We start from the raw sequence: 72,089 nt of genomic DNA, 5'->3' as shown, positions 1-72,089 counted from the left end.
TGTTTTTGAGACAAGCTTATAAACCACATTACATAGACTTATTGGCCTAAAATTAGTCATTCTTTGGGGGTTATTAGTTTTTGGCACAAGAGCAATATTGGTTCTATTAATATCAGATAAAGACATGCCAGAATTAAGAACATTTAGAACCATATTTGAAATATTAGTACCTACAACATTCCAATACTTTTGAAAAAAGAGAGCTGACATACCATCAGGACTTGGCAATTTCGAAGGGTGCAACTGCTGGAGGGAGGAAATCACTTCTTCTTTTGTGAAAGCTCTAGAGAGCTCTAAATTCATTTCAGGAGAAACCAAGGTTGGAATGGGAGCAATTACACTTTCTATCTGACTCGGGTGGGAGGAGGAGTATATTTCTTCGAAATAGGAGATGGTAGCTCTGGCGATACTGTCCTGATCCACACACCAGTTACCGTCCTTATCCCAGATTCCCAAGATTGTATTCTACTTACGTCTTTCCGAGGCTCTTGCATGAAAAAACTTGGTGTTTTTATCTCCCTCTCGAAGCTAGTGAGCTTTTGAACGTTGACCCCAATAAGTTTCCTCACTATCTAGGAAATCATTGATTTCCTTTCTTACTTGGTTTATTTCCCCTCCTAACGACCCATCACTATCAAGCTGAATTAAAGAACTAAGCAACTTCCTTTTTTTCCTGTATAACCTTCAGAATTTGCCCAAAAGCAGCTGAACTCCAAGCCTTGAGATCAGCTGCACAAACAGAAAGAGCAGAAGTGATTACTCCTGGCGTACTCAAATCACTCCCCGAGCACCAAGCCGCTTCAATAATCTCCTTGCATTCCTCCCGCTTAGTCCATATAGACTCAAAATGGAATCGACGAGCTCGTGGCAGCTTAGGGGTCTTGGGGTCAGATAAAAACAGAGCACAGTGATCTGAGGTAGAATCAATCAAGTGGTGGACTCTAACCTCACCGAATCTATCAATCCAATCGTTTGTAGCGAACCCCCTGTCAAGCCGTAGATACATCCTTCCATCTCCTTCTTGCATGTTACACCATGTAAAATCCGGCCCAATATAGCCTAAATTCTTAAAACCACAATAGTTCACCACTTCTCTAAACTTTTCCATCTGGCCTTGAGAACGCACCAGCCCACCTGACCGGGGGTTCCCAAGCCCCCGGTAGTTCCATGCTAATGAATTCACGGCTCCCTACGCAGCACCGCCGATACATCTTCATCACCAAGACTTCCAAAGAGACCATTGCATCTTTTTTTCCTAGTTACCTTTTCTTCACCCTTTGGGAAAACTTGAGAACCAGGACGTTTCAACCTTATAGTTGAGCTTTGGGTTTTGGAATCCTTACCTTGGGTTAGACCTTGCTCTCTAGCAAGCTTTTTAATCCGGCCCCTTCCAGTTTGGGCTTTCATAATCCCATGATCCATCAGTTGCTCACTATTGGCTTCGCATGCTTGGGCATATCTCTTGGGCTTTTATGGGCTTGTGACCTCAGAGGGGTCTTTAGTTTCCTATGCACTTAAGCCCATTTTTTAAAGCACCTAACTAGCTAATTCCCGTGTTCCAGATTCTGGTATTTCCATAGAGGATGGTGCAGATCCCTCACCCTGTGGGTCCTCTTTCTGACTCAAGGCTTCCTTACCTACAATCACATCGTCTAATCTGGTTTTACTTTCTGCTGCTTGACACTCTGAGCCTCCTAACACGTCACATCCCTATCCCTAGTCCGATTGGCTTGAGACTTTTGAATTTTTCAGATTTTGAATGCTACCGTTGCTAGTACTTTCCCCACCGTGGGGTGCCGAAGTGGGTTGGTGTATATTCATAGTGGTATTGCCTTTGTCTCCATTTGGGTTATCCCTACTGGCATTGTAACTGCTGTTAGACTTGAATGAATTGGATGGGTAATATAAATTTACTCCATTAGATATATAAGCAAAGAAAGTAACAAAAGTGGATAAAAGGACTAATAGTGTTATTCTACTCAAGTTTAATCTAAATATATATTTATGAAGTTTTCTCTAGAGAATTGAACCATTTCCCTTACCCTCCTCTCACCCAACAAGAATTTTATATTTGTGATTTGTCCATCACACTTAAGGGTGTACAACCAACCCGCCAAAACTGACCCAACCCGACTCGACCCAACCCAACATGCCGGGTTGGGTCGGTTTTTAGGCCTTGGTGGGTTAGGTTGGGTTACAAAAAAAAATTTAATAGCGGGTTGGGTTAGGTTTAGGTCATAAAATTTCAAACCCATCAAACCCAACCCGACCCACCCATGTATTTAATATATATATATTTAAAATATATTATATAATTAATAAATTTTTTAAATAACCAGCTCTTCCTATCCTATATAAAAGTCAACTACTTCATACAAATCCTAGTAAATTACTATTTTTGTTTAGTCATTAGGGTGGTTTGCCTTTAAGGAGTTACATTGATACTAATTTTTGAGTTTTTTTTTTAATATATTTATATTTATATTTTTTTTACTCAATTTAATAATAAAAAGAATAATAATAATAATAATAAAATTTGTCCAACCTATGGGTTCAATTCGACCCAACCCGATCCATGTGGGTCGAGTTGGGTTGGATTTATGTGATGGGTTGGGTTGAATTTTTTTTAACCCACCATGGTAGATTGGATCAAAAAATCTCATCAACCCGACCCATGCACACCCCTACACACTAAAAGTGTGCGTTAGTGCCTTTTATTTTTTATGTTTGTGGTTTCACATTATAGGTATTTTTGGATTCTGGGTTTGTGTGATGCGGCCCAAGGTTTGGGCTATTTCATTATAAGTTTTCGTATTTGGGTTTTCACATTGCGTACAAGTTTTGGGGTGTGAGGTTTGGGGCTTCAAGTTTGAGATTTTACATTATAAGTTTTCGTGTTCCGGGTTTGGAATTTGTGGTTTTTGATTTTGCATTACAAAGTTTTCGTGTTTGGGCTTTGGGTTTGAACATTGAAGGATTGGGTATGGACTCTTTCATCACAAGTTTTTGTATTTATGATTAGGGATTAGGACTTGTGATTTTGAGTTTTTCAATAAAATAGATTGTTTGGTCCTTGTTTATAAAAATATAATTCTAAACTTAGAACTAAAGCAAAAGTGGTGGTCCCATAGATTGTTTTCTTGTTTGGCAAATGGTTTGGCAAACAGTTTTCCTTTCCGACACGGTAGATTCTGTGCGTTACGTAGAGTGGTCCCCAATAACTTAACTTCCACTCGTTGAATATATATACATTCTGCTCCATTTTAGCTTTTACAGATTCTATTCTTTGCTTCCCAACATCAACATGAGCAACCATCTTTCTTATGCTTTAAGTTCAACACTATCATATGTTGTCCACTGTGTTAGCAAGACATGGAATTGGAACACACAGACTCCCTAGTTTATACGCCCACCTGGGTAGTTGCCTCCGTCTGCTTCATTATTGTTCTCATATCTTTATGCGTTGAGCGCAGTCTGCATCGACTTGGAAAGGTATGAAAAAAAATCTCTTGAATCACCCTCTAGAATCTTCATTCTTACAGTGCTCATGGTTGTGGAGTAACTATGTATCTAGTCATTAACTATGTATCTAGCCAAATTTTCTTTCATGGACTTACACTTTGCTTTATTCATGATCACTTTTGATAATCCAATTGAATTTCGAACCAAAATTTTATTCGGTTGTTATGCATTTGTCAAATCTATGAATGGGTTTATTAACGTCTCAATTGAGAGTTTAGTCAAGAACTGGAATATATCATTAAGAGCTGAAGCACCAACTAAACAAAAACTTTTTTTTTTTCCATTATTTTAAAAATAGCTATCTAGTAAAATTTTTCTTTCAGATTTTAAGAAAAAAAAAAATCACTGATTGCCAAATGCATGCATGATTCAAAAAATAAATAAAAACATGCTCTTTTTTTTGGGGGGTTAAAATATATGATGTTTTCATTCTTAAATTAAACTTTGCATAATTACATTTTTCTTTCCTAAACTTTGAAAATTTTTTTCTCGATCTTAAACTATTGAGAAGGTTATACTTATTAATGTTCAATTTAAAATGTTTTTCATCCCTATATTATTGTAAAAAGTCAATTTGTCATCTGTATATTATTGAAAAAATCTCTTTAAATAGTTAAGAAAAAAAAATTATTAAAGTTTAGAAACAAAGTGCGAAACTCAAAAACTTTAAGGATAAAAACAATATTTTGAATCCCCAACCCCGATAAAACCTAACTACACAGTACACACAATCCTTTGTTTTTGAGAACCCTTAACTACTAATATAAAACATAGACCTTTATTCTGATATCCTTTTCAAATTGTATAATACAAAACCCGTAGCTTTTCGTGAATGCCAAAGAAGAGGAACAATTTCAATTCTAAAAGAATAATAATCCTAAATGAATATTGAGGAATAAGCTGAAAGAAAAAAAATTATATATATATATATATATATATATATATATATAACGGAGAGGCACATCATAACCACGCAACACATACTGCAGGTGTAGAAGACCATAGCATAGGCTGGTCAAAATTCTAGGGGAAAAAAAGAAAAATAAATAGTGCGATTTTGTGTGTTTGATTAGCAAACAACGAAAGTTACTACGTATGTTTGATGATCATCTTTCCTCTGATTACGAAAAACAAAATTTCTTCTTAATTTTGTAAAGCAGTTTTCTGTTTGATGTACATTTGTTGCTTTTCATTTCAGTTCTTGAAAGGTAGAAAACAAGAAAAACTATATGCAGCATTACAAAAATTAAAGGAAGGTGCTCTCTCTCTCTCTCTCTCTCTCTCTCTCTCTCTCTCTCTCTCTCTCTCTCTCTCTCTCTCTCTCTCTCTCTCTCTCTCATAGGCTAGACTTAACATTTTACCATGCATATTCAACATAACATGACTAGTTTTTTTTTTTTTAATTTGCTAATCCTGATCAGATACAAATCTTGTTTTAATTTTTGTGTTTTACTTTATGTTTCATCAATGACAACTTGCCATATGTCTTACTATTTTTATTATTATTTTTTTCTATTTTAAACATTGGGTATTTTATATGGAAAAAAGTATGAGAAAAGTTGTGATTAATGGGGCATTAAGTAGAACAAAAAAATAAGACACAAGATTATGTTCATCCCTAATCAATGTACTTCTGACGTTGTTTACAGAACTGATGCTTTTAGGGTTCATTTCCCTTCTACTAACAGTCTTTCAAGGCTTGATAAGTCGCATATGCATACCAACTCATCTTTCAATTTTCATGCTTCCATGTAAGAAGAGGTACATTGTTCACCCCAATGGTACCGAACATTACTCTAACCCAACTACAAACAATCCACAACGACTTTTGTTTGAAGATACTAATTCAGGGCATTGCCTACATAAGGTATATGATAGTCTGATTTCAAGTATTTTTTTTTACACATAATTTTCCATCACTTCTTAACTGCTTGTATTTAAATTCCAGGAGATATAACAATTAGCTGGAGAGAGGGGGTCATGAAGTAGAGGTCCCTAGAAATTATATATATATATATATATATATATATATATATATATAATTCCTTAGTTGGGAAGATAACAGATTTAAAACACAAACATCTTTTTTAAAATACCAAGTTTCAATTGAGCTATAAAGTTTTTGGCATGCTATATACTTGTACATATGTAGTTGAATCATTTCTTAATTAATTAAATCATGTAAATTTAACAGCCCTATCATAGTGTGAATAAATTATTCTATATCAGTAGTAACATAGGAGTTTCCTCTCGATGTAGGTAGCAATAACTAGGGTATTGCCAAAGTACAAGTAAATACTGGTATGTGTAATACAACTACAAATGTGGTTGAAGTAACAATTTGCTATCAATAAAATTGAAGTAATAAAAAAATTAAAGTTTCCTCTTATTTTCAGTGGATTCAAGAGTTTTTCCTTCTAAGTTCAAAAAATGCTTATATGGATTTAAGAGTTTGCATTTAACTTAGAACAAGATCTAACGCTACTACGTTTTTCCATCTATGACAGTGGTGCAACCAGATATTGGTGCAGTAGGCCTGGACTTAATATATTTGTAACACACTTATAATACATGCATATAAGAATGAGAAAGAACATTAAGAATATGCAACCCTTACACTTCGTAGCCATACAATGGAGATATGGAAAATTTTGGACTACTAGTCCATGTAATCATTAGAAAATACAGAAACAAATTATGAATAGGTTGCTTAATAACAATAATTGACAAGGATGTTGAACCTTGACCAGAAAATTCAACTATCGTTTTTATCTAGAAGCAGCCCAGCTGAGAATAGTAAACAAAAATACGGAAACCATTTATTCTTTTAATAAATAAATAAATATTACTTTATGACCCATTAATTAAATTTTAATTGATGCTATGATTTAGAAAAAAAATAAGGGTCTCATCTTTATTATTTTCAAATACTACCTTTCCCTAGCCTAAGCCTTAAGTCAAAATTAGTAAATTAATCAACTGGGTACTTTCTATTTCATATGTGATGATATCACTGCTTAGTTCATTACCTTCTTCTTCCATAAACAAAAAAACGAAAAATAAGAAGAATCAAAACTACTGAGCTATGCAGCAGAGATGCAATGCTGGAATATGGTAACTCCCATTATTTTTCAAGAGCAGATCACTGTTTTTGAGTTGAAAAGTAACTCAAATAGACTTTCACTATTTACTTCAAAATAATTTTTTTTTTTTGAGTAAATAGTAATAGAACAACACACGAATATAGTAATAATAGTATTTAAAACCGGATTTATAATACATTACATAACAAAAGTACCATTACAAAATAGTCTAACCTTTATAGTTGTAGATGGGAGATTTACCTCAAAGTCAATAATTTAGTTCTCAAAAATAGTGATTATTAAGAGAACGAAAGTCCCAACAATTATATATATATATATAGACAACCAGGAAACGGTCACCTCCCTGTTAGTCATAGACCAACTACAAGTTGTGGAATTGTCTACCCCAAAATGTGGTGCAGCCTCATCCATCTTTATATGTTCTAGAAAGCAGGAATAACAAAGTAAGCCCAAAAAAAAAAAAAAATGTTCTAGAAAATTTTAAATAATAAACTAATAAACTTGTATTTCTACCCTTCATAATTTGGTCAATCCCCATTCCTTGTGTTCTAGAAAGTTGGAATAACAAAAGAAAATTAACCAATAAATTTGGCATCTTCTGCTAAGCTTATTGGTTTAAAGATGAGACAAAAAATAACATTAAATAAATAAGTTAATAACAAAAATAAACTAACGAAATGCAAAGGTCATATAAGCTAGTAAATAAGAATATACATTTTTATTTTTTTTAAAATCTCATAGTTTTCAAAAAAAAAAAAAAACAATTATGATTTTATTCAACTAAGTTTTGGAGTAAATAAATTTGTTTATATAAATGAGTAATTATTCAGTTCTCTTGGAACAATATACCCTCTTACATGAAGGGTGGATTCCATTCATGTAAGGTGGAAGAATTAATCTCGAAATATTAAATATTTTGTGATTATAAAATCGTGATTATAAAGAACAATCATCATGGAATAGATTACATTAATTGAAATTCTTTTATCATAATTATTAAAAAATAAAAATTCAAAGTGTAAGGTTGAATTTAATCAACCATGTGTTGGTTTTATTCTGTGTCAAATTTGTTTGTATTTTAACAATTAGATATCATGTATATAGGTGGGAATCATGTAAGAGTTGTGTGTGAGAGAGTGTGAAGAAAACTCAAGATATGTGCAAAAAACTCAAGATATGTGCAAATCAAAAGAGTCTTGCAACTAGCTCGTGAATGACAAGTCGCCAAAGTGGCACACGTGTGAAGCATGCAGGAAACTGAAGGGTCATGAAAGCTGGAGCACTACAGGACAAAAATATACAGTCTAGCCAGGCAGTTAGCTCGCGACTCGTTCCAGTCATGAGGCTGAGTCGCCAAAATGCCCTATTTGGATGAAACCTGACTTTTCACATTCCTCACATACACTACTATAAATACCCTTATACCCACGAAATGTAGAGAGTTTCTAGAGAGAATTTTGAGAGAGAAACCCTAGAGAAAATCAAGATTGACTTATACATAATCTTTATCATTTGATTCTCCAAATTCCTTTAATCTCACCCTCTCTATTGATATATCCTTGAGAGGTACATTTTGCCAAATTCTTATCACAACATACTCATATTTGTGAGGAGGTATTTTGGTGCTTGGGAAGTAGTTCAGAAATGACCAATTTACTTAGTTGATGCAATGGGCTTATGACGGGATCCGGGAAGCTAAAGAAGACAAGGTTAGGCGTAACCCTTTTGGAGCAAGAAGCTTGGAGGGCTTAGGTGTATTGGGTAGATTAGGCCTGGAGGGTCTTCTGCTATTTATGTATTCTAACTTTATTCTTTAGTGGATCATTTGACCGCTTGGAGGCCGGTGGAGAGGTTTTTCGCCGAGTTCTTCGGTTTCGTCTTCGATAACATGTGCCAGTGTTATCTTTGTGTTTGCATCTCTCTTCTCTTACTTTTTACCTTTTAATTGTTGCTATATTTGTGATTAATTACGGTTTAGAGTGTTTTACCTATTTGGTTATAGCTTATATTCATTATTCCGCACATATATTGTTTATGTATAAGCTTCTGTTGAAATTGTTAAATTTTAGGGTCTAAACATTCATTAGTGTTTTATACACTAATTTAACTTTCACAAAGTTTACGTGATCTTGAATAGACATAATATAGCACTTTAGAATACAATAACGATGTCTTTGGATGAACCAAAGTTTGAGCAGCCCCTACCCATCCATAACATCATTTAGAATGCATTAATATTCTCACTTTATTCAACAACTCACCTCATTTCCAAAATAAATTGCCTTTTCTTTTATTAAATATATCTAAACTTTATATAAGTGAATAACAAGAGTAGGGTTTAATGATGAATAAATATACTAATGCAATTCTTGATTGGTGGCTAGTTGTGTCTAAATTCAAAGCGAAAGGAAAATCTCTTCCGAAGTCACAAAAAGGACCACAAACTCAACACTTTTGCCATCATTGTGGAATTCGAGGTCACACTAGACCAAATTGCCACAAGCTCAATGCATTAAAGAATGTTAGCTCTCAAAGGCCAAGAGGACAAAGAAAAGGCAAAGAGAATTGGACTGCCATGCACTCAAAAGAACGAGAAGTTGATCCCGATGTAAGGGATGTGATGAAGATGATTAATACCATCACTTCTTGTTTGGCAAGCTTCACTCAAAGGTTTGAAAGTCACAATTCTAGTACCCAATCCTCTAGGGATATCACCCCAAACACAAGTGTCGTGTGGGTGAAAAAGGGTACACATGCATAAGCATTAGAACATGTCCATGCATCAATACTTCCTATCTATTATGACATTGTTTGGTTGTGTGCTTATGCTTCTACCATTCTAGCATGTTTTCATTGTTTGGTTGCTGTTATTAATTGCTTTGAGTGTTTGTTTCTTTTTTATCAATCTTTTCTTTCTGTTGTGTCAAAAATCTAAAAACACATAAAAAGTAGAAAATCCAAAAAGTTTGATCGGCATTATTGTGTTTTGCCGCACGCAAGTTTTGCCTTGTACCTTCGTACAAATGGCTTTGTGCATTTACAAGCATAGCTTGTTCTCTATGCACTCATATCATTGTGGGAAAAATCTTGACATCTATGTGATTGTTGTAAATAGATCTTCAAACTTGTCATGAATGATTAGTCAATATTTTTGTTGATCTTGAGACTTGCATAGACTTGTGCCTATATATCTTCCAACACTTTTATTTTTAATTTTTGCTTAAAGAGCTCAACCAATGTTAAATCTAAAAAAAAAAGAGATATGAGCTACATAAGCCGTCGCACATACTAGTATTTGACTAGGAAAAAAGAAAAATGACTTATATGAAAATGTATGGTGCCCAAAAGCCAAAAGCTTATTCATCAAATTGAAATATCAAAAATTTCAGGCATCGACCTCAAAATGAGATGTATTGTTCAAAGAATGATCAAATGATATGAAATGTAAGAAGCTAAAATGAAAACCTTCAAAGTTATGTAATCAAGTTTTGTGGGAGGTAATATATGCATATTTCTATAATGGAGATGGATCACTCTTCCAAGTGCTAATTGTGTATGTCTTGGTTGAATTGATCATTGCAGCTTCACATTAGACTAAGGACTATCTCATCTTTGATACCTACACACATCACACATGTCTATATTTAATGAATGCCTTATTTATTTGTGTGATTGTACTTGATTAAATATGTTGCACTTACTCAATCATATGTTGATCAAACCCAAAAAGATTTTTGAGTATTTTAATTGTTTTTGGAAAGTATTTTTGTTTTGAAAAATTTCAAAAATTTCAAAAACTGTACAACTCTATTTTGGCGACTCACTCTCACGAGTCACTCTAATCGCCAGTCCCCAGTCGCAAGCTTACTTAGAAGCTCTCGCGACTCTCTAGCGAGTCAACTCCCCAGTCGCAAAAAAGATTTAGAAAAATTTCAAAATTTCTGGGTCTTTAGCATTTTCGCAACTCAGTTTGGTGACTAGTTCACGAGTGGAAGCTCTAGTCATGAGTTTTACTTTGAATGCTTCGCGACTTCCTTCGTGACTTACTAGCAAGTGGACCTTCCAGTCGCAAAAAACGCTTAGAAAAATTTTTCAAAATTTATCACACGGGATTTTGGAGACTTGACCTGGCGACTTGTTCGTGACTCATTTCAGTCGCGAAAAACACATGTTTTGCACAAATAGGGTTAAATTCAAGACAGTTTTCAAAATTTTTTCAATTTTCCCTTGTATCACGTGTTGTTTCATTGTCTTGTCCGCCTCTCCCTCTTCCAAAACCACCATTTTCACTCACGAAACCTCCATTTTCTTCATCAATCCTTCACCAATCTTCAAGAAAAGGTATGGGTTCTCTCTTTTTCTCAAAGTATTTCATGTTTCTAGCCCTTGATTTCTTGGATTTTGTGTTTTTGTTGAGATTTTAAAATATGATGTTAGAATATGGTTTGTTAATATTTTGTTGAGTTTGATGTATGGGTTTTGGTAGTATAATGCCTATTATACATGTTTTGCATGTTTGTTTCTCACTTCTGTGCATTATACCATGTTTGTGTTGTGTTTTGCATATCATGTTTGTCTTCTAGACATTTTCTTGTGTTTCTGTGGATTCCATGGAATACAATGGCCGTAGGGATAATCATGTTTCTTTGATTGTGAAACATCATATGATTATATGTTTTTACACTTTGTCCTAATTTGCGCACTTTTGCATCTGATGTGCGCGCGTGCACACACACACACACACACTCTCTCTCTCTCTCTCTCTCTCTCTCTCTCTCTTTGACATGTTTGAGTGCTTAATGTCATGATTCTATCATGTATTGAGTAATTATGTTTTTACATGTCATTTTAGGTGGATTACACTTTAAATTTCTATTTTTAGGGTTGTGATTCAATATCCATTGTGTTGGTACTACCTGGTTACTAATCGAGTTTCTTATCATATTTTGTGCTCAATTTTGTGGTACTTGTTGCTTTGTTTTTATAGATGACTCCAAAGAAGAAAACCACCGCACAACACGTTGACAAGATGAAGAAAATGGACAATACTCGATTCCACTCTACCCAACACTTTGAGAGATACAATTAGTTATTTGAGAAGGCTCCAATCATCCAAGAGAGATTTGTGGACCCTGTTAATTTGAAGGACTACTTTATTCCAGGCTATTTTCAAGATAGAGGTTGGGAAAAGATACTTGGTGATCTCCCCAGGGTTTGTGAACCATTGATTCGGGAGTTCTATGCTAATGCTATTCTTTGAGAGGATGAAATAGACTGCTGGATTAGAGGCCATGAGTTCACCATTGAAGTGGAGGACATTGATGAAGTTCTTGGTTTTGAGGATCTCGAACATGATTTCACTCACTACAAGGATAGAATGTTCTCCATAGAGACAGTTCAATCCCATATTGGTGGTGTTAGAGAAGGAAGATGCCTTAACACAACTACTTTTCCACCAAGTTTGAGGTGTCTTACATATATCGTGATGTTCAATTTGTACCCAGTGAAGAAGATGACTACCATCAACAATGCTAAAGCCATATTTCTCATGGAGCTTCGTGAAAATACCTACATTGACTTTAGTGCTCATGCATTCTCCATCATTGCCGATGAAACAAGGACAACTTCAAGGGAAAAAATTATTTTCCCTAGTCTACTAATGCAGCTCTTTCATGCAAAAGGTGTGGAAATTCCCCAAGACATCAGCCTTGTGCCTACTCCTTCGACTATCAATGCTCTAACAATCGCAAGGATCAAGGTTCGTCTTCCGAGTGATGAAGAGGAGGGTGATCAAGCACAAGGAGAGCCTATGAACACAAAGTCTGAAGCGGAAGGACAACCTTCAACTGCACGAAGTCGTGGTAAAAGGAGTAGAGCCTCATCATCTTCAAAAGTGACTCCAGATGCATTTCAAATCATTCTTGAGAGGATTGACGACCTGTGAGACGTTCAGAATAAGCACTTTGACAAGCTGACTACTATTCAAGAACAAATCAACTTGCTTTCAGCCAAGCTTGATATCTTCATTGACTAGCCTTAGTCCTTTGGCCATTCCGGTCAAAAAGGGGGAGATATAGATGGAGTAGCTCTTGAGGGGGAGAAACTCACGACTCGTTCCAGTCGCGAGGCTGAGTCGCCAAAATGCCCTGTTTAGATGAAACCTGACTTTTAACATTCCTCACATATACTACTATAAATACCTTTATACCCACGAAATGTAGAGAGTTTCTAGAGAGAATTTTGAGAAAGAAACCCTAGAGAAAATCAAGATTGACTCATCCACAATCGTTTTCAATTGATTCTCCAAATTCCTCTACTCTCACCCTCTCCATTGACATATCCTTGAGAGGTACACTTTGCCAAATACTTATCTCACTATACCCATATCTGTGAGAATGTATTTTGGTGCTTGGGAAGCAGTTCAGAGATGACCAATTTACTAGGTTGATGCAATGGGCTTATGGCGGGATCTGGGAAGCTAAAGAAGACAATGTTAGGCGTAACCTTGTTGAAGCAAGAAGCTTAGAGGGCTTAGGTGCATTGGGTAGATTAGGCCTAGAGGGTCTTCTACTATTCATGTATCCCAACTTTATTCTTTAGTGGATCATTTGACCGCTTGGAGGGCGGCGGAGAGGTTTTTTGCCAAGTTCTTCAGTTTCCTCTTCGATAACACGTGCCGGTGTTATCTTTGTGTTTGCATCTCTCTTCTCTTACTATTTACCTTTTAATTGTTGCTGTGTTTGTGATTAATTATGGTTTAAAGTGTTTTACCTATTTGGTTATAGCTTATATTCATCATTCCGCACATATATTGTGTATGTATAAGCTTGTGTTTGTATTGTTAAATTTGAGGGTCTAAACATTCATTAGTGTTTTACATACTAATTGAAATTTCACAAAGTTTACGTGATCTTGAATAGACATAATATGGCACTTTAGAATCCAATTATGATGTCTTTTGATGAACCAAAGTTTGAGCGGGCCCTACCCATCCATAACATTATTTAGAATGCATTAATTTCTTTTATGAGAAGAAATTAGATTCCACTTGTTGTAACAATTTAACTATAGAAAAAAATGGCAACTTGTCACCTAATCAACTTTTGATTTGTGAAAAAAAAAATATTATACTTGGTATTAATCTGAACTTGGATTGATTAGCATTTTGACACATCATCAATAATTAAGTATATAAAACAATAGTGTTATTGATCAATATTTATTTAAATATAATGAGGTGACAAATCCAACCAACCCTTTTCACAATAAATGAATAGAATTTTATATATTATATGGTTGAGTTATCCTAAGAATTTTAGAAAAATTTCTTTAAATAAAGAAAGAAAAGAAATTGCTCCATTTCCAACACCCCCAACTTTACCTCTCTCTCTCTCTCTCTCTATATATATATACACACACACACACCTAACTTTATTTCTTTCCAAATGTGTAATATTTTTTTAGATTCATGTTTTGAATAAATTTAAAATCTAATTTATTTTTAAAATAAGCTTATATATCATTTTCTAAAGTCTCATGTTTTTTATGAGAACTTGTACTATTTTTAATTTATTTAATTTTAAGTAAAATAACTCAATGAAAATAAGTTATCCCAAGGTATATGTCAAAGAGAATATTATAGTAAATAAATTTACTATACCAATAACTTTGTAGCTCATTAACTTTGTAGCTTTTGTTTCTTCAATGCATTGGAGTTAGCATAATTTTTTTTTCTTTGCTTAGAAGCATAAAATTTTTATAATAGGGAAATGTTAATGTTAATGTTTTTTTTTTTTTTTTTTTTGAGAATACTAAGTATTTTTAACACACATACGGGGAGAGGGTGAGAAGGATTTTTAAAGAAACTTATGGAAATATCATAGAAAATATATGATGTTACGTTTACGTTATTGAAATATGATATTGGTATGTTATACACTCAATGAAAATAATAATATTCTACTAATAGAATTTTATTATAATCCAAAAAATATATAAAAATGTAAGGTGGAAAGTTAAATGAAAAGTTACTCATAAATGCAGACTTTGATGAGGCAGAAGTCTAAATGAGAGAGACTTAAGGAATGTGTCACATGAGGTCTTTGCTTTTATTAATTAATTAATATATATATATATATATTTATATTTATATATATACACACTGATTTGTATGTTAATTAGTGTAATAATAATTAAATTGCTAACAAAAGATTGGCTTGGTACACATGAATGAATGTATTTTTGAGTCAGGAAAAACGTTGTAAAAAGAAGCGGCGTCTCTTTTTCAAGTCCAAATGACAAAAGTGACATTGAAATTGAATTTCTACCTTTTGAACATATAAGAGCATCCACAGCAGTGGAGCTAAATAGCTATATTGCTATTTTAGCTCCACTCAAACCCCAAAAACCCACCTGCAGCAGTGGAGGCAAAGCTAAAAAATTTTAGCTTTGCGCTACAGTGCTCACGTATTAATACATGAGCACTGTAGCCGAGAGTTATAAAAAAAAAAAGAATTTTTTATTCGGGCATGGATTAAAAAATAATAGATCAGGTCTTTTCCATTTCACGCTCCCCTCTCTTTTCTCTTCAGTCACTCCGGAACTCAAGTCTCTCCATTTCACTCTCTCCTCTCTCTTTCTCTTCACAGTCACTCTCTGAAGCTCACCGCCGCCGACGCAGTCTTCAACGTCAGCTAAGACCCACGCCGATCAACCCTCTCAAAGCTCTCAACTCTCAACTCTCTCAAGCTTACCGCCGATCAACCCTTAGCCCACGCCGATCAACCCTCAGCCCGCACCGATCAACCCTCTCAACTCTCAACTCTCTCAAGCTCACCGCCGATCAGATCCACGCCGATGTCCAGTCCACCATCTCAATGCTCACCCAACGCCGATTCACCGCCGATCAGCCTTCGCCTCAGACCCACTTCTCTTCCGCCGATCAGACCCACGCCGATGTCCAGTCCACCATCTCAATGGTCACCCAACGCAGATCCGCCGATCAGCCTCTGCCTCAGACCCACTTCTCTTCCGCCGATCAGACCCACGCCGACACTGTCCTCCTCACCGAAGCCCAGCTCTATGATTGGTGATTTTTTATTTTGTTTATAATTGGTGATTTTGTTTGGTCTGGGTTGAGGAAAAAGATTGGAGATTTCGGTTGGTTTTTTTTTTTTTTGGTTGCTGTGGACTGGTGGTGGTGGTGGTGGTTGTGACGGTGGCTGATGGTAAAAGTGGTTGTGGTTGGTGTTGTGAATGTTTTTTGAGTGGTGGGATATATTATTTTATTGTTGAAGATATATTATTTTATTGTAATGTTTATATTATTTTATTGTGTTAAAAGTTAATATAGATCCACTGCTGCAGCATGTGTGTAGATATGTATAGGTAAAATAGATAAAGTAACTTTTGGTGAAGCTAAAAAGTTAATTTTTTAGCTCCACTGCTGTGGATACTCTAAGTTGGGTTTTGTAAGGGGAAAAAAACCAATAACCGTTTATCCAAGATTTGTATGTTAATTAGTGAAATACTAGTAATTAAATTGCTAATTATAAGTTGGGTACGCAAGAATGTATATATATTTTTTTTGAAAAGAAGAATGTATGTATTTGGAGTTTACGAAAAACGTATTCAAAATAAGTGGCACTTATTTTTCGAGTCCATCGACCAAAAAAAAGTCCGTGGACCAAAGGTGCCACTTTAATTGAACATTTTACCTTTCAACGCATGATTTTCCGCGCTCCAGTTTTTATAAAATATCCTAAGAAACTTGCACACTTCCATGTCCTCTATATATTTGTCACCAATAATGTTTCTTCATGACCATTGTTGGGACAAGTTCCAAACCAACATACAGGGAAAAAAAAAGCATAAAGAGTTTGATCATCTGTTTATTGTTCCAAACCAACATACAGAGAAAATAAAAACTCTTTCTGGATTTTGGTGGGCTTTTGCAGTTATTGCTATAGAGTTCCAGTCTTTGGTTTTAGCCATAAAGTTTGAACATTTACACACATTGAATTGAATTCTGAAGAAATATATATATATATATATATATATATATATATATATATATTTCTGGGGGGACTTAGTGGGTTTTGGCTGTTGGTTGTAATGGAAGGGGGTGACATTTACAGGGCTAGTAATAGTTTAAGAGTGAATAGTTCTTCCCTATGGAGGAACAACGCTGTGGAAATTTTCAACAGGTCTTCACGTGAAGAAGACGATGAAGAAGCTCTCAAATGGGCTGCCCTTGAAAAGCTTCCTACGTTTGATCGTCTAAGAAAAGGTATATTAACTACCTCAAAAGGTGAGGCTAATGAAATCAATATAGAAAGTCTTGGATTTGAAGAAAGGAAGCAATTGCTTGAGAGGTTAGTGAAAGTAGCTGAAGAGGACAATGAGAAGTTCTTGATGAAGGTCAGGAACCGGATAGATAGGTAAGAGTTCTGCCAATTTATGCTTCAAAATTTTCACATATAGTTTGGTTTGTACTGTAATGGATTTTAATTTCTCTGGTTTCATTGAATTTAATTAGAGTTGGAATTGATCTTCCAACAATTGAAGTACGATTTGAGCACGTAAGTGTTGAGGCAGAGGTACATGTGGGTGGCAGAGCTTTGCCTACATTCCTTAACTTCAGTGTTAATATTGTAGAGGTAACCATCAGCAAAATATGTACTAGTCAGTTACACAATTTTGCTTTCGAAGTGTTTCTGTTAAGTTGTTATTGAATTTACTTTTCACTGTGCGCAGGGTTTTTTAAATTTTCTCCATATTCTTCCAAGTAAAAAGAAACACTTGTCTATCCTACAAGATGTTAGTGGAATCATCAAGCCTAGAAGGTGAGAAATCAACCTCAGCTATAATATGCATTGGACTCTGGATGTTTACAGTTAGTTTCTGGGAATCCATTTTTATTTTCTGCATATGTATTTTGCAGAATGACATTGCTATTGGGTCCTCCAAGTTCTGGCAAGACAACACTCTTGTTGGCTTTGGCCGGAAAGCTTGACCCCGATCTAAAGGTGAAAATAATTTGATTTCAGCTTCAACTCTTCCTTGAATTTGCAATTCTTTACTATATTTAAATCTTTAGTATGATCTCTAATTAAAAGAAAAAAATACAAAATTCTTCTTCAGTTGTCTGGGAGGGTGACTTACAATGGCCATGGCATGAATGAGTTTGTACCCCAGAGAACTGCTGCCTATATCAGTCAATATGATCTCCATATTGGAGAAATGACTGTAAGAGAGACCCTGGGCTTCTCTGCAAGGTGCCAAGGGGTCGGATCACGCTATGGTCAGTTGATTAATTATGGGATCACTTATTTTATAGATTTCCTTCAATATAAATTTCTAGATGAACTGTCATGAGTATTATGTAATATTAGGAAAGATTGACCGTTGCTTTGGAAAACTGCAGATATGCTAGCAGAGTTGTCCAGAAGAGAAAAAGAGGCAAATATCAAGCCAGATCCAGATATTGATATCTACATGAAGGTGAGGCAAAAGCTATTGACCAATAATTTATATCTTTAGCTTATCGAGAAATTGATAGTATTAGTTTTTCCCTTCTGAGGAAACTGTATCTGGACCTCATTTAATAATTGAGATTCCAAAAATAATAATAATGGTTGCAACTGTAATCTTTGGCATAATTCATATTATAGTTGATTATTTATGTTCAGTTTTGGATTGAGTAGCATCTTTAATTTTATTCGTAAGATAACTTATTCAAGTGAGTGATTGTGGCTTTCTTTTGTTTATTGACTTCTAATATATCAGGCTGCCACAACTGAAGGCCAAGAGGCAACAGTGGTGACAGATTATACATTAAAGGTAACATTGCCCGTTTTGGCATAGGCTTATGACTATTAAGACACAGTAAACATAATATGCGTTTGTTTCTTTCATTTGCTTCAAATATACAGGTTTTGGGTTTAGATGTGTGTGCTGATACCATGGTAGGAGATGAAATGATAAGGGGTATTTCTGGTGGACAAAGGAAGCGTGTTACAACAGGTATATCGAATCAATAGCAAATAGAATTCAGTTTAGTTGATATGAAATTGGATGTATGCTAATCTATATTGATTCAAATTATAGGGGAGATGTTGGTTGGACCAGCAAAGGCATTGTTTATGGATGAAATATCAACTGGATTGGACAGTTCGACAACTTTTCAAATTGTGAATTCACTCAAGCAATATGTTCACATTCTTGATGGAACAGCCGTCATCTCTCTACTGCAGCCAGCACCAGAGACATATAATCTTTTTGATGACATTATTCTCCTCTCTGATGGCTGCATTGTGTACCAAGGTCCCCGAGAGCTAGTTCTTGACTTTTTTGAATCCATGGGTTTTAAATGTCCGGACAGAAAAGGAGTGGCTGATTTCTTGCAAGAGGTTAGTGTAAATATATTCTTTTTTTATCTCATCCATACTAATAAAAAACTTAAGGATGAGCCTTACATGTGGAGTTCTCATCTGTATTATCTGTGATTATGATAGGTGACATCAAGGAAAGATCAGGAGCAGTACTGGGCACGCAAAGATGTGCCTTACAGTTATGTTACAGTTGAGGAATTTGCTGTGGCACTCCATTCATTCCATACTGGCAGGAGTATAGGAGATGAACTTTCAGTTCCATATGACAAGAGTAAAAGTCACCCAGCTGCTTTGACAACCAACAAGTATGGTGTTAACAAGAAGGAGTTGTTAAAAGCTAATTTCTCAAGAGAATACTTGCTGATGAAAAGGAATTCATTTGTTTATATCTTCAAGCTTTCACAAGTGAGTTTAAAACTTAATTTTTGACTCTTGATTTATTTCCATTTAGTAGGATTTTGATTTTGATCTTTTGTTTGTTTGTTTGTTTGTTTTTTGTGCTTTCAGCTTTTTCTAATGGGACTGATTGCAATGACAATTTTCCTACGGACAAAGATGCCTCGTGATTCAGTAAACGATGGAGGAATTTATACGAATGCTTTGTTCTTCACTGTGATTACAATTATGTTTAATGGAATGGCTGAGATTTCAATGACGATTGTAAAGCTTCCTGTCTTTTACAAGCAAAGGGATCTCCTCTTCTATCCTTCTTGGGTATATGCTCTTCCAACATGGATACTCAAGATTCCAGTAACATTTTTAGAAGTTGGTGTTTGGGTATTTATGACCTATTATGTCATTGGATTTGATCCGAGTCCTGGAAGGTAATTATAATAATATTGTAGCTCATTTAGATATTGGTTTAGCTTGTGTGTTATATTCTAATCAATATGTTCAAATGTACATATTGCAGGTTTTTTAAACAATACCTTTTGCTCTTACTTGTAAACCAAATGTCTTCTGCCTTATTCCGAGCTATTGCAGCAATGGGTAGAAACATGATTATCGCCAACACTTTTGGGGCCTTTGTACTACTCTTACTTTTTGCCTTAGGTGGCTTTATACTTACCAAAGGTAACAATATACTAAACTGAGAAATTTATTTAAACCTTTTTTCAGTTTGTTACACTATACCTTTAAGAACTGCCTTTTCATCTGTTGACTTACTTCTTCAGATGATATAAAGAAATGGTGGATATGGGGCTACTGGATATCACCTTTGATGTATGGGCAAAATGCAATAGTGGTGAATGAGTTCCTGGGCGGAAACTGGAAAAATGTAACTTCTTGACTATGCATTTGAAAATTTATGCTATCTTCCTGTTAATAACAAGCTAATGCTTGATTAAATTGCAATAATATAGGGTAGCACAACAGAAGAACTGGGAATTTCAGTTTTGAAGTCTCGTGCATTCCCCACTCAAGCATATTGGTATTGGATTGGCATAGGAGCACTAGTTGGATTCTTACTAGTTTTCAACATCATTTTCACTCTGGCTCTTACTTATCTTAACCGTGGGTATCTCCACCTTTTCCGTTATACTTTGTATAAATTTAGGAGCACTTTTGTTAATGATGTACCATTTGTTGTGCAGCAATTGGAAAGACACAAACTGTAAAATCAGATGAACCAGAAAGTAATGAACAAGGGCAGAGGACAGGAGAAGGCATACAGTTAACACTCAGAGGAAACAGCTCAAGTCACCATTCCCACATAGGTAAAATGTTGCAAATATAGTGTATTGTATCTTGTGAGTATCAAAGTTTTATTGCCTTTTAGTTTCCATCTAAAGTTAATGGACGTGCAGAGAGTAGGAGGATAAGTAGCTCATCTGCAAGGTCAGGAGCTGAAATTAACGCCAATACTAATGGGAAAAGAGGAATGGTTCTTCCATTTGATCAACATTCTATCACATTTGATGATATTATATACTCTGTTGACATGCCACAGGTAACTCAAGTCATAAATATCTTAAATTGAAAAAATTTCTTGTAGTCTTTCAATAATATTTTCCCAAAAGCAGAAACTTGAGACTTGACTATTTTGATTAATCTTACAGGAAATGATGAGCCAGGGTGTTACTGAGGATAAATTGATGCTTTTGAAGGGTGTGAGTGGTGCTTTTAGGCCAGGTGTTCTCACAGCTCTGATGGGTGTTAGTGGTGCTGGTAAAACAACTTTGATGGATGTGTTGGCTGGTAGGAAAACTGGTGGATATATTGAAGGGAACATCACAATATCAGGATTCCCAAAGAACCAGGAAACATTTGCTCGAATTTCTGGGTACTGTGAGCAAAATGACATTCATTCTCCTCAAGTTACTGTGTATGAGTCCTTGCTTTACTCAGCATGGCTCCGCTTATCCTCCGAAGTTGATTTAGAAACCAGAAAGGTTGGTATCTAAAAGGTCACTTAGCTTCATGGTTTTTCTATTTGCATTTTTTCCTACTTTCTTTAGTGCAATTGATTGAGCTCAATAAATCAGATTCTATTGTCAATTGTTAAGCATGATTCCATAAAGAAGATGTTTGGGTTTGCAATAAAGATCTTGACTATTATATCACTACCAAAAATCCTGATTCATGGTTCTAACAAACGGTTACAGATGTTCATTGAGGAAGTCATGGAGCTTGTGGAGCTAAAGCCATTGAGGAATGCACTAGTTGGGTTGCCTGGCGTGAATGGTCTCTCTACTGAGCAACGCAAGAGGCTCACTATCGCAGTTGAGCTTGTGGCAAACCCCTCCATAATATTCATGGATGAGCCAACTTCAGGTCTAGATGCAAGAGCTGCTGCAATTGTTATGAGAGCAGTTAGGAACACAGTGGACACTGGAAGAACAGTTGTGTGCACCATCCATCAACCAAGCATTGACATATTCGAAGCTTTTGATGAGGTAAGGACTATTAACTATCAATAGGCTAGGTGCAAATGTGTTGGTTAACTTGGTTTTCTTCTAGATTTGAGTATGACACATATGTAACATGTATATGCAGCTTTTTCTAATGAAACGTGGAGGACAAGAGATATACGTTGGGCCATTGGGACACCACTCAAGCCATCTTATAAAGTATTTTGAGGTAGGATTCTTTGAAGATCAAAACTGCAAACATCCAACAGCCATAAATCTTTGTCTATGTTGTATATTTCCTAATGCATATACCTTTCCTTCGCTTCTAGAGTATTGAAGGAGTCAAAAAAATTAAAGATGGTTACAATCCAGCAACTTGGATGTTGGAAGTTTCATCTTCAGCAGAGGAAATAACTTTGGGTGTGGATTTTACTAATGTGTACAAAAACTCAGAGTTGTACAGGTATGTTCAATGTTATATTAAATGCTTTATAAGACTGAAAAACAATTCTACCATCTGGGCAACGTATAAATAAGTTCTTGTTTTGTAGTCATGTTCTTTGAATTTAAGGCTAAAACTTCTATTGACTGTGTGGTATATTCATTAGGAGAAACAAGGCATTGATTCAAGAGTTGAGCAAGCCTACTCCTAATAAAAAAGAACTCTATTTCCCAACCCAATATGCACAACCATTTTTCACTCAATGCATGGCTTGCTTGTGGAAGCAACGCTGGTCCTATTGGCGCAACCCATCATACACTGCCGTGAGATTTATGTTCACAATTTTCATAGCATTGACATTTGGGACAATTTTTTGGGACCTTGGTACCAAGACGTAAGTTACTGCTACAAATTACAAAACTTTGCGAAATTTTGAACGATCCATTGGTTTACTACTACATTTTAATACCTTTAAGATTCAAATTGCAGCGAGAGGCAACAAGATGTAGCAAATGCAATGGGTTCCATGTATGCTGCTGTTCTTTTCCTTGGTGTCCAAAATTCTATGTCAGTGCAGCCTGTAGTGGCAATTGAACGAACTGTCTTCTACAGAGAAAGAGCTGCTGGAATGTATTCTGCATTGCCATATGCATTTGCACAGGTAACTAGAGTCACATCTTGCAAGCTTAACCTATATAAATTTACAGTATTAGTATACAATAACTATGTATGTTAATGCAACTTAGTGTCTTTGTCACAGGCTGCAATTGAGCTCCCATATATTTTTGCACAAGCTATATCTTATGGCGTCATAGTTTATGCAATGATTGGGTTCGAATGGACTGTTGCCAAATTCTTTTGGTATCTATTTTTCATGTACTTCACATTGCTATATTTTACCTTCTACGGCATGATGACTGTGGCTGTGACACCAAACCACCATATTGCTTCCATAATAGCGAACTCATTCCTTGTAATATGGAATCTATTTTCAGGATTTATAATCCCGCGACCAGTAAGTATTTTCCACTTTTGATGTGCAAGTTTTCATGTGTACAAATATATCTAACAATTACTAACTTTTTTTCATTTTTTCTTTTCCTTTCATTAATCTACTTGGAAATCAACAGAGGATTCCTGTATGGTGGAGATGGAACTACTGGGCATGTCCAATAGCTTGGACTTTGTATGGATTGGTTGCTTCACAATTTGGAGATATAGAGGACTTGATGATTGACGGCAGTAAAGAATCAGTGAAAGAGTATGTTAAAAGCTCTTTGGGATTCAAGCATGATTTTCTAGGAGTGGTTGCAGGTGTAGTTGCTGGGATTGCTGTACTCTTTGCATTCATCTTTGCAGTTTCCATCAAGGTGTTCAATTTCCAAAGGCGATAGAAAGTTGTTTTGATTATTTTGTATAGTATGTTTTTAGGATTAATGCTATCTAGCAAGATCAAGATGTTTTGTCTCTTACACCAACAAGATGTATCTTGAAGCATTTTATTATTGTTATTACTATTTATTATTTATTTTATTCAAAGCACTTGGATTATTGATATTAGTATGTTTTAGGATTCATGCTATCCAGCAAGTCCAAGTTGTTTCGTCTCTTGCACCAACAAAATGTACCTTAAAGCACTTGATTATTGTATTACTTTGTTTTTTATTTTATTTGTAATACTTATTATCCACAAATTGTTTTGAACAACTTTACACAATCCAAAAAACTAGTGATTTGAAGTCACAATTTTCACTTGACTTTAAGTCACGGTTTCAGTTTTTTTTTAGCTCATCTTTAACCGAAGAATAAGCATTAGTCAACTCATTCACATCCTAAACTTTAATATGATCACCCTTTCACCATCCCCCATCTCTCTCTCTCTCTCTCTCTCTCTCTCTCTCTCATCCTTATTCTTCTTCAACTCTTATATGTATAGACTTAGTCCTCATTTCAAATCTTCTAATTTCTTTCCAACTCACATACCATGGAATATAAGACCTGGAGTTGGGCATAAGTAGCTACTACCTTCTCATGGGTATCCTTCACTTGGGCTTCGTCAATAGAATGCTTCTTCTCATTGGTATCCCTCACTTGGGCTAAGTTAGACTCGTAAATTTGAACATGGTGTGAAAATAGTTGCTCTGAGATGGACTTCACATTAGATTGAAGGAGTGTGAAAATAGTTGCCTTAGATGGATTTTACACTCAATCGGGCTAGCTAGTTGGACCAATACATAATATACCCCAATATATCTTTAACACATGGCTTGTGAAAGCATAGGATTGCGGGACATAGGATACAAGATTGAGAAATTGAGTAATTTAGCCCTTCTTAGACAAAGACTGAGGGTTGAAATATAAAATAAGGAAACTTCGATCTATTGTCCCCAAAATAACGTTCTTTTTTCTTTCTTCTTTTCTGTTGATAAATTCTATAGTTACAATAGCCAGCAGGAAGGGAGAATTTTAACTCTACACTTTTAAATTAGAAACGTCAGAATGTACTAGTTGAGTTACAAAGTTCTTGACCATGTTATGCCCTTTTATTATAAACAACTTATATTTTACTGCAGAAAATGAAGTCACTTCATCTAGCCTGCACCAAATACTACAAATCCCCAAAAGTTATCCAAAATTATATTTTCATGGCTGAAAAGTAGCATCCTTTATTCTTTTTTTACTAGTGATATATAACGATTAATCCATTGTGAGCTATTTATCCATGTTTTGTGAAGCCATTTGATAGATAAGCTATAAATGTGCTTGCAGGTTGTAAATGACTAAATGGTAGGATTGTTTTTATTATTATTTTTTATTTCTATTATTGAGAAAGAGAATTTCAACCTAAGAAATCCGATAAATGTTATTCGATACAACTAATAATGGGCGTCGCACGAATAATACTGTAAGCTTCTTGTGGGAAAGTTATATAGAATATTCAAAATATTTTAAAGTAATAATATCAAGTAATGTTGCGAAAACATGAAAGAGGTTTTTGTTAAATTAATTATGTAATACAAAATTAAGGGATGAAGAATTTAGGCTATAGAGTAAATTGGAATTAGTTATTATGTGGATTAAAAAGTTGGTTGTTTGTATATTCATAATTTTTGTTACTTTGTTTTAGAAAGTGTCAACCTATGACGTCCACTCTTAATGATAGCTATTTATCATCAGACCAAAACACCAATTAGTTTTTTGTGTAGGTAGGGAGTGAACCTCAGATCTCTTATTCAACCATTAAAGACTTTACCAGTTGGGCTTAATATCATATTAATTTATTTTATATCATATTAATGTTTAGTTGTCTTATGAAAATATCATAGAATTTTATAATAAAATTCCATTAGTATGATATAACTATTTTCATGGAGTGTTTAACCTACGATAATCATACTTCAATAACATAAATATGACATAGATTCTACCGCCCTAAATTATATTTTCGATTGCACTTTGCATCATAAACTTTAGATTTCCATTCAAGTTAATGGCAAACTTAACATCGGTGCAAAGTGTAACAGGGGTCATTGTTTAGGGTGCAAAATGTGCATTCAAAAAGTTTAGGGTGCGATATATAATCTGGAGTATAGTTGAGGGTGATAAAATGTACTATACCCTATAAATGAGAAATTATTTTAATTATAAAGTTGATATATGTATTAACTCTATGTATAACTAGTATTATTTCCGTGCAATGTATGGCTTGATGAAGATTCATATATAAGCTAAATTGTTTTTAAAATAATTAAAACAAAATAATTAAATAAATAGTAATAAAAAATTATATAAAAAAGTAAATAGTTTTAAGGTTTGATTGTTTAAAGGTTGGATGAAAACAATAAGTAAGATGAATTTATTAGATGAAAACATAAGCGTAAGTTTCATCTTGAGAAAAAAAAAGTGAAAACAAATTCAACAACATGGAGTGTATTGTTGTTGACACCCCATTTTTGCAACCTGCATTTAACCTAACATGGAAGGTAAAAGGGTAATTTCACCTTGGAAATAGGCATCTTAATTGTGGCCACTAGATTATTAATTTCATTTCATCAAAATGATCTTGATGTTGTAACAATCAAATTGATTGGCTAGAAGCCTTAAACGGACCATCAGATTGAAAGTTATCGTCAAATCAAGTTTTAAAAGTCGAGATGCACTATCACAAATTGAGTCCAGCTATATGTGATTATGAAAAGTTGATTCCAATTAGTTATAATTATAATCAATTTGAAATTAATGACGTGTCATAATTTGATTGGTTAGGACTACATCTTATGGTAAGGTTGCACACACTTGATTAATTAGATAATCAAATATTAATTATTTAATGAGTAATTTGTGTAATTATTTTTTTAATTGGGGTAGATTTGGAACTTATTAAGCCTGAAATGGAAGTGATTGTAACCTATAAATGTTAATTGGAAACTAATATAGGGCATATTAATGTTAATTATGCTAAAACTATTTTATGACAAATGACCTATGCTCACCTTTTCGTTGATATCTCTCTGAATATTTTGAATTTGTAAGTGAGATTAATTTTTTCAGAAACTAGATATATAAGGCTTCAATTTGAGTACTAGAATAAGACAATTTCGATCAAAATTAAGTAAGGTACGATTGTTTGAATTTGGCTTTGCGAGTTGTTACAGGTAGGGCTATACACAGGTCGAGCCGGGTCGGTTTTTGACCCAACTCGGACTCCACTCGTTGGTGACGGGTGGAGGGTAGAGTAACCTGAAACCGACTGCCTGAAAAATTGGTCGGTTCGGTTTTGGGTGATGGTTAGCATCGGGCGGTTGCGGGAATTTAAAAAAGGCATCGAAATCTAGAAACAAAAGTCGCCAGAATCTGGAAATCTCACCGGAAACTGGACAATCTCGCCGGAACCTGGAAAAATATCACCGAAACCTGGATTTTTTTTTCCTGAAATCTGCATTTTTTTTGGCTAGAAATTGCTGGAATTTAGCCGGATCTGGCTAAATCCCACCAGATCTAGTCGGATCTGGTTGAGATCTCGCTAGATCTGGTCGAGATCTTGCAGGATTTGGCTTGTTTTTGCAGGATTTGGCTGGATTTTTTTGTAACTCAGGTCGGGTTCAGGTTGCTCGGGTTTTGGAGATGCAAACCCACCACTTGACCCGTCGGTGTCGGTTTTTGAGAATGGAAACCCGCCGCTGACTGACTAGACCTTCGGTTCGGGCCGAAATCGGGTTAGCATTAGGCGGTTTGGCCGAGTTGTCAGGCTCCGGTTGGGTCTAGATAGCCGTAGTTACAGGAGCTACATAAAAAACTAAATTCTTAGTCATTTTGCTTGCTCATCACTCCCGCCAACCTCCACATTTAATGTACTAGCTATCTCCAAATATTGAAATAAGGTCTAGGTTCATGATTCTCTTTGATCCTTTGTCAACTCTCATTAAAAATGCACTTTCATTCATATTTTCTCCACCACTACCATATAAACCCCCCTCCTCCATTCCAAAGTACATAGAAACACCCTCTCTTCTCCCTTCTTAAGTTTTAGTGTAATAGAGTAGTCTTGTCATATCTTGGTCTTCCTGAGACTCAAGGTATCGAGTGAGACTCACTCTCCCTCTCCTAGTTCTTCTTCTTTACTCCACCCTTAGGACCTTCACCAAAAGCCTCCTCCTCCGTCATGTGGATCCTACTTGTAGGTATAATCCATTTTCCTAAATTTTTTTCCATGTTTCTATAATGTTAATTTAAGATTAAATCATGCTAGTGATTATTTGAACTATTTGAATATGTTTAAATGTTCTTAAATGTTCATATGTATTCTTCATATGTTCTTTGTTTTTCATCACATGTTCACGCATGACACTAGTTTTGATCTTAAATCCACAACCAAAATATGAAAAACATGTAAGTTTCATAATTCTCTCAAATCCTTGAATCTAGGATATCACCATCCACATACATTTACTAGAATTAATTTTTCAATCGAAATGCAATGATTAATAAATGGAATTAGGGTTTATCACATGCACACTTATTAAATTTAACATGCAAATTGATTTATGATGTATCATATGATATGATATGAATGTTGGCGACTATAGCCTAGAAGACTGGTTTCACTGAGCAAGGTGGGTGCCTAACATCTTCCCATCTTATAACATAGCCACTGAGCTTTGATCAAGGGTTGATAGATCAATGTTTATCCATGTAATTTTTAATTTCTAAATTGTAACTAAGAAATAAAGTGTTAGGACATATGTGGTTCACTTAATAAGAACATATGTCATTCTTTTATGTAATTGGCTAATCCTTTAACAAAACGCACTTTTCTTGTATTTGGGTAGATCTAGGATGTGTTTAATACTTCAAAGAACATGTTGTTCAAGTCTAGTATTAAAGCCATGAAGATTGGACCAAGAAACAAGTGAAGAAAAGGTGTTTACTAAAGTTGGATAGCTGCTCGTAAGCTTCTCGATAGATAGCTATCTATCGAGGTTTAATGAGGCTCGATGGTATCTATCGAGGTTACGAAAATCAGAATTTTCAGATTTGATTTTTTGGCCAGGCTTTTGTATTTGTATAGGGTTTCTTTTCTCACAACCCTAGGCATATATAAGGCTTATTTTAGAGGCCGTCACATAAGAGAAGACAAGGAGAACAATTGTAAAAGGTGACTGAAGCCTTATTCTCTCAAAAAGAAGCTACTGCGTCTTTGCCCCTTAGGGTTTTGTAACCAAGTGCTTCTTGATCTTCATTGTTGATGAAGTGAAGAACTTTGCAACCAACATCTTCTTCTCTAGTTGGTGATTGAAGTCGCGTACTGGGATCCGCGCAATTGGTTAGTCACGTACTGGGATCTGTGCATCAAAGAGTAGTGTTCATATATTGAAGAGTTCAGAAATTCTGAAGTGGTAGAAGGTTTCTATTGTGAGTTCATCTACGGGGATTGTAGAGTCTAGGGATAAAAGTTTTATACTAGATCTGAAACTTCTCTTTATTATAGTGGATTGCTTTTCGGGAAGTTTCCCCCCAGGTTTTTTACTGTAAAACTGATTGGTTTCATTAGTTTTCCTAGGTCATCATATCTTGTCTTATTTATTTTTCCACTGCACTTAGTTTTGACATGATATTGATGCTTGTTTGTTTTAACAAGTTTATGCATGATAAATCTAATTAACAATTTGAGTTTAAAACTTGTTAATTCTATCAACCGGGGTCTAAATTTTCCAACAAGTGATATTAGAGCAAGTACACTCTGATTGGATTAATTTTCTAAGTGTGATCCTTGACTCCCGTTGTCATGGATCGTGGACAATCTCTTTTGATTCCTCCTTTATTTGATGGCACTAATTATGCGTACTGGAAAGTCTGTATAAAAGTGTTTTTGCAGGCTCTAGGTGAACAGGTATGACAAGCTGTTGAAGTTGACTTGATTAAGCCAAAGAAATCGCCTATGAATTGGGATGATGCAACAATCATAGCGGAAAATTTCAACAGTAGGGCCTTGAATGCTTTGTTTTGTGGGGTGACCAATGAGGAATTCAAGAAAATATCATCCACAGAAATTGCCAAGGAAGCATGGACCATTCTTGAGACCACCTATGAAGGTACCAAGGCAGTGAAGACTATGAAGCTTCAAAGACTCACTAGTAGTTTTGAAGAAATAAGGATGGAGGAGGATGAGACCTTTGATGAGTTCTATGTTAAACTCAAGGATATTGTAAATTCTGCCTTCAACCTTGGAGAATTTATAGTAGAATCCAAAATTGTTAGAAAAATCCATAGGTTCTTACTTGAAAGATTCCATGCCAAGATCACTGCCATTGAAGAAGCAAAGGACATTGATCAAATTCCTTCGACTGAGCTTGTAGGGAACCTTCAAACCTATGTGATGGGATTAGGCTCAATGGGAAAAGGTGGAAAGAGTAAAAACTTGGCTCTTAAGGGTATAGAGGAATATATCGAGAACTCTGAAGATGAAGATGAAGATAAGGATGAGGATGAGGATCTAACCTTCATAACTGATGAGATTATCAAGTTTCTTTAGTTTAGGAAAAAGGATAAGGGCAAACCTCCTAGGACATCTAAATCCTCTAATAAGGGTAAGAATGAGAAGCCCCTCATCCAATGCCATGAGTGCAAAAGTTTTGGCCATATGAGGATAGAGTGCCCAAGCTACCTTATGAGTAGGGCTGTCCAGCGGGTAAAAGACCCGATCAACCCGTCCGAATCCGACCGACCCGAGGCCCAACGGGTGGACCCGAAGTCCATGGTGGTTCGGATTCGGGTCCCCCTCTAATAAAATCCGAAAAATCGGTTCGGGTGGCGGGTTAAGGGGTTAAATACCCGCATAATCCGACCCGACCGATAGTTAAGTGAAAAAAAAAAATATATATATATATATATATATATACATGCAGTAGACCCGTGAAGTCTGAAGCTTGGGAAAGTGGGTTGATTGGACTAAACAAAAAAGACTATTTCAGTGACTTGTTTAAGACCTACACGGCAGGTGATGGGACTAAAAGCTGAAGTGGTAAAGCTCCTAAAACCACTTGCTCCCACGGTTTTGAAAATGCCAAACATTGTTTCAAACTTTCAACTTTCCACGCATAGAGAGGCAGAGAGCTGAGAGTCTGAGAGAAGTTCCACCACACAATCTCCTTTACCTTGGTCCTTGAATCCCTGATGAGTCATGGCCTCAAAAAAAAAATCTGCTGAACTTCAAACTCTGATCATTGAAGATTTGGAGCGGCCAAACAGCTACACAAGCACAACACTTCAAATCAAAAAAAAAATTCACTTCCCCATGCCTCTACTCTTAGGGTTTCAAGACTCTACCATGTCCATGGTCCATGGTCCAGTCTCGGCTACACCGGCCTACATAGAGTCACAATCTGTCCATGGTCCTCTCTCGGCTACACTTCACAATGTTCACATCATGAATCTCTTGATTCACTTCCCCATGCCCAAGTCTCGGCTACTCTCTCTTAAGTCTCAAGCTCAACCCTCATCAGACCCATAAGTCTCGGCTACTTCCCCATGCCCAAGTCTCGGCTACTCTCTCTTAACACTTCACAAAGTTCAAATCAAAACCCAAATCAGACCCATACTCGGCTCACTCTCTCTTAAGTCTCAAGCTCAACCCTCATCTCTCTCTTTTATAAATTGGTCAAGTTTGAGTTCTTTTTTCTTTCTGCTTTCTAGTCTCTACTGATTTCAAAATTTGTCTTTATTTTTTGAAACAAACCAAGTCCTTTACTCCTTCCTTTACATCAAACTATCAAAGGTCCAAATTTTTTATAGTTTCTGCACTCCATGCGTCTTCTCAACCTCTCTGTCTCGGCTTCCTAGTCTCAGATCAGGTAATTTTTTTCCCCTTTTCATCCTTCTTTTTCTGTATCTTGTGTTTGTGAATCTGTGATATAGGTTTATGATTTTGTTCAAATGATTTATTTTTTGATATTGTAATAAGAATTATATGAAAAGTAACTAAATGTTATGAATCCGGTTGTGAGTTTTAATTAGAATTATATGAAAAGTAACTTAATTTTTCGGCTCACTCTTTGTTTTTTTTTCTTTGTTATAAAATTTTAACCTTTTAATTACTAGGAATGTGATGGAGTAAAAATATTCGTGCTTTTCAGTCTTGTAGTAAACATGAAAAGTGTGTTTTCACGTTGCATCATATCCCTTGAGGTTTCAAAAAGTTCAAAATAAAAAAGATAACCAAACTCACCCTTAGCATATGAAGTGAGGAATGAGTATGTCCACAACTGATTGGAGCCATCTGACATCTAGTTGTATGGTGAATTTTTTGAATACTCAGGCTAATAGTTAAGTTGAGATCATTTTTGAGGGCCCCAATTCAGCCCTCTACAAAATTTTTGAACCCAATGCCTTTGAAAAATCCTCTGATCCATGAACCTCGCTATTTCTCACTAAACCTCTAAAACACCTGCCTTTCCCATATTCTCTAGCACCCAAAGTGATAAGCTACAATCTTGTTTTTTAATAGGTTGATAGACCACATTCAATACGACTTTCGTTCATCTACAAGTAAAGTCATTATCATCCATTAAATCCTATGGTGATGGTGGGACAACTACCTATGCTACATGGACCTACTCTTTAATTAAATGTTTTTAATTCCTAACACAGCTTATGGTTTTCCTACATGGTTAAATGTTTTTAATCCATTAAATGTTTTTAATTCCTAAGACAGCTTATGGTGATGGTGGGATAGTATCACATACATTTTATTATGGTTTTCCTACATGTTAGACTATAAGTTATTGATAATGACAAAGCTATGGGCTTGTGAAACAATAAGTTCAGTTAGCTTAACAAAATAAAGTCTAGTTAGTTCAATTGTTAAAGTTTTTTTTATACTATAGTACTATTAAAAAAGATAAGCATTTCCCTCTCTAGAAAACACCAAATTTGATTAGCATTTAGCATGCTGAAACAATGAGAAAAACTGGTTTGCATTTAGCAGCACACACCAACATACCATACCAATTAAAGGTGAACTAATTTCTTAAACAACACTATGAAGTAATTTTTGGAATCAAACAGAGATGGATCAGCGCCAACACGCTTTTGGCAATACTGATTTAGCTAGTATGAAGGAATTAGGCAATGTAGACTACAGTACTAAAACCAGAGATAAATCCTAATTGTGTCTGGTTGGAAAATATTTAATTGTTGAAGGGTTCAAATACAGCACAAAAGATTCTTTACAGCTACTTTCTATCTTCACCAACAAAGTTAGCACAGTGATTTCCAACTTGATGTGTATGTTGAAGTTACACTACCTAGCCTCAAAATACTGGAGAAGTGATCAGTAATCAAAGATTAAGCACTAGGAAAGTGAGACATATAAACCGAGCCTATTTGATTTAGAGCCACGTTTTTTAATTTGTCACTAATTAATTTGTCACTATTTATATTTATAAAAAAAAAAAAAAAAAGTTTCAACTTTTAACATTGTATTGATTGGAACTTATTATAACTAATTGATTGTTTGTTGATTTGTTATAACTTTGAGAGTTGAAGGTATGGATTATATGTTGAACAAGTGTTTCATGTGCTTTGTGTTGTGGGGGTTATGGTAGAGAAAGCTTAATTGGGGTAATTTTTTTTGCTTTAGAGGACAAGCTGAGAAGGAGTTTAAGGTTGAAGTTGAAGCAATTGGACGTGTTCAGCATAAGAATTTAGTGAGGTTGCTCGGTCATTGTGCTGAAGGTGCTCATAGGTATTTCGATATTTAGTTACATCCTGTCCCTCTTATCTTTATTGTTTATGGATATAAAAACTTTTGCCAAGGACAATTTCTTTCAAATGCTTATAGTTATATAAGTGCTTAGTTTTGTTTTGAGTCTTAAACATGCATGTAATTTAAAATGAAATCATGAAGTGCTATGTAATATACCTTGATACAGAACACTAAGTGTCAAATGAAATCAATACTTGTGAAGACAATACTTATGCATAATAATATTTCTTATTCTACAAAGGTGTAGTGTATGTGACTTTTCCCTTTTAAGAGGTCAACTACAATGATCTTTCTTAGGAATAGTTTATTATGGTTGTTTTCTAATGCTTAAATTTGATGTCTTTAGGCTATGGAAACCTCTAGTGATGCACCCCCTTCCCAAACAATACCCACTGCCCAAGTTGATCCTACTGTCCAAGCTAAACCTAAGGCCACTCCAACCAGTGCTGAGGCACTTCCACCTAAACCTAAGGATAAAACCAAGGTGTGTGAGGCAGTTGTTGATTGTGGTAGTAATAGGAAAAAGTCTATTGCTTGGGATCATTTTGAAAAAATAAAGATTAGTGAGGGTCAATTTAAGGCTGTTTGCCTTTATTGCAAAAAAAACTTATCGTGCTAATAGTAAGGGACATGGTACTACTAATTTATTGAATCATACACCAAAATGTGTTAAGAACCCTAATAGAGTTTCACTTAAAGGGCAACAAACCTTAGCATTTGAACCCAAGGGGGAAGGGTTTCAGCTTGTAGCATCAGCCTTTACTGTTGAGGCTTCTAGGAAGGCACTTGCTGAAATGATTATAATAGATGAGTTGCCTTTTAGGCTAGTTGAAGGGTATGGGTTTCAAAAATATTCAACAACCTTACAACCTAAGTTGCAAATTAGGGAAATTCCATCTCGTCAAACTGTAGCTAGGGATGTGATTGGCATTTATGGTGTTGAGAGAGAGAAACTAAGGGAAGCCTTGAAAGGTTGTAGGGTGTGCCTTACTACGGACACATGGACTAGTATTCAAAATCTGAATTATATGTCCCTCACATGTCATTTTATTGATGATGATTGGAACTTGCATAAGAGGATTCTGAATTTTTGTCAAGTGGAGGACCATAGGGGGAGACTATAGGTAGGAAGATTGAGATGTGTTTGCATGAGTGGGATGTTGATGGCATATTCACCTTAACAGTTGATAATGCTTCCTCTAATGGCACTACCATTAAATTTTTACAAACAGTAACTAAAGATTGGAAGGGGACTGTTTTAGAACATGAGTTCTTGCACATGAGGTGTTGTGCACATATTCTAAATCTGATTGTGGGAGATGGTTTGAAAGAAATTTATGCGTCCATTGCTAGGGTGCGTGAAGCGGTGAGGTATGTGAAGTCCTCACCAAATAGAAATCAAATTTTTAGGAGTTTTATGGAGAGATTAGGTATTGAGTCCAAGTGTTTACTAAGTCTTGATGTACCTACTAGGTGGAACTCTACCTATCTCATGTTAGATACTGCTGAAAAATTTGAGAAAGTGTTCCTAAGAATGGACTTTGAGGATGATAGCTATTGTTCGTACTTTTTGAACAAGGAAAATAGTGGTGGTTTGGGAGCTCCTTGTGGGGTTGATTTTAAAAATTGTAGGACATTTATGGGTTTCTTGAAACTTTTTTACAATGCAACAAAAAAGTTTTCCGGTTCATTGTATGTTACTTCAAATACCTTCTTTGATGAGATGTTTGTGATTCAAGAGAATATTGCTCATTTAATTAAATCTGAAAATCTTCTCTTGAAAAACATGGCAACTAAAATGGAAGCTAAATTTGAAAAGTACTAGGGGAAAGGGGATAAAATTAATCAGCTTTTGTATGTGGCTGTGGTTCTTGATCCGAGGAAGAAAATGAGGTTTTTGAAGTTTTCTTTTTCTGAAATTTATGGGGAGTCAGTGGCTGATGAGATGGTTGATTTAGTGAGGAAGACCATGGATAGGTTGTATGATGTTTACTCTAGGGTTGATTCACCAAATGGGGTAGTACCAAGTGAGAATGAGAGGACACACATGGAAGGTGATACAATTGGTGGTAGTGATCCATATGCGATGGTTAATTCACGATATGAGCGGTTTTTAGAGGCTGAGAAGTCTGTAGGGTGTAGCAATGAGATTGAAAGATATTTGGCTGAAAATTGTGAGAGTAGAAGGGATGTGAAGTTTGAGATTTTGGGGTGGTGGAAAGCCAATTCAGATAGGTACCAAGTCTTGTCCAAAATGACTAGGGATGTCTTGTTGTACTGTTTCTACAGTTGCTTCTAAATCATCATTTAGTACCGGAGGGCGCATACTTGATCCATTTAGAAGTTCACTCTCCCCTCTCATGGTTCAAAATCTTGTTTGTGCTCAAAACTGGCTGCAAGCCCATGTCCCAATTTCTTTTCGCAAGTCAAAGGACGAGGTTGAGGTCTTGGAGGATGAATTTCATGAATTAGGTAATATGTTCAACTTCCAAACTGCTAGTCTATTAAGTGTTATTAAATGTGTCATATACTTGAGCAAAATTTAATCCATTGTCTCAATTTTTTCTTTTCCAGTTTTAAATCAAGCAACAACAGCAGCAAGTTCTAGTTCCTGCTCAAGCAAAGGTGGTACTCGTACCACCATTAGTATTGATGAATGATCACAGATTGGGTATGTTTCTGCCCTTGTAATTTTTGTTCATATGATCCTTCCCTTTTGGTTATTCTGTAGCTAAATATTTTTTTTCCCGTTGTATTGTAGGAGGAAGGAATGTCGCATTTTGTAAAGGAGGCAGTTTTTTTGGATATATTTTGAAGTTGTTTGGTAGCTTTTCTAATTATACATGAACTTGTCTTGCTTATAAAAAGGAAAACTTAGCATCAGTGTAGGCTTTCCTTTTTATAAGTTATGGACTTGTGAGCTATAGATAATAGAGTAGTTCTTTATTGCTTTAGGAAAGCTTTTTTTGGAAATACTTAATAGTATTTCATAATTGTAACTAATTATATATACTGCTGGGAATATTGCCTAATGCTTTGGTAGTTTACTGCCTTATCTGCTGCCTCAATGGCTTTATATATATATATATATATATATATATATATATATATATATATATATATATATATATATATATATATATGGAATTATGAAGATATGAAGTATTTTTAGTAATGCTGGCTACTGTGTGATTCTGGATATTTGTTTGATGTATAGAATGGTTGGTAGATCTGTGTTTCAGATTGATAGATTGATGAGTAACAGGTGGTAACAATTTGGAAAATATGGAAAATATTTTAGTAACAGGTGTTTTAGATTGGTACTGCCCAGGCCTTAAAGGCTTGGACAATTTGGAAAATATTTGTTATTATGTGTGGATGAGTTTTGGAAAATATGGAAAATATTTTAGTAACAGGTGTTTTAGATTGGTACTGCCCAGGCCTTAAAGGCTTGGACAATTTGGAAAATATTTGTTATTATGTGTGGATGAGTAATAGGTGGTAACAATGCTGCTTAGTATTAATTTGGAAAATATTTGTTATAATTTGGAAAATATTTGTTTGATTGATGCTTAGGTTTATAATGCTGTTGATGTTTAACAGTTCCCAGGATTATTTGTTTGATTGATGCCTAGGTTTATAATGCTATTGATGTTTTAACAGTTCCCAGGTTTTACTTTTGTATATTTTTGTTCACAAATGCAATACTGTTCTGGCCAAATTCATACAGAGGAGTATAAATCTGGAGTTTTGGTCAATAATTGAAGGCCCAATTTAAAAGAAATTAAGTAAAAAGCTGGCCCAATCTATTAATTTCTTGAAAAGCCCAATAATTTTTTCCAAAAAGGCCCAAAAAAATTGAATCCAATAAAAAGGCTAAAATTGATCCAACCCGCCAATCCGATGAATCCGACCCGTTTCAACCGATGATCCGACCCGGTGGATTTAACCACTATTTTCGTTGGTTGCGGGCCAATTTTTCAGTGACCCGTCTCCATCGGGTCGAGTGCGGGTTGGGCCCAAACCCGGGCTGACTCGACCCGTGGACAGCCCTACTTATGAGGGAAAAGACCAATAAGTCAGAAGATAAAGGGTTGGTTGCTACTTGGAGTGACATCGAGAATGACTCTTCTGATGAGTATGTGGATGAATGTAGGCACGTTATGGCCTTTGCTGCTTTAACTGACAAGGTGATTGTGGAGAGTGCTAGTGACAGTGACGATTTTTCTGATGAAGTACCCAAGAAGTTGACCCTTCAAGAAGCCTATGATAAGCTATGCACTAAATTCATAAAATCTGAAAAGACTTCTCATCTTTGTAAAAAGGAGATTAATGAGGTAAAAACTGAAAATGCTGATTTGTTAGTTAAACTAGATGAGACTACAAGGTTAGTTGAGACTCTCATTGTGGAGAACACCTCATTAGAAGAGAAGGTCAAGAATCTCGAGGTTAAGCTTAGTCAAGCTAGAACTCAAATAGAGAGGATGTCTAGTGCAAAGCTTGAAGAGGTCTTGAGTGCTCAAAAGCCTAGTTCTGATGATACTGGCTTAGGATATGCTGTCTCCTCTGGCCCCTCCTTTTCCAAGGCTTCTGGATCAAGGACTGTCATTATGCCCCAATCCGAGATTGGTAATAAAGGTATGAAATCCAAAACTGTTTTAGCTAATTCTAAATCCTTTATTAGACCTCATGTTTGTCACCATTGTGGTGTTTCTAGACAAATTCGTCCTAATTGCTTTAAGTTGTATCCTTAAAAGCAAGTGTCCAAATGGTCACAGGTTTCCTCTCAAGAACCTACACCTTTGTTTGGAGAGTTATTAAAAGTCTTGAGCTTTTTAACTCAATTTCAGGAGAATCTTAATTCTTCTATGTCCTTTAGTAGAAATATTAGGACACGTGTCTTTTCATCTTCACGGCCAAAGACTCATACTGTGTGGGTGAGAAAGGAGCCTAAGACTTATGTGTCTTTTCTGTTTGTCCTTTGCTTTAATTCTTTCTATCTAAAGTAGGACTCTCTTTGCTTGATTTCTTATCTGCTTTTGGAATCATGGTTTCATGTATCTGCATCTTTCTATCATGCTTTCATGCATTTGCATCTTTCTTTCATGCTTTCTTATGTCTGTCTATTTTTGTTTGGTTGTTTAGCTTTTATTTTGTTTTACTTTCAAAATAAAAATTTGAGAAAAATCAGAAAAATACAAAAACAGTGTGTGTATGTGTACATCGGTTCTTGTGAACCTTAAAATGACCTTCGAAACAGAGTTTTCTAAACTTTGTATCTCTTGTAGCTTAGATGAGCATCTCTATGCACAACTAAGCAAGTGAGCTTTGTAGCTCTTTGTTTGTGATGAGTAAGGTTAAGTGATCTCTTGAACTTAACACTCGTATCACTTTTTTTGACGGGTAGGACTAGAAAATCCTAAGAGAAAGGCATAAATAACCATCTCACCACTGTTACCCACCAATCATAATATGACATTTGTATGCTTCGGCATAGCAAAAGTAAAATGTCAATGATATCTGTATGCTTCAACATAGCAAAAGTGCAATGTCAGAAGCTTACCATAATTGGGTATTTCTTTTCTCTCTTTTATATACCCATGCATGGTTTGCTTAATAAAAAGAAAATATGCAAAGAAAATAAAAGCAAAAAGATAAAAAAAAAAATGCTTTAAATATGATTGCAAGCATGTTTTCTAGGAGACGTGGGAGTTATAGGATATACCTCAAAGGTGATAGTCCTCATCAAACAGTTATGATTGTGTGTGAGTTAAAGTGATTTTCTCATATCTCAAATTGTCATAACATAGAGACACTTATACAATCTTGCGATGTTTTCACACACAACACGAAAATTTCTTTGCTACTTTTGATACATGTGCAGGTACAATGTGTTTGGCCATCACAAGGTTTACATGTGTTGATGTATGCTCACTAAACTGTCTTAACTTATTTTTGAAATATAAAATTGGTTAGGCTTGTTTAGTGTGTGTGTGTGTTTTTGGGATCTCAAATGCTTAACTTTTTGTTGTATGAGAGATGTTTTGAGAAATTAAAATGTTGGTTAGATCTTTGGCTGAGTTGCATGTTTGATTGCATTCATATCTGTGTTTTTCCTTTCTTGAAATACTGTTTTTAAGCCATCTCGACATCTTCTCGACACCTCTCAACACCTGGCTTATCTGTCGAGCTCTTATGTTGCATCTTATCGCAATCTCGACACCTCTCGATAGCTAGGTGGATCGATCGAGATATCTTCTGTCTCCTCGATAACTTCTCCATAGCTGTTCATTCCATCGAGGTATGCTTGATAGCTTCTCGACACCTCTCGATCTATCAAGATCCTCTGCATGCATTGTTTTTCACATATTTTGCATGTTTCTTTTATCTTTTCATCCATAGCATCTTGGTTCATTACATTCATGCATTTTTATGGATTCTATGTACCTCCTTGATCATTTTTGATCATCTTTATGTTTCTCAAGTGAAGCTTTTTAGCTTCCTGTACCCGTTGTCAATCGTGACAAAAAGGGGGAGAAATTGGATAAATTTTGGTTTCTTTCTTTAAGATTCTACAAGTTAGGGGGAGAAATACATTTCTTTGTAAGGGGAAGATGTGTTTCATCTGGTTAGGGGGAGTGTTTACCTCCTTGTTGTTGTAGGAGCTACTTTTAGCTTCTTGTTCTTGTACCTAGGTCTTGTGACCATGTTTACATACACTGTGCTTATATATATGTGATGATGTATGTTTTCTTCACCTACCTCTACATGTGTTGTTTCTTTTATCTCTTTATACACATGATGCTTTATTTGTATGTAATCTATTATTTCTGTTTCACACTAAGATGCCTTGGTGAGTTTTTGTTTAAAGTGTTTCAGAAATACAGGTTGTTAAAGTCTTCCATGTCATGAACTCTCTTCTTGCAAAGTTTTTCAAGAGTTTGTGTTAGGGTAGATTTTATTGTATTCAACAAGTGAGTATGAGTTGAGTGATTTATGATTTCTCTCATATGTTCATTTGTTTGTTGTGGTTTTGTCACGGATTGCTAAGTATGGAGATTGTTAGGACATATGTGGTTCACTTAATAAGAACATATGTCATTCTTTTATGTAATTGACTAATCCTTTGATAAAACGTACTTTACTTGTATTTGGATAGATCTAGGATGTGTTTAATACTTCAAAGAACATGCTGTTCAAGTCTAGTATTAAAGCCATGAAGATTGGACCAAGAACCAAGTGAAGAAAAGGTGTTTACTAAAGCTGGACACCTACTGGACACCTGCTGGACAGCTTCTCGACAGATAGCTATCTATCGAGGTTTAATGAGGCTCGACAGATGCTATCTATTAAGGTATCTATCAAGGTTACGGAAATCAGAATTTTCAGTTATGATTTTTGGGCCAGGCTTTTGTATTTGTATAGGGTTTCTTTTCTCACAACCCTAGGCATATATAAGGCTTATTTTAGAGGCCGTCACATAAGAGAATACAAGGAGAAAAATTGCAAAAGGTGATCGAAACCTTATTCTCTAAAAAAGAAGCTACTGCGTCTTTGCGCCTTAGGGTTTTGTAACCAAGTGCTTCTTGATCTTCATTGTTGATGAAGGAAAGAACTTTGCAATCAACATCTTCTTCTCTAATTGGTGATTGAAGTCACGTACTGGGATCCGCGCAATTGGTTAGTCACGTACTGGGATCCATGCATCAAAGAGTGGCATTCATATATTGAAGAGTTCAGAGGTTCTGAAGCAGTAGAAGGTTTCTATTGTGAGTTCATCTACAAGGATTGTAGAGTCTAGGAACAAAGGTTTTGTATTAGATTTGAAACTTCTCTTTACTATAGTGGATTACTTTTTGGAAAGGTTTCCCCCAAGTTTTTTACTGTGAAATAGGTTGGTTTCATTGGTTTTCCTAGGTCATCATATCTTGTCTTATTTATTGGTTTCCCCCCATGATATTGATGCTTGTTTGTTTTAACAAGTTTATGCATAATAAATATAATTAACAACTTGGGTTTAAAACTTGTTAATTCTATCAACCGGGGTCTAAATTTCCCAACATAAAGCCACGTACTTTATCAAATAATGTATATAGGACCAAAGTCATGTAATTTCTTATGATCAATCTAAATTCAATTTTGAATTAATAAAATGCTGAATTTTTCAATTATGATTTTCTAATTTTTCCCAGTTTTTAAAAAAGTGGTGACTCCATTGTGTATGTGCAAGTTAGATTTGAGCTTATTAACAATACATCTACATGAGAAAGCTCGAAAAGATGCAAGCTTTGACATGACACTCAAACAAGAAATAAAGAAAGTGATGGTAGGACATGAAAAAAATGCACATTTAGAAAAGAAGAAGAAGTTGATTATTAAAACAACACAGGATGTACATGGAAAACCCTAGAGAAGGGATAAAAAACCACGATTTGAGCAAGAACATAACATTCTTGCTCAACTCAGCTTGTATTATGTATGAAAAAGAGATCAGTTTACCATGAAGTTGCCTTTCTTTCTTACCAACTCTCCACTTTCATCTAAAAATATCTACTTGGGTTCTTGCCCTAATAGCACATTTGTATGTTCCTCTTATACTCTGAGGAATATGGCTAAGTACAAAGGACAGGTGTCAAGTCATCATATTCTTTCTTTTGGATCTTTTCACAACTGTGATATTATCTGCTGACTAAGGGATAAGAACTGCGCCAACGTGGCACTAGGACTTGTAGGTAGGTAGCTTTGCCACTGTTTAGGAGACAAGTCTTGGTCATCAAGAAGGACATCAAGAATACTGTGATCGGTACACGTGTCTCCAAGGTGACTCATTGTGCATTCAACTAATAAGGGGTGTCCTCATAGCCTTTAACCTTGAAAAATCACTGTCCCTTTTTAGTGATTGCTTGAGTATGGTGTCAGATGTAAATCTCACGTCCTTCCCAATGCAGTCAAGCCTTTAGTACTGACCAAGACAAAATCTCTTGGCCAACACCTACTCTCCCTTCCCTCACAACTGCTCCACATGTAGAGTCCAGATTCAACCACTTACGCATTCTCCCATGTCTTAGTGGTGTTATGTACATTAGCCTCCTGATTGTCAATGGCATTTAATGGCAAAGACCTTTGACAGTCACATTGGTTCAGGCATTAACACTCCAGTAATCATGCCCTATAACATTCAAAATGAACACGTGTCTCAAAAGGGTGCTTCTAGTTGTTTTGGCACCTCTTCATTTCTTGCGTTTTAGCAGACATACATTACTCCTCATAAATGTCATGTCTCTTCACTTAACTGTAGTTAGGGATTGAAATAGGGAATGTTTCTTCTTCAACCTTTATTCCTTTTGTATCTTTCTAATTTTTCTTCCAAAAAAAACTTTAACCCCCATGAAAATGTCAAACTTTGATTCTGATGGTTCCAACTCCCCACAGTACTCCTCAAGCTCTTTTAAGAGTGCTCCCAATGATCATACTCCTTCCCCACCACCAAGCTTCGTGCACCCTCCTCTCCCTTTCTCCCTTTTCCCATTCACCTTTTACCTTTCCAAGTCTTCATTCCCGAGGAGGTTGCTCCTTTTGGCAAACAGACATTACTCCTCATAAATGTCATGTCTCTTCACTTAACTGCAGTTGGGGATTTAAATAGGGAATATTTCTTCTTCAACCTTGATTCCTTTTGTATCTTTCTGATTATTCTTCCATAAAAACTTTCACCTCCACAAAAATGTCAAACTCTGATTCTGATGGTTCCAACTCCTTACAGCACTCCTCAAGCTCTTTTGAGAGTGCTTCCAATGATCATACTCCTTCCCTACCACCAAACTCCGTGAACCCTCCTCTCCCTTTTCCCATTCAGCCTTTACCTCCTCAAGTCTTCATTCCTGAGGACGTTGGTGAAAGAAAAATTCTGGTTTTGTATCTCATACAAAACACATAGCGGAAGCAACGAACAAGGATCTATTTCATTCATAATTGATAACATGCGCTATGTAAATTTCAGAATTTAAGAACAAGATAGCGTACCTTGGTGTGAAGAAATTCAAAACAAAGATTAGAAGCACTTGGGAACACTTTTAATCTTCACTCCAATTCCACTTTACGCCCAAGATGTGTGGTCTCTCAATCAGTTTTCAAGGGAGAATGAAAGTGTGTCTCATACTCTCTCACACACCGTTTTTTTTTTTCCTTACTGATCTAAAAAAAATTCTATATGTTTCTCCCTTTATAACTAACTGATTATCTAATTGGGTTAGCCTATTGGGCCTTTCCAATTGGGCTTTAGTGTGTGGCTTGGAGTGGGACCAAAAGGGACCAATAAGACACTAGCTCCAATGGGCCTTGGGCTTTTCTGTCAACTCTTGACAAGTCCAAAATTACCATTAATTATATTTAATACCACTATATAAATATAATTGCACTCTAGGCCTTATTAATAAATTATATCCCAAGACTTTTTTATACATGCAACTCCTTCATAAAATATTCGTAGTAACACAAAGTCATAAATGTAGACTATCACTTTGTAAATTACTACATCTTATCCTTGAGTACCTGGTTTAATCCTTTAAAATTATTCATTATATATTTATGAAATCCAATTTCATAAATATATACTTTAGTAATTTCTTACTAAAGTGGTTAGGCCTAACTCTTTGAATAACTGAACCCATTAAACTTATCTCACGGGAATATTTTATATCTCCATCAAGAGACTATGAATTCCATCTTAAGAATATATGTTCCATCAACACTAAATGTGGCTGCTCAACATACTGAGGTTTTGACCGTCACTTTAGATCTCACTCCTGATATATCAAAGCAACCCACACCTCATGAGCAGATCCATTATTCTCTCAGGATTAAGAGTTCATGCAAATAGAAGTCGTGAGATTTATTATTCATTTGACAGTCGTTAGGAGAATAATAAATGTCACAGCGGTCCTGTTCAATATGTCTTAACTCTTAAAACATATCAACATATCAACTAGAAGTCTCCACTTCCATGATCAAGACAAATCATCTTAGTTGATACGTTATAGTCTTCGCAGATGAAATGCCTAATTTCATCACCGACTACGAACTATAAATTCTGAGTTTACAAAGAACTTGTAATTTACATCTTCTGTGACTTTTCACATAAATCACATACAATGCATCTCATGGACTATATGTTAATGTCCCATATTCATGTTACCATTATTTTAGATAATAATAAAACAACTTTATCAATCACAATATTAAGTCATACATCATGTCATACATAATGTCATACATAATATCATACATAGCATCATACAATAGGATTTAAGGGCACTAATCCTAACAGTTGGTCCTTTTGACTAGAGCGATGAGGTGGAGGAAAACTTCGAGGAACTTCGATTGAGGGTTGAAGAGGAAGCTGAGGAGGCAACGACTAGTGCATTCTTGGATGCTCCCACTCGCCATAGGAGAAGGCGAAGGCTTGGTTGTTCAAGCTTGAAGTCTAGCATTTCAGGGCTTTCTAACTCCAAGGAGGCAAATTCCTCAGATAGCTATTCTAAAGGCTCTTTTGATGGCTCCAACTTGAAGGATGATGAAGGCAAAGAGGAGGAGAAAGAAGAGGATGATGATAATGATGAAGAGGAGATGGAGTTTCTAGCTCAGGATTATTCCTAGGACTCTGGGGATGACACGGATACCTATGCGCCAAGGTCTCCTTAAGTTGCTCATTGTTGAACCTACTGCTATTTCTTTTTTTTTTTTTTAATTTTTTTTTTATTGTTGTTGTTTTGTTTATTTCTTTTTTATTAGGTTTGTTTTGTTTAGCCAATCTTTTGGTTTAAGTTGTTAAAAAAAAACTTTATCTTTCTTATTTTGGGTATAAATTTTTCTGTTCTCTTTTGTAGTTAGAAAAGAGGTGATAGGGCATAAGGGCCAAATCATGTAAATCCCTCTTTTTTGTTTTGTAGAAAAAATTTTAAACACAAAAATATATGAAAGAAAGAAAGTTATTTATTATATGTTTATTGTTTTTTTTTCATGTTATATTATATGTTTATTTTATCATATATCAAATTCCTATACAACACCTAAGGATCAACATGTCAGTTAATAAATGTGAAATGCAACAAATTAAACCATACCTGTTAGTGAAGGGTTGCGCCTTTGCCCTTGGACTATAAAGGTGGTTTTCTTGATTTTAGCACCATTAACTGCCATTCTTTGTCAGAGATTCAATTTCTTCCCTATGCTAACATGTGTCAATTTTGAAAAGACGTTTCCCTTTTTGAACCACTCTCTTTCGGAGGGAAAATACCAACTTTTCAAAGTATAAATTGAAAAAAAAAAAAAAAATTCTTCCTTATTTTTCTCCTTTTTCCCTTATCTTCTTCTTCTCCTTCTTCAACTCAAAACCCATAATTCTTCTCATAAACCAAATCATGGGTGAGAAACGTGGTCTACGATGCATAATCTTATGCCTGAAAAAGGTAACAAATCCCTTCTTGGGGGAGATGAATATCCATCCATAGAAGAACAGTGGATCATCCCTCCCTTCTTTGAAGATTACCTATTTGATAAAAGTCTCGATTGGGACTCAACCCCTTGCTCTGAAGACTCTCCCTACACAACATGTGGGGAACTTGATGATCTTCTAACTATGGATCTAGAATTGAAGCACATTCCAAGGCTTGGCACTTGCAGGGGAGATTTTACTCCCACCATAGATGTGGTTTTCAAATCTCACACTTTAGTTTCCAGAGGTTGGAGAATCTGGTGTCGAAGGGTGTTAGCTCATCCTCCCTTCATGGATATCCTACAGAGAGTAAAGCTTGTGGAGAACATCCTTGTATTTTCTAATTTAGAGATTAGCAAGGATAGTAAAAGTTTGCTTTCTCTTCTATATCGCTGGAACTTTGTCACTCATACATCCTTCACAGAATGTCAAGAAATCTCTATATCTTTAGAAGATGTCTATGAGATATTGAGACTTCCCCTGTTTGGAGATGATAAGGCAGTCAACATCTCTTTATCTCCTGATGAGTCTAAAGCTATAAAATTCCTTAAGGATGCAGTGAAGAAAACTTTAAAGAAGCCAGTTCTAAAAGCGGCAAGGAAACAAAATGCCCCTAGTGAGGAAATACCCGAAGATGCAAGTGTTGGCAAAGACAAAGGTTCCAGGGCCAACTTCTAGGGATGGATCAGATATTTTTGGAGGGAACATGTTGATGGCGTGGATGAGGAAGCCAATAGAGACTCCCTAAAGGAAGGCACTGACCTTGTTATTAGAGAAGGTAACTCTAGTTCTTATGAACTTGAAGCCTTTATTTCCTTTTTACTTTCTCGCCATCTGTTTGAGGGATATCCTCATGAAAAGATTCTAAGTAGACATTTCACTTTTGTTGCTAAACTAGCTAGAGGACAATCTTTCCCCCTTAACCTATATTTTCTAGGAACTTTATATTCTCACCTAGATCATTTTACTCTTGACTTGCAATGCTCCTGGAATTGATTTCAAGTTGAAACTTTCATACCCATTGCTTTTTTTAAAATATGGTTGTGGGAACATTTTAGGAATTATGCTCCTATTTCTAGAGTGTTAAACTCTTATAAGACCAGTCTGCCATCACCCCAAGATTTTCCATGCTCTTGGCGTTGGAACAAAGTGGCAGTATCTTAAACCAGTTTCCTTAGCAAAGTGTTAGATGACCCTACTGATTGGACAACTATATCATGCTCTGCTTTAGAAGGTGGACTTCCTCCACTATTCACTTCCCTAGAAATCATCTTTGTTTCTCGTTATAGAGATACCCCCTGGTCTAAGTAAGAACTTTCTTTTGTCGCTTGTGATTTTCCTTCTTACTTTCAGGCACATTTTCAAGATGAGTATGAAACTTAAACCTACAACCCCCATAGGTTTTCCTGCTAACTTGGTTTTGACCAAGGCATATTAGGACATCTTTCTACCTCAGCTTTGTCTATTATGGTAGCTTCTTTAGCCTTTAAAAAAGAAAATCTCATCATGATTTTAGTATCAAGCCCCGAGATCCCCTTCACTTCCCCTACTAGAATTGGACTGCCTTCACCCAGGTTCAAGTCATGGTGATCCGACATCAGAGAGCTTGTTAGGAATTTTAGGGAAAGTGGTGCCCAACAAGTGGATGTTCCACCTATTGTTCAAGGAGATTTGACTTTGAAGCCCCAATTGAATTCCAAACCTTCAAGTACCAAGAGAAAGAAGAATGCAAAAACCCCTTCTAGTAAGAAGCCCAAAGTACACTCTTTTCTCTATAGTGATTGTTTCTTATAACCTATTCTTTTATCCCTAAACTCAAGTAACTTTTCTTCTTTTCTCCATTTTTAACTTTTGACAAGTTACAGTCTTTGCTTATCAAGCTCGACCCAAAGCTAAAGTCACTTCTTTAACCGAAGAGGTTTCTGTACAAAAAATGACTTCCAATAAGTAGATAGAGTCTTACACTGAAATGGAGGACTTAAATCGGGTGTACACCAAAAATCCTCAAGAGAAAGAAAACTTAACAAAAGCTACTTCTAAGGGATAAGAGGGTGAAAGCACCCAGACAAAACCTGATCCATTGCTCTCATTGGTTTCTCCCAATCTGAGAGCAACTTGTTCTTTATTGCTCTCTAGATATCCTGAAACCATGAGGGATACCAGCAAGTGGACCCCTGTCACTTAGTGACTTTCTCTTATAGCAAATTAGGTCTATCATATCCCAACTGCAATCAAAGGGTAAAGAGGATTGTCTAGCTCTTCCTCTTGACAACTTCCTTTCTACACTAAGTGAGGCTAAGAGCCTAACTGTCAATGTTGGCAGGTTAAAGAGCTGTGTCACTACATTGAGGGACTTAAAGAAGGCAGGACCCTCTGTTCATGCTTCCTTGTTCTCACTTCGTGAACTAAGAATTAAGAACTCGTGTATCAACAAAGCAAAGGAAGCAGAATCAACGTAACAGATGCATGTCACTTCAATCACTCAACTCCAGGAATCAATCAAAAGACTTCAAGTGGAATTAACATCCAAGCAAAAAGCAAGTTCTGCCCTTCAGACTTAACTAGAAGGTGTCACCGCAGAACATAACTCTTTCAGGAAAGAGATTGAGAAGTTAGAAGGTGAGCTAAGAGCTCTAAGCGATCTAGACTTCTCTTTTGAAAATTTTAGTTTTCTCACAAACATTCTCTAATTTTCAAGTTGTAATATTTTTTTTGTGGTCTTGAAAGGCCATGGGGTTGTACCATGCCTTATTTTTCCAAACTATTTAGACTTTGCATGCATATTATGAACAACATTATATGAAATAACTGCATATAAGTCTTTGCTTATAATAGTATGAGTTTTACAAAACATAAAATCATTTTGACATTATGGCCACACAAAAAAAAAAGAAAAGTTTTTACAAGGCTAAGCACGGTATTTCTTAAGGTGGGCTCCGGGCTATATGCCTTTATACCTGCTTGATCCTTCAGCCAATAATGTCATGTTGCATGTGCTTCCTCTACTATGTATGGTCCTTCCTATTTTAGAGAAAACTTATGTTTAACAGCTCCAGCAACTCCTCGTACATGTAGGGTAGCTTTCCTAACAAATTCTCTCACTTGAAACTTTTTTTTCTTGAACTTGGCTTTCATTCCTAGCCTTCATGTTAGCCTGGTAAAGGCGGTTATGAGAGGCAGCATTGTCACGCATTTCCTCCATAATTTCCAAAGTGTCTTCTTTGGGTACTCCTGTAATCTTTGCCAGTTTCACCACTGGCCTTACTAAATCTATTAGGATAATAGCTTCTGTGCCATAGACCAGAGAAAAGGGTGAAGCTTCTATAGCTTGTGATTTGGTCGTTCTATGAGCCCACAGAGTTGTAGGAAGCTCCTCCTTCCACCCCTTTCCATTCTCCTTAGTCATTTTCCCAATATCTTCATTAATCTTTTGTTAGAGGCCTTAGCTTGACCATTTCCTTTGGGAGAATAAGGTGTAGATGTCATGTGAGAAATGGAGTACCAGTCTGTGAAACGGCACACATCCTTGTTCAAGAACGGCATGCCATTGTCAAAAACAATTCTATTAGGTACCTCAAAATGACATATTATATTCTCCCTAAAGAAATTAGCCACTGAGCTACCTGTTGCCCTCTTTATAGCCACAGGAACTACCCACTTGGTAAATAGCTCAATGGCTACCAATATCCATGTACATCCTTCAGAGAGGGGTTTTATAGGTCCTATAAAATCTAGCTCCTAGCTGTGGAATGGAGATAGAGCCATAGTTGGATGAAGACTCTGATAGTTGGTGTGTATTTTGTCTCCCCGCCTTTGGCATTCTTCACACTTCTTTGCAAAGTCTTGAGCATCCCTTTGCATTGTGGGCCAGTAATATCTCTGATGCAAAGCCATTTGCCACAACTTTCTCCCACCCAAGTGTCCTGCTAGTTCTCCTTCATGCAAGTCTGAAAGAATGCCATCAACTTCCTTAGTAGGAACACATACCATCCATCTCCCTTGGAAACTTCTCTTGAACAATTTCTCTTTTACCACTTTAAACTTGTTCACATATTTTTTTTTAACTTTTCTCTTTGTACACAATCAGCAGGTAATATACCTTGCAAGAGGTATCTCAAATATGGATCCTATCAATCTTCTTCCAATAATTCGCCATTAAGCACTTCTGCTCAATTTGGAGGAATAATAGAACAAGTCTTACAACTCTGTTGTTCTTTCTTAGCATCATTGGCCATTTCTGGCCAGAAGATCCCCAACCTTTTCAATCTTTTGTAGAGACTGACATTGAGATTTACACCACAAATATTATATTGCAATCTCTGCAACAATGTCAATCTCTCCTACCTTTAAACATACTTCATCAGCAAGCCTTTTACTCCCTTGAGAAACAAATCCCTGTTGATCCTGAGGAAGTCTTTCATATTTGCTGGTAACTCTGACACAGCATACTTCCCTTGAGCCATTGCTTTTAACAAAGGTTCTCGCCAATCTTAAGGGAAACATAGCTCATCTTGAACTAAACCAGGTTGCTTCTCAACTCGGAGTGTCATCTTTTCTTTCTTCAGTATAGACTTAATGGCTAGAGTAGCTAGTAAGTTAGCAAGCTTGTTTTCACCTTTATTAACTGCCTTGTACTCTATGAAAGTAAAGTGTTCCATGATTCTTTGCACTACAGCTCTGTAAGCAGCCAAACTAGGATTCTTTACTCCTTAAATTTCCTCAACCTGTCTTATTACCAACTTAGAGTTACCAAATAACTTCAGCCATTTTATGCCTAACCTTCTGGCAGCCTTCAGCCCTACCAACAATGTTTCATATTTTGCTTCATTGTTAAAGCAAGGGAAGTGTAGTTTATAGGCAAATGTATGCTCTTCCCCTAGTGACTTTAAGACTACTCCTATTCCTCCTCCTTGAATTGTAGATGACTTGTCAAAATGCATCGACCCCTCTTGCTCCTATGTCACCATAATTTCCTGATGAGGGGGTAAAAAATCACTTGTCCAAGGAAAATTAGTCAGCAGATTAGCTACTGATTGGCCTTTGATGGTGGTTGGCCGTATGCACTCTATATCAAGGCACGATGTCAGGATGACCCATTGCACCATTCTTCCTGATACTTAAGGGCGTGTCAAAAGATACTTCACGGGATTACTCTTAGTCACCAGTTGCACATGATGTCCTAGAAAGTAATTATTGAAATCTGTCATAGCAAAGGCTAAAGACAAACATACTTTCTCAACTATTGAGTATCTTAACTCTGGTCCCTTCATAAGCTTGCTTATAGTGTACACTGGCTTCTCTACCCCTTCCTGCTCCTGAGCTAACAATGCTCCTAAGGATTGCTCAATATTAGCTATGTACAATAGCAAGGGTTTCCCAAGTATAGGGGCCATCATGGTGTGGGGATTCGCCAATATCATTTGAATCTTCTTAAATTCTTTTTGGCATTGATCGCACCATATAAAAGTTACCCTTTCTTTGTCTGCTCCATGAGAGGCTTTAAGATCTCAGCTAGACTTGGAATGAATCTTCTTAAGTAAGAAACCTTTCCCACAAAGCTTCTCAACTCCTTCAGAGTCATAGGAGGCCTGAGAGTAGTTATTGCTTCATCCTTTCTAGGGTCCAAATCAATCCCCCTATGATGAACAAGAAATCTCAGAATTTCCCTAAAGATACCCCAAAGGCACACTTTGAAGGATTCATCCTCAAATTATGCTCTCTGCATCTTTCAAAGACTTGTCTTAGGTGAACCAACTACTCAAAAGGATTCTTCGCTTTTACCACAAGATCATCAACGTAATCTTCATCCTACTTTTGCCACATGTCTCCAAAGATTATGGTCATGGTTCTTTGGTACGTTGCACCTGCATTTTTCAGTTCAAAAGGCATCACCCTATAGAAATAATTCCCAAAAGGTGTCCTAAAAGCAGTTTTTGGGGCATCTGCTGGGTCCATAAGAATCTGATTATACCCACTATAAGAATCCATAAATGAGAAATGCTCGTGACCAGCCATTGCATCTTCCAGGATATCAACATTAAGAAGTGGGAATTCATCCTTTGAACAGGTGTTATTGAGATCCCGAAAATCTACACAGTTTCTTATTTGACCACTTTTCTTCTTTACAGGGACTCTGTTAACTAACCAGCTCGAGCATTCGATCTCCTCAATGAATCTCGCCTCTAAAAGCTTTTGAACTTCAAAATTTATCTTTTCCTCCACGTCCAAATGATATTCCCTTGGTGGTTGTTTCATAGGTTTAGCATTAGGATCCACTAAGTTTGGGCTTAGACCTAGCATTTCTTGATAACTCCAAGCAAAAACATCCCTATATTCCTTCAACAAAGCTACCAGCTTTCCTCTCTCTTTTTTGGACATATTCTTGCTAATCTTTACCATTTTTTCTCCTTCTTCTCTATCACCCATGTTGACTTCAATAAGTTCTTCTTGCACATTCTTAACACCATCATTCATACACTCAGGACCTTCTTTCACACAACTCCTCAATTGTATGAACTTCCTCTATTTGTTGTGTCAAATTAAGGGAATTAGACTCTCCATCCTCTTCATCCCCTTCTTTTAATCGTCATAATTCATATACCACCTGGCCATTAGGCTCGGTAACCCTTCTTATCTTGGAAGGCCTTTCTGGTTCTACCACTTCGCCATAATCTTCTTCTTATGCTTACAAAGCAATAGGATTGAAAGGACGAATTCTATTCTCGCCTTCAAATTCATATTCTTGATATAAAGCTGCCTCAGTGAAGTGAAGTTCTGCTCTATCAAAAGGCATCTTGGTGGCCTCAATGACTAACAACTTGTTCCTTCAAATGGCCTTCACATATTGATGATATGTGGAAGCCATTGCTTTTACGCCTTTAGCCATGGACGGCCTAAAATGATGTGGTAGGATGTATTCCCTTCCATCACATACATGAGAATAGGTGCCCAAATCGGCCCAGCCCTAAGGTCCAAAGACACATGCCCAAGAGTATTTTTTTTGTAAGGCTCCTATTCCTACTACTTGCATTGGCTCTGGAATAATTCATTCCTTCAGAATTCCTAAGGCATCGAAAGTTGGGAGAGGTGGAATATTAGTGGATGCACCAGTGTCTATTAATTCCCTTTTGATTCAAGATGCTCCCAAAAAGGCAATGACATATAAAAGTCTATCACCATCAACAGCTCGATTAACTAGATCTTTGTTAGAAAATGTAACTGAATCTCTTGCTTCCTGGTATGCCACTTGCATCAAACTTCCTTCAACAACAGCCACTTTATGATTCCTTTCCATCACCCTGGTCAAGGCTTGGGCTACTTCTCTTCTAGCCATGTGTCTAAAACCTATTCCTTCAAGAAAAGAATGTATTTTATCCTTCTGCTGGATTCTCGTTACCATTTTTTCATCTACCATTGGTGGCGGTATTGAGCGACTGCTAGCCATGTTCTCTGCTTCTTCTTCCATAGGATCCTCAAAACCTATGAAGAAAGTCATTGCCACCTCTGGTCTATGCATCCTTGGGTCAGCTCTCTTCCCAGCTTTGATAATCAAATCTCCCTTGGCTACCCTATTATGGAAAATATTCCTTAAAGCATAGCAATCCATAGTATGATGGTCACATCTCCTGTGGTACCTACAATAAAGTGGATTTCACTTTTCCTCTTCTGTAGGTTCATGCTTACATTCAAGCAACGTCACTACACCATCTTTTACCCAAGTTTCTAGGATGCTATACAACTCTTCAGTGGACATAGTAAAAGGAGGGGGAATGCCACCTTTGTCCCTCTTCTTTCCTGCCACCTTCTTAGGTTCTTCTATTATAGCAACCTCCACCTTTTTGTTTTCTCTCCTCCATAGTTGCCTAGGAGCACTCACAGTTTGTGAAGTTGAACCTTTTGAAGGCTTCATTACATACATCTTGTTCTCCTTTCAGCTTCCACAAGCCTTGTAAAACTGGAGATCTAAAGATTCTCTAAGTAAGGTCGATATTCATACAATATACCCGCGATACAAACATCCACCAGCCTTTCTTCCTCCACAGAATCATAACACAGCAAAGAGAGATCTCGAAACCTGCAAATATACTCTAGCAATCCCTTAGATACCCTTTGCTTCTCGTGTAGTAGATCTAACAACGTGAGCTTTTCCTCCAAAGAAAAGAACTTTTTCATGAATTGCATTACCAAATCATTCCAACTTAGAACTAGCCCTGGTGCAAGACTGGTATACCAAGTAAAAGCTCGACCTTCTAAAGACTTAAAGAACTTTCTGAGCCTCAACTTGTGGTCGTGAGAATGAGCTACTAGCGCATCTACATACCGCCTGATATGCTCTTTAGCGTTCCTTGTTATGCCATCATACTTAGGGAATATAGGAGGTGTGTAGTTAGCAGGGTAAGGTTTCCCAGCTATTTCTTCAAGATAAAGAGGCCTGGTAACAACATAAACAACACTTTCTATCTTCTTGGCTTCAAACAGAATAGTATGTATGTCTTCCCTAGTTAGACAAGGAAACCCTTGAGGAAGCCTGAGGTACAGCTGTCTCCTGACGTAAGGACTGAAACTCTACCCACATAGCAGCTTGAGAACGTTGAAGGTCTTCAATGGCAACCATCATCTCCCTACTTTCACGATGAGTAGTCCCACCCGAAGATTCCGCGCCTTCAGAATGCATGGATATATGATTTGTACTTGGTTCTGACCGATGGTTCTCACCCACACCAGTTAATATCCCAATAACCACCTTCTTCCTCAAAGACATGGAGAAAGTGACTACAAATAGAGATGTACAACCCAAAAATAAAACATCCTTAAAATGGAAAATAACCAAAGATCCCCAGTGGAGTCGCCAAAACTGTACGTGTAAGTTAGATTTGAGCTTATTTATGGGTGTGAAATAAGTTATCTAATAGTACATCTACATGGGTGTAACACCCTAAACTCATACTAAGGATTTAGATGCACAACCTGTCTTATAAATAATTAACAATAATATAATGAAACAGAGCGTAATTAAATATCCATAAATAAACTTCAAACCATCAAAATCTTTCCTATGAAATCCATAAAAACAAAAACTTTAACAATAAAGTCTCCAAATACAATCTGAAAGAGTTCCATAAATGCCAAACTCACTATTCTAAGAAAATATATTAAAACAGTCTATCAACTAACATAGCTCCAAAAGAAGTCATCAATCTATGGCTCCAATAATCTACCACCGAAAGATATTCCATTGCTTTAATCTAAAAGGGTGGAGAAAGGGGAGGTGAGCTAGAAGCTCAATAAGAGACTACATAATGTGAGGATGTCTTTCAAAACAAAACAATAGTATCATTGATAAAACATAAGCTTTACAAAACATTTACAAATAGTTTTAATAGTAATATTATATACTTTGTAAAACTGTCAAGAATAAAACATTTAACTATAATACTGTAATCATTAAATAAAATAATAATCACTTTAGTTAGTAAAAATTACACTAAATAGGTAGAACCAATATATTATAACAATAAATGATTTTTCCACTTATAAAGATCAATAACAATAAAATAGTAGTTTGATATGGAAAATATTAAACATTAGCTAGATAAAGACATAAACTGTTAAACACTCGGTGGGTGATTCCCATAAAGAACAATACCACTAACCTCAAAGAGGCAACATTGGTTGTAGAGAGCAAACAATAACACTAGCTCCAAAGAGCAAACGATAACACTGCACCACACCACAATAACACTACTTTGGCCGAAGACCAACACTTAACCCTGTGTTGGCAAAGGTTGCAGTCTGTCTACCTGACCGTTTGAAAACATTCTTACTTTATTATAATATTGTCAATACCAATCATATATCATATAACAAATACTTTCTTAAGAATATAACTTTGGGTCATTCTTAACATATACAGTTTCAAAATAATATACAAGAAATAATAAAATTCAGGTATGTATAAAGCATTGATAATGGTATAAGTTTTTGGAAACTTCACTTTTGCAATTATGTATATATAAATATATTTTTACCAAAAATATAATATATATATATATATACACACACACGTCCTGAGAGACGTCATTTTTGAAGTCCACTTACCTCGAGAGGTATTACCACACATAAGGATATCATCTAGTGAGAATATGCATGCTGGCGGTTCACCAAGATTTTCATTAAGTCCTAATAGGTTAATATCAATACAACCATTGTCTAGTTAAGAGTTAGATTCATATTTTCTTTAGGATTTCATATAACACTTCAACACCACCATGAAATACTCTATGAGATCCATATATATATATATAACATCCATAGAAATCTCTACCCGTAGGACATAGCAACCTATAGCATGTACTAACTACTAGAAATTTAATATAATATTTATATAATATCCAAGGATTTTCCTACCTGTAAGCCATAGAAAGAATACATTAGGTTTACCAAGTAATTCCTACCCGTAGGACCTAGTGACCTAAAGCATGTATTGATAAAAGTTCAGAAACTTGACCATGATATAGATTACAAGATTCAAAAGACCAGCCCCACTACCATGCGTAAACTCTAGCAACTAATCACTAAAGAGCTTATCGCCTAATTCAAGAGTTCATATGGAATATTAAAGCAAATCTATTAAACTACTCTAGCTATGTAGGTTATTACCAAGAAGGTTTGAGAGGGAGATATACTTGACCCCATGACCACACGGATGCAGAATTTGTTTCTTGTAATTTTGCAGTCTCTCTCTCTGTCTCTTTGTCTCTCTCTCTCTCTATTCGTTTCACAAATTACACTATTTTACCTTTCAGCTTTACATGTTAAAACTGTTTTCACCTGGGCTAAAATTTAAAGCTCACTAAAACTTATCTCTTTAGCTTTTAAGAAGCCTATAAAAATTAAATAAGCTTCCAAGACTTTAATTCCCACTAAAACTCATATTAAGGTTGCTTAGATAGGGTAAAACTCTAAAGAATTCCAATAACACTTAAAACTCCTAATCCAAATAGGTTTTCATCTCTTATCATTTTCCTTAATTGATAAGGAGACTAAAAGTATACTAGGAATAATCCACAAAAATAACTCTCATGTTACATCTTCTTTTATTTATTTTCTTTGTAGATATTATAATATAAAATAATATCACCTTCAAAATAAATTAAACAATTCATCAATTTCACTCTAGAAGCAATTAAATTAAATTTAAGTGAGGCAGGTGTTACAATGAGAAAGCTCAAAAAGATGCAAGCTTTGACATCACACTCAAACAAAAAATAAAGAAAGTGATGATAGGATATAAAAAAGACACACATTTAGAAAAGAAGAAGAAGTTGATTATCAAAACGACATAAGATGTATGTGGAAAACTCTAGAGAAGGGATAAAAAACCACGATTTGAGCAAGAACATAACATTCTTTCTCAGCTCAGCTTGTATTATGTATGAGAAAGAGATCAGTTTACAATGAAGTTGCCTTTCTTTCCTACCAACTCTCCACTTTCATCTCAAAATATCTACTTAAATTCTTGCCCTAATAGCACAATTGCATGTTCCTCTTATACTCTAAGGAACATGGCTAAGTACAAAGGACAAGTGCCAAGTCATCATATTCTCTCTTTTGGATCTTTTCACAGTTGTGATAATATCTGCTAACTAAGAGATAAGAACTGCGCCAACGTGGCACTAGGACTTGTAGGTAGGTAGCTTTGCCAATGTTTGGGAGACAAGTCTTGGTCATCAAGAGGGACATCAGGAATACTGTGATTGATCTCATGTCTCCAAGGTGACTTATTGTGCATTCAACCAATAAGGAGTGTCCTCATAGCCTTTAACCTTGAAAAGTCACTATGTCCATTTTTGGTAATTGCTTGAGTATCATGTCAGATATAAATCTCCCCTCCTTCCCAAGGCAGTCACGCCTTTACCACTGACCAAGACAAAATCTCTTAGCCAACACCTACTCTCCCTTCCTTCACAGCTGCTCACGTGTACAGTCCAAATTCAACCACTTACACATTCTCCCATGCCTTAGTGGAGTTATGTTCTACGGTTTTGGAAAATATTGTATATATATTATAAGAAAAATTAAATTAAATTAGTGTAAAGAAACGTATACATTTTGAGATATTAAAAATTAGTTTAGTAGTTTCACTGCATATTTCTAGCTTTCTCAAGGTAAGATTACTTTTTTTATTTTTTTTTTCAAATCATGAAACCAAAGATAAATGCAAAAGAATAACAAGACCATGAAAATAAACTATTTTTTTTTGTATTCACATATTTCATACCATGAAATGAAAGTATACCCAACTCTCTTACCGTCTTCTACTCATCGATTGTGTGACATTAAGACATGATATGGGCAAGTGTGTATGCAAGCATCTTATAGATGATTTAAAATCAAACCATGGTAGAATATGGCTTAACATAGCGCACCAAATATTCTCTCTATTTATATACCCAAAAAAAAACTATCTGTAATATTGAATTTATTCAATCATTTTGTTGGCTTTATTCCGTGCCAATTTGCTTGTAATTCAACATTTGAAAACCCTTGTATTTAGATGAGAATCATGTTAGGGTAGTATGTGAGAGAGTGTAAAGAAAAGCTCAAGACTGTGCACTCAAGCAGGGGCTCGAGACTAGCGGGTCGCCAAAAATGCACACGTGTGAAGCATGCAGGGGGAGCTGAAGAGTCACGGCAGGGGGAGCTGAAGAGTCACGCCAGCTATCGCACTGTAGGACAAAACCTCCAGCTAGCTAGGTAGTTAGCTCACGACTTGTTCCAGACACAAGCTCGAGTCGCCAGAATGCCCTGTTTGGCTAAAACTGACTTTCGCATTCCAAACACAAACCAGTATAAATACCCCTTATACCCATGTATTGTAGAGAGCTTCTAGAGAGAATTTTGAGAGAAAAACCCTAGAGAAAAATAAGATTGACTCATCCACAATCTTTATCCTTTGATTCTCCAAATTCCTCTACTCTCACCATCTCCATTGTTACATCCTTGAGAGGTACATTTAGCCAAATCCTTTTCTCACCACACACATATTTGTGAGAAGGCTATTTGGTGCTTGGGAAGTAGTTAGGAAGGGACTGATTGATATTGGTTGATGTTATAAGCTATAGCGGAATCCGGTAAGCTAGGAGAAGACAAAGGTTCGGCGTAACTTCGTTGGAGCAAGAAGCTTGAAGAGCTTAGGTACACTGGTAGATTAGGCTTGGAGGGTGTTTTGTTGTTCATGTATCCCAACTTCATTCTCTAGTAGATTATTGACCACTTGGAGGGCGGCGGAGAGGTTTTACATCGAGAACTTTGATTTCCTCTTCGATAACACATCGTTGTGTTGTCTTTGTGTTTGCATCTCTCTTCCCTTAATCTTTACCTTTTAATTGCTTTTGTGGTTGTGATTAATTTCGGTTTAGATTGTTTTACCAATTTTGATTTAGCTTATTTTCATATTCTGCACATACATTGTTTGTAATAAGCTTGTGTTGGTAATTTGTAATTTGGGGGGTCTAAACGTTCTAAGGTGTTTTACACACTTTTTGAACTTTCAATTGGTATCAGAATGGGTGCACTTGTTGTGGTGTAATTACCTAAGTGCGATCCTTTGACCTCGTTTGAGATGGATCGATCTCAATCCCTCAATGCTCCACCATATTTTGGTGGAAGCAACTATGCTTTTTGGAAAGTTCGCATGAGGGCATTCCTGTGTTCAATTAATGAGACTATTTGGGATGCTGTAGATGTTGGATGAATTAGCCCGAAGGCCACTAAATCCACATGGGATAAGGTGGCACTTGCGGCAGCCAATGCAAATAGCAAGGCATTGAATGCTATTTTTTGTGGCGTTTCTCCAGATGAGTTTCACAGGATCTCTCACGTAACAATTTCCAAGGAGGCATGGCAAATATTGGAGACCACCTATGAAGGAACAAAGAAAGTCAAGGACACTAAATTGCAGATGCTAACCACTCGATTTGAAGAGCTGAAAATAAGTGATGACGAGCCATTCAACTCATTCTATGGCAAGCTGAATGAGGTAATAATCAGCAAGTTCAACTTGGGTGAAAAGACAGAGGACTAAAAGATAGTGAGGAAAATCCTTCGATCATTGCTGGAGAGCTTTCGTGCAAAGGTTACAGCTATTGAAGAGAGCAAGGACCTTGATGATATCAAAGTTCAAGAACTAGTTGGCTCACTTCAAACTTATGAGCTGTCATTGCCATCACAAAAGAAGAGCAAATCCCTTGCTCTAAAGACAATCAATGACAGGGTGGAAACTCACGACTCATCGGATGAGGATGAGGTCGAGAAAGATGTGGAATATTTTGTAAAGAATTTCCGAAAGTTCTTGAAATTCAAGAAGATTGGAAAATTTGCTAAGAAAGGAAAATTCCCAAGTTTGGAAAAGATAAAAAGGAATTTAAGAGAAAAGATGGGAAAGAGTCTCAATCCACTCAAGGAATCACATGCTTCGAATGCAATGGACATAGACATGTCAATATAGAATGTCCCAATTGTTGGGAAATTTAGACCCCGGTTGATAGAATTAACAAGTTTTAAATCCAAGTTGTTAATTAGATTTATTATGCATAAAACTTGCTAAAACAAACAAACATCAATATCATGTCAAAACTAAGTGCAGCGGAAAAATAAATAAGACAAGATATGATGACCTAGGAAAACCAATGAAACCAACTAGTTTCACAATAAAAAACCTGGGGGGAAACCTTCCCGAAAAGCAATTCACTATAGTAAAGAGAAGTTTCAGATCTAGTACAAAACCTTTGTCCCTAGACTCTACAATCCCTGTAGATGAACTCATAGCAGAAACCTTCTACCGCTTTAGAACCTTTGAACTCTTCAATATATGAACGCCACCCTTTGATGCACGGATCCCAGTACGTGACTCACTCACCAACTTGAGAAAGAAGAATGTTGGTTGCAAAGTTCTTCACTTCATCAACAATAAAGATCAAGAAGCACTTAGTTACAAAACCCTAAGGCGCAAAGACGCAGTAGCTTTTTTTTAGAGAGAATAAGGCTTCGGTCACCTTTTGCATATGTTCTCCTTGTATTCTCTTGTGTGATGGCCTCTAAAATATGCCTTATATATGTCTAGGTTTGTGAGAAAAGAAACCCTACACAAATACAAAAGCCTGGCCCAAAAATCAGATCTGAAAATTCTAATTTTCGTAACCTCGATAGATAGCGTCGATAGATAGCATCTGTCGAGCCTCATTAAACCTCGATAGATAGCTATCTATCGAGAAGCTGTCGAGTAGCTATCCACCAGGTGTCCAGCAGCTATCCGCAGGTGTCCAGCAGGTGTCCAACTTTAGTAAACACCTTTTCTTCACTTGTTTCTTGGTCCAATCTTCATGGCTTTAGTACTAGACTTGAATAACATGTTCTTTGAAGTATTAAACACATCCTAGATCAATCCAAATACAAGTAAAGTGCATTTTTTCAAAGGATTAGCCAACTACATAAAATATGTCCTTAACACCAATTATTTGAGAGGGAAGGGCAAGGTGTATGCCACCACTCTTAGTGATTCCGACTCCTCTAATTCAAATTCAGATGAAAGCTGTGATGGAGAAGGAAACTTCTCTGCATTCATGACCATTTCTCATTTGGAATCTTTGGATGATTTAAGTGTGTTGGTGAAAGAGCTTGGTGAGTACACTGAATTGGAGTCGGTGGGGATAGCGGAAGAATCTGATGAGGAGGAAGATCAAAGAGCAGAGGGACTACAAGAGACCTACAACTCTCTCCTTGAGAAGACCAGTGAATATGCAAAAATGGCTAATGCAGCCATTAAAAAAATGAAGAGAGCAGAGCAAGACTACAATAGTCTTTTAGTTCAATACAATGAGACTAAATGTGAAGTCGAGACGCTGAATGGAGAGCTGACTAAAGCCTACTTAAAGATAAAGTTTCTTGAGCTTGAAGTGGTTCAAGCTAATGCTAAAATAGAGAGAGTCTCCTTCAAGAAGCTTGATGAAATGCTTGCTCACCAAAAACCTTTTTCCAACAAAAGCGGATTGGGATACACTAGAGAAAGTAGTTCGGTTGCCACTATATCCAAGGAAATGAAATTAGTGAAAGCTAAGGAACAAGTGGTAGAAACTTCTGTTATTGAGAAAGTGAAGCCTAAAAAGAAGCGGAATGTGACTAACCAAAGGTTTTTGGCTAAGCCTCCTAACCAATCAGTAGTCAAACCTAAGGGTAATGGGAAATCTCTCCCAAAGTCATAAAGAGGTCTTAGAACTTAACATTTTTGTCATCACTGTGGAATTTCAGGACACACCAGACCAAATTGTCATAAGCTCCAAGCATTGAAGAATGCAAGTGCTCAAAGGTCGAGAGGACTAAGACATGGCAAAGGAAACTGGACTGCGGAGCAACCTAAAGGTCAAGAAAGTAATCCCGGAATGAGGGATGTGATGAAGATGATTGATGCTTTCACCACCTACTTAACAAGCTTCACCAGAAGGTTCGAAACTCAGAACAATGGTACCCAGTCCTCTAAGAAAATCACCCCAAATGCAAGTGTCGTGTGGGTGAAGAAGGGTACTCATGCATAAGCATTACAACATGTCCATGCATTAATTCTTCCTATTTTTTGTGACTTTGTTTGGTTGTGTGGTTTTTGTTATCATTCCAACATGTGTGAAAAATTCTGTTTTGCTTGTTCTTTTTGCTTTGAATGGTTTTAAATTTTTGTTGATCAGTCTTTTCTTGCTTTTATGTCAAAATTCCAAAAACACATAAAAAGTAGAAAATCCAAAAAGTTTGATTGGCATTGTTGTGTTTTGTCACAAGCATATTTTGCCTTGTACCTTTGTACTAATGGCTTTTTGCATTTAAAAGTGTGGCTTGTCCTCTATGCACTCATATCATTGTGAGAGAAATCTTGACATCTATGTGACTGTTGTAAATAGATCTTCGAACTTGCCATGAATGATTAGTCAATGGTTTTGTTGATCTTGAAACTTGCATAGACTTGTGCCTATATATCTTCCCACTTGTTTATTTTTGTTTAAAAAGCTCAACAAATGTAAATTTCAAAATGAAAAGAGATAATGAGCTGCAAAAGCCTTCGCACATACTAGTATTTGACTAGGAAAAAGGAAAAGCGACTTTTGTGAAAAATTGTATGATGCCCAAAAAGCCAAAGACTTGCTCATCAAATTGAAATATCAAAAATTTCAAGCATCGATCTCAAAATGAGATGTATTGTTTCTAAAAGATCAAATGATATGATGTAAATGGAGCCAAATGAAAAGCCTCAAAATAATGTTATCAAGTTTTGTGGGAGGTCATATATGCATATTTCTATAATTGAAATGGATCACTTCTCCTCGTGCTAATTTTGTATGCTTTGGTTGAATTGATCATTGAAGCGTCTCATTAGACTAAGGACTATCTCATTTTTGATACCCACACACATCACACTTGTCTATGTTCAATAAATGCCTTATTCATTTATGTGATTGTACTTGTTTAAATGTGTTGCACATGCTCAACTATATGTTGATCAAAAACAAAAATATTTTTGAATGTTTTAGTTGTTTTTGGAAAGTATTTTTGTTTTGAAAAATTTCAAATATTTCAAAAATCTGTGCAACCCTATTTTGGCGACTTGCCTTGCAGGTCTAGCTAATCGCATGCCTCAGTCGCGAGCTTACCTAGAAGGTTTTCGCGACTCTCTAGTGGGTCAAAGTTCCAGTCGCAAAAAAGACTTAGAAAATTTTCAAAAATCTGAGTTTTTGAATTTCTCGCGACTCATTTTGGCAACTTGTTTGCGAGTGGAACCTTCAGTCGTGAGTTTACTCAGAAGGTTTGGCGACTCCTGTCGCGACTTACTCGCGGGTGGAACTTCCAGTCGCGAATAACACTTAGCAAAATTTTTCAAAACTTTGTCTCAAGGGTTTTTGGCGGCTTATTTTGGCAACTTGTTCGCGACTCATCCAGTCACCAAAAACGCGTGATTTGCACTTTAAGGACAATTTTCCCTCGAACATTTTTTACTGTTCATTGTCTTCTTTCTCGCAAACTCACTGTGTTTATCCATCAAAAACCTCCATTTTTCTTCATCATCTCAACTTCAATCTTCACGAAAAGGTATGGGTTTTCTATCTTTCTCTAAGTATTTCATGTTTATTAACTTGATGTCTTGGATTTTGAGCTATTATTGAGATTTGATACATATGATGATTCGAATATGGTTTGGGTATAATTTTTGTTGAGTTTGCTTGAATGGGTTTTGATCGTTTTGATAATATGATTCTTGAGTATGTTTATTGTTCAGAGTTCTATTGTGCATATCATACTCATTGGAAAATGTCTGGTAGACATGAGAGTTTTTAGGGTTTGTGTGAGTTAGAATGTTTGTGGATAGTCTTTGATATACACTGATTTCCTATTGCATATCTGCCTATGTAGTTTCCACTTTGCTCTAGGCTATCCATAAATGTATTGAACACACATGCACAGAGTTGTGTTCTGTTTTTTTTTTTTTTTTTGTCCAATTGGTTCTGAATTGTGCTAAAGATTGAATCTTTGGTTTAATTCTTTTTGGTGTTGCTAACCTGGTACTAATTGTGGTGTTATCATACGTGTGCTCTACTCTTGTGGTCTTTGCTGCTATGGTCTTGCAGATGACTCCTACAAAGAAGAAGACCACTACAAAGAAGGGTGTGACAAGAGGATGAAAATGGACAATTCAAAGTTCAAGTCTACAAAACACTTTGAGAGATACACTCAGTTCTACTTGAAGGCACCCATCATCCAAGAAAGATTTGTGGATTTGGTTGATTTGAAGGACACTTTCATTCCCAGTTGTTTTTAGGATAGAGGTAGGGAGAAGCTACTGAGTGATCTACTTGGGGTATGTGAATCTCTGATTAGAGAATTTTATGCTAATGTTTTTTTAAGAGAGGAAGAGATCAATTGTTGGATATGAGGACATGAATTCAACATAGATCTGGATGATATTGATGAGGTGCTAGTTTTGAGGAGTTGGACCATAATTTCACACACTACAAGGATAGGATGCTCTCCATATAAATTGTCCAATCTCATATTGGTGGAGTTAGAAAGGGGAGATGTCTCAACACTACTGCTTTTCCAGCTAACATGAGATGTCTTACAGTGATCATGATGTTCAACTTGTACCCGGTAAAGAAGATGACCACCATTAATAATGCTAGAGGTATTTTCCCTAGTAAAGAAGATGAACATCAAGGAGAACACTTACATTGATATGAGTGCTCACATCTTCAACATTATTGCTGATGAGACAAGAACCACTTCAAGGGCAAAGCTAATTTTTCCTAGTCTACTCATGCGACTCCTTTGAGCAAAGGGGGTGGAGATTCCTCAAGAAATTAGTCTCATGTCTACTCCTCTAGCTATAAATACTCCAACCATTACGCGGATTAAAGTTCTTCTTTCGGGTGATGAAGAGGAGGGTGCTCAAGAAGAAGGAGAACCTATGGTGACTGAGACAGAAGCTGAAGGTCAACCATCAAGTTCAAGAGGCTGTGGCAAAAGGAGTAGAACTTCATCATCCTCTACAGTACCTCCAGATGCCCTCCAGATCATCCTTGAAAGGATTAATGGACTCTGGGGTGTCCAACATGAGCAATCTGATCGGCTAGCTGCCATTCAAGAGCAGATGAACCTACTTTCAGCAAAATTTGACAGTTTTACCACCTAGCAGTAGCCCTTTGGCCACTCCGGTCAAAAAGGGGGAGGATTTTAGAGAAGAAGAAGAAGGGGTAGCTCATGAGGGGGAGGAACATTTTGAGGGGGAGCAAGCCAAAAACTTCTTTTAAGCATTTCACTTCATGTTAACTATGGTTTTTGGGTGTTATGCTTTGGATATTTTTTATTATGGGTTTACTAAATACTATGTCAAACACCTTGGTTATTTACTTGGTTTAAACTTATGGATATGGTTTTAATACTTTGGTTAAAGCTTTTGAGGCATTTTGGTTCATATCTACATAAGATAATATTTTGTACTTGCTTTGTACCCATGCTTTGTAGCTTAGTGCTTGTTGTTTATGTTATGCATTTCTTTAAGTACATCACTCTTGTGCCCTTGTTGGATTTTATATCTTTGATGCAACTACCTTGTGTTGTTGTATCAGTTGAGTGTTAGACATGCAAATGATCCTTTGCATTAAGCTTATAAGCTTGCATGTTCTGATATTCATTCCTTGTGAGAATGTTCATTGTAGTCACTATTTATGGTGATTGTTCATTTTTTTTGGTCAAGTCATGATTTACTATTGTTATTCATTTGTGCTTGATCGCATTGTGCTTGATCGCATTGTACTTACTCCATATGCATTTCAAGTTTTCTGATTACAATGATCGTATTGTGTTGTTGTTTTCACGATATACTTGTCTATATGCTTCAAGAGCTTCATAGATTCTAAAGTTAGGTGTGAGTGAGTTTTGTTCATCTGTTCCCAACTCACGTGTTAAGTATAGAGTTTGTTTTAGGGTTTCGTCAAGGAATAGCCAAAGGGGGAGATTGTACGATTGAATTTATTCAATCATTTTGTTGGCTTTATTCCGTGCCAACTTTCTTGTAATTCAACATTTTGAAACCCTTGTATTTAGGTAGGAATCATGTAAGGGTAGTGTGTGAGAGAGTATGAAGAAAAGCTCAAGAGTGTGCACTTAAGCAGGGGCTCGCGACTGGCGAGTCGCCAAAAAGGCACACGTGTGAAGCATGCAGGGGGAGCTAAAGAGTCATGCCAGTTGTTGCACTAAAAGACAAAACCTCTAGCTGGCTAGGCTGTTAGCTCGCGACTCGTTCCAGTCGCGAGCTCAAGTCATCAGAATGCCCTATTTGGCTAAAACTGACCTTTTGCATTCCAAACACACACCAGTATAAATACCCCTTATACCCATGTATTGTAGAGAGCTTTTAGAGAGAATTTTGAGAGAAAAACCCTAGAGAAAAAAAAAGATTGATTAATCCACAATCTTCATCTTTTGATTCTCCAAATTCCTCTACTCTAACCCTCTCCATTGTTACATCCTTGAAAGGTACATTTAGCCAAATCCTTTTCTCACCATACACACACCTGCGAGAAGGCTATTTGGTGCTTGGGAAGTAGTTAGGAAGGGACCAATTGATATTAGTTGATGCTATAGGCTATAGCGAAATCCGGTAAGCTAGAGAAGACAAAGGTTTGGCGTAACCTCGTTGGATCAAGAAGCTTGGAGGGCATAGGTACACTGGGTAGATTAGACTTGAAAGATCTTCTGCTGTTCATATATCCCAATTTCATTCTCTAGTAGATTATTGACTGCTTGGAGGGCAGCGGAGAGGTTTTACGCCAAGGACTTCGGTTTCCTCTTCAATAACACATCGCTGTGTTGTCTTTGTGTTTGCATCTCTCTTCCCTTAATCTTTACCTCTTAATTGCTGTTGTGGTTGTGATTAATTTTGGTTTAGATTTTTTTACCAATTCTGATTTAGCTTATTTTCATATTCTGCACATACGTTGTTTGATAATAAGCTTGTGTTGGTAATTTGTAATTAGGGGGTCTAAACGTTCTAAGGTGTTTTACACAGTTTTTGAACTTTCACTATCCAACCAAATTACCCAAACATAAATTACATTTAAGCCCCTTAGATTTTAAAAAGAAAAATGAAAACAAAATTACTTGTAGGGGTTTCAGCGTCTTAATGGTAATGGGAGGCCTGTATAACAGAGGTGGTGACCCCTTAGATTCCTCTTTCTCTATCTTTCAAATGTTTTGTCAGTTTCAAGACTTTTATTTTGGTAATATATAGTGAAACAGTGCGTTTTATTTAACAATCCACAAAATTTTTGTGTCTCTCTATCTCTCTTCAGGGCCTTAACTGGTTAGCTATTACTATTAGTCATTAATTATTAGTTTTTTACTTTTTTAAAATACTAAAATGGTGGGTACGTTAAAAGACATGAAAAATAGAGAAATTTGTGGTATAAGCTTAGTCAATTAAAGAGACATTAATGAGATAACCATAAAATAAGTTAATGTGAACTTTTGGCTAACAGTAAAAACAAAATGCTAAATGAAAAATTAGAGCACCACGTGGTAGGATCTCATACACTCCTACATGAGGTTTTATGGCTTTCTACTTATATATATATATATATATATATATATATATATATATATATATATATATATATATATATATATATATATATATATATATATATATATATATATATATATATAGATTGATGTTTCAAGAAACACGTTAGTGTGCATTAAATATAAAGGGAACTGAAGAATTAAGAGAGAGAAATAGGTGGACTGGTTTTTGCTAAAACAATTAACCTACATCTTTTCAAATTATTTTATTTTTTTGAGAGAAATCTTTTCAATTTTTAAAAGGCCGTTGGAATTCATTTTTTAAGAAGAGGTGAGGTGTGTTGGGAAATTTAGACCCCGGTTGATAGAATTAACAAGTTTTAAATCCAAGTTGTTCATTAGATTTATTGTGCATAAAACTTGTTAAAGCAAACAAACATCAATATCATGTCAAACTAAAGTGCAGAAGAAAAGTAAATAAGACAAGATATGATGACCCAGGAAAACCAATGAAACCAACCAGTTTCACAGTAAAAAACCTGGGGGGAAACCTTCCTAGAAAGCAATTCACTATAGGAAAGAGAAGTTTCAGATCTAGTACAAAACCTTTGTCTATAGACTCTACAATCCCCATAGATGAACTCACAGTAGAAACCTTCTACTGCTTCAGAACCTCTAAACTCTTCAATATATGAATGTCATCCTTTGATGCACGAATCCCAGTACGTGACTAACTCCTTTGCACGAATTCCAATATGTGACTCACTCACCAACTTGAAAAAGAAGAATGTTGGCTGCAAAGCTCTTCACTTCATTAACAATGAAGATCCAGAAGCACTTGGTTACAAAACTCTAAGGCGCAAAAGACGCAGTAGCTTCTTTCAGAGAGAATAAGGCTTCGGTCACCTTTTGCAATTGTTCTCCTTGTATATTCTCTTATGTGACGGCCTCTGAAATAAGCCTTATATATGCCTAGGGTTGTGAGAAAAGAAACCCTACACATATACAAAATCCTGGCCCAAAAATCAGATCTGAAAATTCTGATTTCCGTAACCTCAATAGATACCTCGATAGATAGCAAGTGTCGAGCCTCATTAAACCTCGATAGATAGCTATCTGAGCAGGTGTGGAGCAGGTGTCCAGCAGGTGTCTAGCTATCTGTCCACCTTTAGTGAACACCTTTTCTTCACTTGTTTCTTGCTCCAATCATCATGACTTTAATACTAGACTTGAACAACATGTTCTTTGAAGTATTAAACACATCCTAGATCTACCTAAATACAAGTAAAGTGTGTTTTGCCAAAGGATTAGCCAACTACATAAAATATGTCCTTAACAAGGTGGAAGGTCAAAGGCAATAATTACTCTAATAAAGCTCTATTAGAGTGTCACATTGCAAAACCTCATACTCTCCCGCTTAAAGTCTTTGCTTATATATATATATATATATATATATATATATATATATATATATATATATATATATATATGTATGTATGTATGTATGTATGTATGTATGTATGTATGTATGTATGTATGTATGTATGTATGTATGTATTAATTGATTGATTGATTGATGTTAGTTTATTTCAACAATTATTTAAATTAAACTACATGCCTCTAACGATTAATAATACATTGTATTGTTATACTAAGCTAATCAATATATATATAAAAGCAGAGACCTCATGCAGGAGTGCATGAGCTCCTGCCATGTGGCGCTCTAACTTTGCGTTTAACATTTTTATCCTCTTTTCATTAAAGTTTTTTTAACTCCTACCCAATAGTTCATAGTAACTCAATAAATCATAGTATTCCCAAAGTTTGTCACTAATCCCAACATTACGCTTTTTCATCTTGCTATTGTCTCCTCTTGTTGTTCTAGTACTTATGTCTCTTCTCTATTCTTTTCGTTTGGTCGTGCAAGAGGTTTTGTTTCAAGCTTTAAGGAATGAGAGCAGAAGCTGAATAACCCTCAAATCCACTACAGTCATGCTCTCCACGCTTACAAATATTTATATATCTTTCACACTCAAGCTAAGCCTTGCTTGATCTCTTTGTGTGTTTGTGATTCCAATTTCCAAAAGGTCAGGTTACTCTTTATTTTTCCATTTTTGGCACCTTTTCCAATGTTCTCGAATCTATTGTTATCTCCTCATGTTTCTTTATATACGTTCCATGCATGAGTTGGACCTTTGTTTCTTATGTTTGGATTTGCTTTATCGTATTTGGTATCATCCTCATCCAAATGCTCCTACTAAGTAATTCAATTAATCCGAAATCCATTGTTCATGTTTAGCTTTAATAGTGACTCTTCACAAGTGCAAGTACAATGCTATGGATCATTCCTACCATGCTAAATATGTGTCAACCCTTTTGGTCTTGCTTCAATAATTTCTTCTTTTTTGGATGCTGTAAGTGCTTCAATCGTGCCTATTTTCACTTTAATTTTAATGTATTTAATCTGATGGTATGCCAATTTGTGAAAAGCATAGATGGAATCTAGAATTACATAAATATTATATTATTGTTGTTGAAGTGTATGTCTTTGGTTTCATTTGTGCAATAGTGCCCGTCTCTCAATTCTTATTGTCTCTATACTAAAGGGTTCATTTTTGCTTCTTATATTTTTTTTGGATGTCTAATAAAAAACCAAAAAAAAAAATCCTTATTTCAAATGTTTGACATGATTAGAAGCCCCAATTCTTTCCTTCAACTACTTTCTTAGTAACTTGAGAAAAAAAGGGTGTCTATGGTTTAGTGGAATAGGAGATGAAAACCAGAGTCAAAATCATTCATGCTAGGTTATCTTTTTTTGTTCATATAATTCAAATTCTTTGATTTTCTAGACACACACACACACACATATATATTTGTTTGAAGTTTTTTTTTTTCATTGCTAGCTAAGTTTTGTTACTCATATATTTAAATTCTTTGATTTTTTTAGATGTATATTTGTTTGTAATTTTATCATTTGATCGTAAGGTTAAAGTATGTTTTTTTGTACCTTCAATTGTGATGGAAACTATGATTTCACTAAAGAAAAAAAAAATCATTTTCTTAGTTGATGAGGAAGTTTGATGAATAAAAATTGAAGCTTTTTACCTTTTTCTATTGTTTGTTCTTTAAGGAATTGATCAATCAAATTGGACATATAATTGTAACAATTGAAAATTATTAGGTTTTAAATCTATAATTTCTTTCACATTCCCCTATATTTTTCATTTAGAATAACAAGAAGCCTGTAAAATTTATATAAGAAGGTATGAATTCCAAGCATTCATTTACCCAAATATTTACATAGAAAGTAACACCTCGGAAAATTTTCTTGAAAATATTCCTACCAAACTCTTTTATATAAATCTATACATAGCCCTTCATGTTAACTCATGTCAAATACACACAGGCCAAAACGATGTTATTTACTTTCAATCTTTCAATGACATCTACCTAGCTTCGACATTTTTGTCCTATCTAATATTAACCCGTATGAGTTGGCTACAACCAAGAAAGGGGTTTGCATTTTATATTGAGTGACAATGCAATTATGAACGTTGTGGACTTGAGGGTTTTTTAAAGGCCGTAATTGACTATGGGTATTTGGGATATTGATATGGGAAATCCAGAAGTGTATTTTGTTTTAGAATTAAGGAGAAAGAGAAAGACACATTCTATATTAACTTTTATTTTACAATATTCCTCCAAAGTAGTGTTTTTATTGTTCATTACTTAAACGAAATAATTATGATTAATGTGTATGCAATTTATAATTATTGCCTTTTATGATCAACTCAATACTAACAAACTTATTTAACAATTATGCTATAATATATGTAAAAAAATTATTCATAACTATTTTACATAAAACATTACAACATTATCCATGCATTACATGGGCAACT

The 72,089-nt window shown here is 35.9% G+C and overlaps 1 protein-coding gene and 1 pseudogene across 1 annotated transcript; both read left to right on the top strand.

Annotated features, from left to right (window-relative positions):
• Positions 1-16,433: 16,433 nt before the first annotated feature.
• On the top strand, positions 16,434-23,919 carry LOC142636164 (pleiotropic drug resistance protein 1-like). The gene is made up of 24 exons (XM_075810275.1): positions 16,434-17,065; positions 17,164-17,284; positions 17,382-17,470; positions 17,569-17,653; positions 17,769-17,928; positions 18,052-18,128; positions 18,414-18,467; positions 18,560-18,650; positions 18,735-19,036; positions 19,142-19,423; positions 19,526-19,842; positions 19,932-20,092; positions 20,194-20,297; positions 20,383-20,533; positions 20,614-20,736; positions 20,827-20,969; positions 21,079-21,411; positions 21,625-21,915; positions 22,016-22,099; positions 22,200-22,333; positions 22,479-22,706; positions 22,802-22,973; positions 23,073-23,327; positions 23,443-23,919. The coding sequence occupies exons 1-24, from the start codon at positions 16,740-16,742 to the stop codon at positions 23,704-23,706; spliced, it is 4,347 nt and encodes a 1,448-aa protein (XP_075666390.1). The 5' UTR covers positions 16,434-16,739; the 3' UTR covers positions 23,707-23,919.
• Positions 23,920-33,924: 10,005 nt separating this feature from the next.
• On the top strand, positions 33,925-36,696 carry LOC142637140 (zinc finger BED domain-containing protein RICESLEEPER 2-like; annotated as a pseudogene).
• Positions 36,697-72,089: the final 35,393 nt, after the last annotated feature.

The sequence above is a fragment of the Castanea sativa genome, chromosome 5, assembly GCF_040712315.1.
Source record: "Castanea sativa cultivar Marrone di Chiusa Pesio chromosome 5, ASM4071231v1".
NCBI classification, from domain to species: Eukaryota; Viridiplantae; Streptophyta; class Magnoliopsida; order Fagales; family Fagaceae; genus Castanea; species Castanea sativa.
This window is presented reverse-complemented; position numbering and strand designations above follow the sequence as displayed.

Excerpts from the sequence above, each read along its gene's own strand:
- LOC142636164 (XM_075810275.1), top strand. The coding sequence starts at position 16,740 with ATGGAAGGGGGTGACATTTACAGGGCTAGTAATAGTTTAAGAGTGAAT. Across the intron at positions 17,066-17,163 it reads GTCAGGAACCGGATAGATAG|AGTTGGAATTGATCTTCCAA; the intron begins GTAAGAGTTCTG and ends GAATTTAATTAG. Across the intron at positions 19,843-19,931 it reads TTTGATCCGAGTCCTGGAAG|GTTTTTTAAACAATACCTTT; the intron begins GTAATTATAATA and ends TACATATTGCAG.